This window comes from Mustela nivalis (assembly GCF_964662115.1).
Source record: "Mustela nivalis genome assembly, chromosome: 9".
Taxonomy (NCBI): Eukaryota; Metazoa; Chordata; class Mammalia; order Carnivora; family Mustelidae; genus Mustela; species Mustela nivalis.
In genome coordinates this window covers 44,539,524-44,611,464 of record NC_139028.1, presented here as the reverse complement: position 1 = coordinate 44,611,464, position 71,941 = coordinate 44,539,524, and the positions used below count along the sequence as shown (strand labels likewise).

Below are 71,941 nucleotides of genomic sequence, written 5' to 3'. Positions count from 1 at the left end.
AGTCCATTCCCTACCCTGAAAATCAACGGTGTGGCCTCTGGGGAGCCACAGGCTCTTGGGGGTCCAGCCTTTGATCCATGAAAGGGGGTGAGGCAGCTGGACGTCTATCTACACCACCCCTTGTTGCTCCGGTGCTAAGGGCTACAGGCTTCCTCTGAGCCGTGTGGAGGCAGGCGGTCTCTCGAGGGTGGTGGTTGTTTCTCCAGATGCCTCTGTGAGAATGTCCAGATCCCAGGGCGATGGGGAGAGTGGGTGTCTACAGAGAGAATGTCCGCCTGGCCGCACGAGGTGAGGGAGCTGGCAGCCTTCCCATGCCTGAGCTGGGACAAGCATTGTGCTTGCCACAGAGACAGAACAATTTTCCCCAACAGGAAAGCAGATTCTGAGCTTGGGAAAGTGGGAGGCAGAGTAGGCTGGCCGCAGTACGCCCAGCACAAGAGGACCTAAAAAGTGTTTCCTCACTCTCCTGCCTCTGGAAGGCTCCTGGCGTTGGCCCGGCGAGCTCAGGAAGCCTTTATCACCCTACATCCATCTGCAGGAGAAAACAGGGAGACAGACACAGGGGCAGCCACCCTGGTTTTGTCTCACAGACTATCTGTCTGGGCTCCAGGCCTGAAAGGGGACACGGGGAGCTCTGGGGTGAGCTGGGGTCGTTCTACCCCTGTGGGGTCCGTACTCAGCTACAGGGACGTATCTGGAGGAAGAAAACACCTAAGGTGTCTTCTGGTCCAGTGTGTCCAACCTGCAGATGAGAAAACAGGGTCGGACAGGGGAGATGACCTGCCATGTTCACACGGAGAGCTGCTGGCAGAGCTGGGGGACCAGGGACTCCTGACCATCATCTCGTGGCCTTCCTCCCATCAAGTTTTCCTCTTCCCTGTTTGAAAAATTAATTCACCACAATCCAGCAGGTGTTTACAGAACACCTGCCTTGCTCCAGGCACTGTGTTGGGCCCTGGAGATAGAGAAGTGAAGTGAGCCACCTGACGACGTTCACTACTTGCGTACCAGGAGAGAAATTTTTGTGGGGAAGGAGGTACAGGACAGCATGCCATTACCTTACCCGAGCTTCTGGAGCACCTGTGCCTGCCTCAGCAGTGTCACTGGGTATGCTGAATTATAAGTGATGTCTACTCGATACTGAGATCTTGAAGGAAAAGGATTGGCTCATTAATTTTGTATCTCCAGTGCCCAGGATGGTGTCTAATACATGGTGAGTGCTTAGTAATTATTTATTTTTATTTATTTTATTTTTTTAAAGGTTGTACTTATTTACTTGATAGAGACAGAGTGAGAGAGGGAACACAAGCAGAGAGAGTGGTAGAGAGAAAAGCAGGCTTCCTACTGGGCACAGAGCCTGATGCAGGGCTTGATCCCAGGACTCTGAAATACTGACCTGAGCTGAAGGCAGATAGACACTTAATGACTGGGCCACCCAGGCACCTGTAAAAAAATTGTTTTTTAATAAATGATTAAATGTGAGACACCTGGGTGGCTCAGTCGGTTAAGAGCCTGACTCTTAATTTCAGGTCAGGTCATGATCTCAGGGTCATGAGATCCAGCCATGCATCAGGCACTGTGCTGGGTGTGGAGTCTGCTTAAGATGCTTTCCACATCCCACCCCATTGCCCCTTCCCTCTGCTCACTCACGTTCTGTCTCTCTGTCTAATAAAAATAAAATAAATAGGGTGGCTGGGTGATGGACACTGGGGAGGATATGTGCTATGGTGAGTGCTGTGAATTGTCTAAGACTGATGATTCACAGACCTGTATTCCTGAAACAAATAATACATTATATGTTAATAAAAAAAAATCAAATCACAGACTTGTAGCCTTGGAACAAATAACACATTTTATGTTAATTAATCGAATTTAAATAAAATAAATAAAATAAATGAGTACATGTCACACTTAAGCATTGTAATTTGACCGGTTATTCCTATGCCTCAGTTTCTTTGTGTATAAAATAGGGATAAGCCCTTTATTTTCCAACTCCTGCAGACAAGCTGATATAGTTGTTCCCCCTTATCTACTGTTTCACTTTCCATGGGGTCAGTTACCCATGACCAACTATGGTCTGGAAGCCGATGATCTTCTTTCTGACTGCAATCAGAAGGTCAATAGTAGCCTAACTCTAGGTCACAGCACCTACATCATTCACCTCGATTCATCTCCTCATGTAGGCAATTTCTCATCTCACATCAAGAAGGAAGGCAAGTACAGGGCAATGAGCTGTTTTGAGAAGGACCACACTCACACAACTGTTATTACAGCATATTGTTATAATTGTTCTATTTTATTATTAGTTATCGTTAATCTCTTAACTAAATCTCTTAACTAAAGATACAATAAATACATCTATTTAATAGTGCCTATGTGTGTGTATATATATATATATACACACATATATATAAATGTGTAAATATATACTATAAAATATATATTATAACTAATGTATATAATAATACATATATTTATAAATATATAAAATCATATATAATTGTATATATAACTACATATTATAATATATTATATCTTTTAAATTAGATATAATTACATAGAATGTGTTTGTGTATATATACTCTATATATAATTTTTAAAAGGTATTTAAAGGAACAAGGAAGTGAGGACCTGAACGATGAAAATCAGAGAGAAGGAGAAAGAGAAGTTGGTCAGATATTTGAAGTCAATTTTTTCCTCTGGATGTTTGGCAATTTCTGAATAGCAGTCAAGAGGTCAAGAATCTCAGCAGGAAATAGTGGCATGGGAGCTGAGAAGCTGAGGGGCTGAGCAGAGTGACAGTAGTCAATTTGATCTGGAAAGTTAAGAATTGGAATTAAGGGCCCATTAGAGTGGAAGGACCCTGATACACTCTGAAGCCCAACATGCTAGTAGCAAAGATGAACCTGAAATGCCAGTCATCACAGACTGTGGCACACTTTGGATCAGCTTAATATCAAAGTTGATTAACCTGATCTGCTTCTCTCCTCACTGAACTCAGAAGCAGAAGCAAGTCTACCCTGGAGAACAGTAACATCATCCAGAACCTTGAAATAGCCCTACCATTCATTGTCCATGGACAATTTCTAGCACTCAATCTGAAATCATCAGACAGTTCAAAAAAAAAAAAAACAAAAACAAAAAGGATCAAAACCAAGAGAAAAATTAACAAGAGAAACAAACCAATAGGACATTCAGTTATTGGAGTTATCAGGCATGGACTTTAATATATAATATGGGAGTATAACAGTATTACCTACTAAATGAGTTTGTACATGTTTAATGTTCAGAATAATGCCTGGCACATTGTAAGTTTAAGACACCTGCTTGTTAAATGTAAAGGAAATATGTTGGAATCATGGGGGTTCTGTTGGGGGAAAATATCAGTCATCCATTCAGTAGACACTTATTAGGTCAAGTAAGCACTGTGCTAGGTCCTGTGAATACTGATAAGGTGAAGACCCTGACTTCGAGATGCTCCATGTTAGATAAAGATAGAAATTTCTCAGTATGGGAGGATATTATAAAGTTATTCTAATAGAAAGAAGGAAAAGAAAAATCATAGTATATGAGACCAATGTAAACAGAATAGAGAGGTAAATAATACAGCACTGTGGCCAGGGAAATGGCTAGCTGCAGTGTGATGCCTCCCCCAATGACTTTGGGCATCACCTCCCATTCTTGAGACAGCCATGACAGTTAACAGCATCCTTGTTTTACACAGGAGAAAACAAAGGCCCAGGGAGGTTAAGGAATTTGGCCTGGGTCAAAGAAGAGCTGGTATTGGGATCAGGATAGCCTCTTGAGACAAGAAAGCATCAAAATCCTAGAGAAGAAGACAGGCAGCAACCTCTTGGACCTCAGCCATAGCAACTTCTTACAGACACATCACCAGAGGCAAGGGAAACAAAAGCAAAAATGTACTATTGGGACTTCATCAAGATAAAAAGCTTCTGCACAGTGAAGGAAACAATCAACAAAACTAAAAGGTAAGTTATGGAATGGGAAAAGACATTTGCAGATGACATATCTGGTAAAGGGGTAGTTTCAAATCCAAAATTTACAAAGAACTTATCAAACTCAACAACCAAAAAACAAATAACCTAGTTAAGACATGGACAGAAGACGTGAATAGATATTTTCCAAAGAAGACACCCAGATGGCTAACAGACACATGAAAAGACATTCAGCATCACTCAACATCAAGGAAATACAAATCAAAGGCACCATGAGATACCACCTCACACCAGTCAGAATGGCTAAAATTACAACAACAGGTGTTGGTGATAATGTGGAAAAAGGGGAAGCTTCTTACACTGTTGGTGGGCATGCAAGCTGGTGCAGCCATTCTGGAAAACAGCTCAAAAAGTTAAAAATAGAGCTACCCTATGATCCAGCAATTACACTAGTAGGTATTCACGCAAAGGACACAAAAATACAAGTTCAAAAGAGTGCATGCAACCAATGTTCATAACAGCATTATCAACAGTAGCCAAACTATGAAAAGAGCCCCAAATGTCCGACTGATGAATGGATAAAGACACACACACACACACATACACACACACACACACACACATATACACACAATGGAATATTACTCAGCCATAAAAAAAGAATGAAATCTTGCCATTTGTAACAACATGAATAGTGCTAGAGTGTATTATGCTAAGCAAAATAAGTCAGAGAAAGACAAAAACCAAATGATTTCACTCATATGTGGAATTTAAGCAACAAAACAGATGAATATATGGGAAACAGTGAGAAAGAAGGAGGGAGAGAAACCATAAGAGACTTTTTAAAAAAAGATTTTATTTATTTATTTGAGAGAGAAAGAGTGAGAGCAAACATGAGAGGGGAGAAGGTCAGAGCAAGAAGCAGACTCCCCATGGAGCTGGGAGCCCGATGCAGGACTTGATCCTGGGACTCTGGGATCATGACCTGAGCCGAAGGCAGTCGCTCAACCGACTGAGCCACCCAGGCGCCCCCACAAAAGACTCTTAATAATAGAGAACAAACTGAGGGTTGATGGAGAGAGCTGGGTGGGGGATGGGCTAGATGGTAATGGGTATTAAGGAAAGCGCTTTATATTATTAGCACTGGGTATTGTATGAACCACTGAATTCTACTTCTGAAACCAATATTGCACTGTATGTTAACTAACTAGAATTAAAATTAAAATTTGAGAAAAAGAAAAAAAAAAGGCTAGTCTCCTGAGTGCCATCCGGTGCTCTGTTCCCTTCTCCATTACAGTACTATTGCAGAATGTGGGACTCAGGCCAAAGCGAAGGAAAGATACATATAGCGAGAATCTCTCCAATTGTTTCCTCCTTTACCCGCGCCCCCTCCCACCCCAGGCATCTCAGGCTCAATAATTTGAAGCTAGAGACCCAGACTGCTTCCCAGCTGAAGGGCTGCAGAAGAGAGGAGCCCTGCCTGAGGCCCCTTTCAAGCAGGAAACCTCTCTCAGACAGGACACATGGCTGTGTTCCAGAAGGCCAGGTGTTAGAGCCATTGACCCTTTGACGCTTGCTCCAATTTCACAGAATGTTCCCACAGTCAGATGGCTATTGGAACACAGACCTGGGCCCCTGGATTTTCCCCCTTGCATTTGTTGCTTGGAGGAATGGCCACTCAGTCTGTAGCTGCCAACTTATGGTTCCTGAGGCTTAGAGGTGCTCTTCTTCCTGGTCATGTGACTTTTCCCATCTCTGTCTCTACTTGCTCTTGGCTTCTTCACCTGGAAAAAAAGAAAAAAGAAAGGCTAACCCCAGGGAGGACAGGACAGCTCACCATGGCACTGTGGCCCACCTGGCCTGGGTGAGAACAACACACCCCAGAGTGGCATTTGTGGAAAGCTAAGCCTATTTTGAGTAGATGCCTGCTGTATCTTACATGAGATTATCTTACCCCGTGGGGCCAATGCCAAGCCCTCTCAGGTAGTGAAATGTCACACAGAGGGCTGAGCTGGAGGAAACTTCCTGGGGTGCCAGGTGGGGGGTGCTTCCAGGGTGGGTGGATGGAAAGGAAGAGTTATCCCTCCTCTGTTATAGCACAACAGTAATACGAGACAGAGGAACAGAAGAGATGTCATGTGAGGTCACACACATGACCCACCTGTACCAGCCTCTCTGGCATCTCTTCCTAGGGACATGCTGGCCATGGGCCGTCTCACGAGTAGTGGTACTTTCCCACACAACCTAGAGGGCTGAGACAGGACTCCCGGCTTCGAATTCCGGCCTCGCTGCTTACTTGCTGTGTGGTGTGAATCCCAACTCCTCTGAGTCTCCATTTCCATCCAGTAAAATGAACATTAAGATACTTGCCCTGCTGACTTCTTAGGATTTTTCTGAGGGCCAAAAACCCCCGAGTTTGTGTGAAAGCCCTTGGGAAGCTGCAAAGCAGCGGTGCGGTTGGTAGACCAGCTGTCTATCTACTAATGATTTGTTATTGATTCCAAGGAGGAGCTTGTGCCAGAATGTAAATCAATGGTCACTAAACACACAGTTTAGGTTAGAGGACAATTTGTTTATAGAAGGACTTCCTCACAGAAGGAGGCGGTGCTGGGAGAGTTCATCTCGTCAGTTCAAGAGTCTCAACGGGCTCCAGGTGTGGTGTTGGAGATCCAGTCCTGCCTGGAGGCTGAGAAATGCATGAGGCAATGACCTTCAAAATGGAAAGATTCTGTGGACATTGATTCATTCCATACACAACTAAACTCTTCATCACCTATCATGAGCCAGGCATGTCATAAGGCACGGGGGCTACAACTATGAACTAAGTGTGATATCTTCTCTCTAGAACCTACCACTCATAGTCTACATGTGTGGGTATGAACTTGTAGAATTTGGAGTAAGGCCTGTCTTTGATGCCTGGAAGTCAGTCATTGGTGCCTGTACCCTTGATCTTGGGCTTAGCCCACCTCTCTGCAGGCTTGGTGTTAATCAGTGTCTTGCTCTTTGAAGAATCCTTCAGGGGGCTCACCTGCAGGTAAGGAAGAAGATTGCTACTGAGAAGGGAGAGAAGGGAGAGGTTAGGGGCAAGGAAGTGCTAAAACAGGAAGAGGGGAAGGTGAACAGCCTAGCTTTCTCAATCCAGATCATAGTTTCCCTTGATCTACTGGGTGTCCCTTGTCCTATCTCTAGTAGGAGCACCTTCCCTCCCTCCTTTGGGCCACCTCCCTCTGCATACAGTTTTGATCACTATGGCACTTAGCAAGCTCCTTTTGTAATTATTTGTTTAGATGTCTGCTTCTCCTCGGGGGCCGTGAGCAAGCCTCCTTTTTTATCTTTTCCCTAGAATGTTTGTTTCTTGAGAAAATGAATAAATCAGTGCCATTATACAAATGAAGGGCCTGGTTCAGAAATAACTGTGTCCTGCCTACTGTCGCAGGCAGAGTGAGGACACAGCCAGACCTTCTGACTCCAGCCCAGGGGCTCTGTCCCTGAGGCCCGGCCACACCCAGCAGGATGGCCCTGAGAACTATAATTAGAAAACCACTATTCTAGATCAACTTTCCTGTTCCCAGAAGTAGAAGCAGAGACCTACAGGGGACAGTGACCCCAGGCTCTGCAAGTATGAAAATAATGGCAAAGTTCAGCCTGAACCGAGTTCTCTAGTCTCCAGGTCACGGGAAACTGAAGGTGCTCTTGCCCTCTCCTTTCCCTTCACAAGTCACCTCACAGGCAAATTATTACTAAATCCACTGGAATCTGCCTCCTTAGTACCTTGCATTTCTCCTTATTGCCATTGTCCCTGAATCAGTTCAGGCCCTCAGTAGCCTTCAAACTTCTTGTCCTCCCCCTAATGATCCTTGCCATGTATCCTGTATACAGCAGCCAGACTGCTCTTTCTAGAACGCACACTCGGTCGGGCCCTTTCTGTTACTGAAATCTTCCCGTGGCTCCCCATGGCCCTGGAAGAAATCAACGTCTTTCTCATCTCATGTCACCTCTCCAGCCTCTTCCCACCACTCTTTCCCGCTCTCAGGCTACCTTCTTTGTGCCTAGTCGCAGCCTTGAAAACCCTGTCACTTTGCTCTGGGGTCCTGAGTTGCAGTCCTGAGGCCTTGGAACTAGAACTTTCTCTGACCAGTCCCTTCGAATGGATGATCTGGCTGCAAATGGCTCTGGTTATTATTTCAGTATTGACCCACTAGCTCTAATAACCCCTGGGGGTGGTCCGACAGCATCCGCATTCCCAGCTTCAGCCCCACGCCACTCGGGGAGCTACCTTGGCCCTGGAGTTGCCAGGCCTGGTCTGATCATTTCAGCTGCCACTTACTGGTCTGGAAGAGACATCAGAATGAATGAATGAATCAATGACCTACTGCTTCTACTTTCTGCTCAGACACCCAGGGCCCTTGCTCTATTCTGTGTGGGTCTTACATGTCCCGAGGCACTCTCCCTTACCCCAGGCTGCATCTCCCTGAAGGGGCCCATTCTCCAAAATAATCTCAGCCTTCCCTTCTGTATCCCCAAGTCAAGTCAAAATTTCCCTCCCCATCAGGGCGGCCACCATGGAGAAAGGATACAAGCACGGGCCCCAGGAAGCATGAGGTTTGTCATCTCTTTTTTTTTTTTTTTTAAGATTTTATTTATTTATTTGACAGACAGAAATCACAAGTAGGCATAGAGGCAGGCAGAGAGAGAGGAAGGGAAGCAGGCTCCCTGCTGAGCAGAGAGCCTGATGCGGGACTCGATCCCAGGACCCTGAGATCATGACCTGAGCTGAAGGCAGAGGCCTAACCCACTGAGCCACCCAGGTGCCCTGAGGTTTGTCATCTCTTAACGTCTCTTAACCCCATCTCTTAACTCATTACAGTTCATCAGTTAATGGTTTCCCCCTTCCCCCATCGTTCCATCATACATGGAACGGCCCTTGTGGAAAAGCTGGAGGCCCAGAGGTGAGCTGAGCTTGTGGGAGATGGCATTTCTGGGCAAGACTTTCCTCTATCCTGATGGCCCAGGCCTGCCTGCTTTCCTAACTGATGATCACTGACCCACTGCTTCTCTTCCACTTTTCTCAATCCCCCACCCGACTGGGATTTATAATGAACGGAGCCTTCCCCATCAGAACTGCCGACAGAGCAGGTGCTGGCCGCAAGGCTGCCCTAGGGTTACACCAAAACCTTCTGCCTTGATTTATTGGATGTCGTGATCCTTACTCGAAATGTCTGAGTCAGGCAGGGCGCACGTTAACATCCCCATTCTGCGGCTAGGCAAAGTCAGCTCAGGAATGTGGAAATACTTGGTTATGATCAGGGAACTGAGTGGCAGAATCAGGATCCAATGTCTGGTTTCTTAAAATGGTGTTGCTGCCCCTGCTAGAAGAAGGTGGTACTGACCATGTAAGTGACCAGGGACCCTCACTCCTCACTCTTTCCCCTCCTTCCTTCCACCTCCTGGAAGGCTGGGAATACAAAGATACAGGCTTAGGGGCAGGGGGCTTACTCCAAGGTGAGGAGAGCTGTCATCAATGGAGACACAGACCCCACAAAGAGCTTCAGGAGCCCAGGGAGGGGAGCTGGCGCTCTGCGTCTCTGGAGACAGAAACGTACATCTTTCAAAGAGACATACAAGCTTTGTCCAAATAAACAATAAACATGCATGGAAAGGGGAGCAATCGTTAGCTCTAAAGGAGAATGTGCTTCATTTTGCTCATCTTGCATTAGACGCCATTCAAACTCAATGTGTGCAAAGCTCCTGGGGGTGAGAAAGACGGCAGGGGCCCACTTCCTGACCTTTTCTTCAGGCCTGTCAGCAAAGCACTGGAGGATGCCTGACATCCCTCTCTTAGGCTAACTGGGTGAGGGGCTGTGTCTAGACCTGTCCCAATTGCTGTGGGTGTAGATTCTTGGCCCTCTAAGCTGCATAAGAGCCTGGGGTAGGCTTGTACGGACACATTCAGGCCGGCTCCAGGCAGCTCCTAAAATGAGCTCTTCCAGGCACCGAAGGGAAGGAACAGCCCAGAAGCTTTCCTCTTCCAAGGACTCACCCCAGCGTCATGTCAGACCCAGCCCCCTCCCACAAGCTCACCTTCCTACAGTCTTTGAGAAGCCCCCCAGCCCCCATTTGGCTGGCTGACTTGGAGCTTTTAGCTTACATGAGCCAGTGGGTTCTGCCTCCGTTTGCACTTGGTTCTAAAGGGATCCAGGGAGATCAGCATTAGCCCTTGGACCAGCCACGCACTGACTTCACTGCACTCTTCTGGCCTCAGTCTTCCCAGCTGTAAGGGAAGGATGAACCTACCCTGCCCATCTCACAAGCCCGTGGTGACAGTGAACTGGGATCACCCAAGTGAAAGTGTTTTTGCAAATTCTGACCTGTGATTACATGACTGCTGATTGTTAGTATTATTCTGCTCACTCCCTGGTCTGGGCCAGGAGACTGGGGAATAAAGCCAGGTAGAGTCTGGAGACAATTTGCAGGAAATAAGCCATAGGGTCATTGGGAAGCACTGATTAAAATGTCCCCGGGTGCCATTTTTAGGGAGAGAGAGAAAGGGGAGCCCTCTAGACTCTCAGAGAGTACATAATAGAGCATTTCCATCTGCTCTTTCTGTAGGAAGAGAGATGTCCTAGAACTCCAAGGCGATTAGCTCCTTGCCCACCCCTCTGCTGCTGAGTGCAGTCCACGTTCCCAGGCACAGCACCTGCACTCCAGCTGACACTAACTGGTTCTCAGCACAAATTTGGCAGCTCAGCAGAAGCACTAAATGGCTGGGAAGGGCTGATGTTCCTGAGCCTCCCAGGATGGGACGGTCAAAAGGGAGGAGGTGAGGAACTGGTCCCAGGTCCCTGAATTTCCATTTCCAGGGCTGGGCCCACCTTAACTATGGGAACAGGTTCCATCCATGCAGCATCTAAGGCCCCCAGCGTAAGAGGACCTAGAGAGACCAGCTCATTCCATAGATTGTGGGGCTGGCTTTATGAGCCACACCAAACTGAAACCAACTCAAAGCAGCCTTACATTCAAATACAAGTCTGATCTCCTAGAAATGCTTGGTATCAAGAGTTCAGGTTCTAGGGTAACATACACTTGAACTCAAATTTTAAGTCATCAAGTCACAGTCTGGGGGATCTCGAGCCATTTTCTTATTTGCCAAATGGTTATAGTAGTAATACCAACCTCTTTGGGCTGTTGTGAAGAATGAATGAGAGGTTGATGGTATCTTGGAAGTAGCTGGTGTTCCACAAATACTTGGGGCTCTAAGTTCCTTGATGCTTGCATTCTAGAAAGGAGATGAAATCAGGCCAAGACTACAAAAATGTATCAAAAGAAAATTCATCTGGTCACTCAAGCTAGAATCCTAGGTGGTGACCTTGACTCCTCCTCCTCTTCCTGATCTACTGAGGCCACTCAGCTGGGTCTAGCTCCCAAAATCTTTCCTGTCTGTTCCCTTTGCAAGACCTCAGAATGATTCAAGCCATTACTGTGCCACCTGTGTTGCAAGATTAGCCTCCTTGATGGTTAGCTTATTCATCAAAGGCACATGCCTTTGACAATGAGAGCTCAAGGTAGGAGGATAAGCAGAATTCCTAGGGGGAATGAAACGATGTGGTCCTGGGCAGCACTGCCCTAGGTAAATGGTCTACCTCAAGTAAACTTTTTGAAATAGCTGAGCATGGCTTGAGGACCTCCTTAACTTCTGGGATAAGAGGCTTTTTAGGGTCTGGTTTCTGCCTGTTTCTTGAGCTTTCCCTCTTGATTCTCCTGAAGTGATACATGATCATCAAACAGAATTATTTTCTCTCTGCTAGACAAGCCATGCTCTCTCTCAATCTCTCTTTACATCTGTTCTTTCCTCAGCTTTTAATACCTTTCATCTTCTTCATCTGGGAAAATCTTACCGGTCCTTTGGATTCAGCTGATGTGCCACTTCTCCAGGAAGCCCCCTCTGGCTTCACCTACCCTCTACCCCCCACTTCAGGGATTTATTAAGAGCCCCTCATGTTCCCTTGGTCAGCTTCAGGGAGACCTATTTGCCACTGAATGGGATTCTAGAATAACAACAGGCAGTGTGTGTGCAATATGGCCACTAGAAGCTGGCAGCCTTAGCTGAAGAAACAGTGGTCCAGGTTGCAACTACTGTGTTTGGCTTATAGGAAAACAGTATCTCAGTCTTCAAGAGGATACCTTTCTAAGAGATTTTCTATGCTATTTTGAATTCTATGCAATTTTCACATTGTATGCTAACTCTCAAGGTCTATCTCTGTGTCAAATTTAACTCAACCCATGGGGCACCCATTTTTCTGCTCTAATTGCTTTATGGGCCCTGTGCTGGGGAAATGAATCTTTATGGGAGAAGGGTCAAATGCCTTTATAGAAGTCTGGGAGGTGTGGGCCACCCTCAGGAATAAGAGGAGAAGACAAAAATCCGAGACACTTTCTGTTCTTATGTCAAATGGAGTTAGGAGCTGGAAAAAAGCAACCGAAAGATACCTTCATCTTTGCGACTCCCCCACATTTCTCTCTCTCTTTTTATATATATATGCCTTCAGCCTGTTTTCCTTGGGTGATTAAAATTAAAAGGGCCTCTCTGGATGAAAGGAGAACTCAAGGTTGGGAAGTGGCAGCGCTGACAAGCACTGGCGACATGCTGAGTGTCTAGGACCCACTGTGACAGGGAGGGAGGGAAGGAAGCCTCAGCAGGAAGCCAGGCTTCCTCGAGTTTTTCCTGAAGATTTGGGGATGTATGTTACGATTTGTAAAAGTTTACTTTAAAAAATTTGATAAGTAGTTTCAGATGGGAGTGAGACCCTTACATATCCTACAAGAAGACACATTTGCTTTTCTTGGAGGGAGGTGAGGGGAGAATGAGGGAGACAGGGAGATGGGATAGGGGAAGCAGGGGGAAAGAGCCAGTGATGTGGGGGGAGGCGGGGACCGGGTAGTAGAAGATTCTGGGCTGCCTCATGCTGGGGATGCTGAAGGAGGCTTGGTAATGTTCCCTTTAAAACCCTTGTTTTGGGGCGCCTGGGTGGCTCAGGGGGTTGGGCCTCTGCCTTTGGCTCAGGTCATGGTCTCGGGGTCCTGGGATCAAGCCCCACATCGGGCTCTCTGCTCAGCGGGGAGTCTGCTTCCCCCCTCTCTCACTGCCTGCTGCTCTGCCTACTTGCGATCTCTCTCTGTCAAATAAATAAATAAAATCTTTAAAAATAAAATAAAACCCTTGTATTAGTTTGCTAGGGCTGCTGTAACAAAGAACCACAAACTGGGTGGCTTAAACCATTGAAATGTGTTCTCTGTTCCAGAGGCTAGAAGTGCAAGACCAAGGTGTTGGCGACATTGGTTCCTTCTGAAGATTGTGGGAAGACCGTTCCATGCTTCTCTAGCTTCTGCTGATGTGCTGGGAATCTTGGCATTTCTTAGCTTGTGGAAACATCACCCTCATTGCTGCCTTCATCTTCATGGGGAATCCTCCCTGAGTGTAGGTTTGCCTTTGATTTCTCCCTTTTTATAAGGATGCTAGTCATGCTGGATTAGGGCCCATTCTACCGACCTCATTTTTACTTATTATGCCTGGAAAGAATCTACCTCCAAATAACATTGCATTATGAGGCACTAGGGGTCCGGACTTCAGCATAGCTTTTGGTGGACCATAGACACCAGTCAACCCATGCAGCCTTCCTCTCACTCCTCATCAGCTTTCGAGGACTGTTGGAACAGGATTTGGGCAGAAGTCCCATGGCTAGGGCCATGTGCCTCTGGAGAAAACAAGCACACAGCTGTGGACCCATTCATAGAAAATGAGGAAGGTTCTCATGCCTACTGGCTACCCACTCCGTGGGGTTATAAGTGGGGAAATTCAGTTGAAGGCACAGGTCAATGTTTTGTTTCAGCTTTTTTTTTTTTTTTTTTTTTTTTTTTAAAGAGAGAGCGGGAGCCGGGGAGGGGCAGAGGGAGAGAGAGAGAAGGAATCTCCAGCAGACTCCTGGCTGACCACAGAGCCCAATGTGGGGCTTGATTCCAGGACCCCGAGATCATGACCTGAGACAAAATCAAGAGTCAGATGCTTAACTGACTGAGCCCCCCAGGTGTTCCACGCAGTTCAGTGTTTTATTATAATCTTGCTACAAGTGAAAAGGTCTCCAGTAGGTTAAGTCAAAGAGTCACTTCTGGTAGGTACGTCTGATAGAAAAAGAGATCAGCTAGTTCATTACTAGTCTAAGACATGGGAAGAAAAGAGATCCATTTGTTTTAACAACTGACTAAACACTAAGACAATTGACTGACGGCAGATAACAGGTTTGGGGAATTAGATTCCCAGAATAAAGCTTAATCTCTTTTAAGTTGGTAAGAAAATGGATTGGTTAATCATTTTTTCAGGAATGCTCACTTCCCCCCAGAAGTGATTTGGAATTACATTAGTCAAAAAGGTTGTGTCCTAGACAGATTTAAAGTGTTTTGTTTTTGTTTTTGTTTTCTCTTATAAGGGCTCCAACCTATCTGGCCCCATTTGGCTTCCAGATGCATTTCTAAGGATCTGGGTCCCAAGGGCTCCCGCATCACACTTCACCTCCTCTGCCCTCAGAGTCTGACCCACGGTTCCGTCTTCTTCCTGCTCGGCCTCAGTGCCAAGAGAATCACTCTCCTTGCAGGCCTTGCGTGTTCCGGTCCCCCCTCTCACCTTCCCTCAGTCCCCCTCCTCAGTTCACTGTCGCCATCCACACTGGCCTCCTTTCTATTCTTCAGATTGGTCAAGTTCTTTGCTGTTTGGGGCTCTTTGCCTTTGCTGTTCCCTCTGCCTAGAATGTTCTTCAGACCTGGCTCCCTTTCACCGTTCAGGGCTTAGTTCCAATGACACCTCCTCACAGAAGCTTTCCCTATTCAGAATATTCTCCACAACGTCATCCTGAGGGTGTCCTTCATAGCCCGTAACACCACCTGTCTTCATGACCTTTCTTTTCTCTAGTCTGCCTCTCCAACAAACTGTTAAAAGCAAGAAGCTTGTCTGTTCACTAAAGTATCCCAGTGTAGTAGGTGTTCAATAAATTGCTGGTGAGTGTTAAATAAACAGGTGGGGAAATGGGCTCCAAGTAATGCAGCAACTTGCACGAGATCATGCAGCATTAAGTGGTGGAATGGTGGTTGTCTCTTAATGGGGAGGGGAGTGTTGTTTCAACCGTTCTTTGTTGCTAGTCTATAGTCCTGATTACAGAAGAGTTCATTTCGCTCCTGCTTTTCCTTGACCTAGAGGATACCAATCCCTCCAGATGCTGTGGGTCCCCGGCACAGCCCTTGTACACCCAAACTTAATTGCCCTTCCTTCTGAAGCACAAGATACTCATGAAGCCGCCTCAAAGCATCTCTTCCCGACCTTAGACGCCTCTCACTCCACACTCAGGCTGCAAGCGGTCATTAACTGTCTACTCTGGGCCAGGCCTGCTCTGGAAGCTTCCATGCCATCCTTGCTTCTCTCAGCCAGGACAGCACTGCACTGCTCCATCTCATTTCTCTCTCAGCTCCTCTAAAACACAAATACAGCCATAACCTTTTCTATTTTTTCATGAGCCTCTTTCCCGCAATGTCTCAGGCCCGGGGCCCTGCTCACACCTGTCAGAGCCTGTCCCTGAGGTAAACCTAGCTAATAATCCATCCTGGCTTGGTACAAATATTAGCACATCAAAAATCCTGGTTTATATTGTGGTTACTCCCCTCAGCACAGCCCCCGAAGCACCAATTCAAACAGATTTTGAGGCAAATGGTTTAAGATGCTTCCAAATAAGGTGCCCAGCATGATATTGGTACACAAAGCCTGTGGCAAAATCTCCTCAACCTTTCTCTGTAAACTCCAACCCAGAAATTCAGGGCCAGGTTGGACTTGCCTGGCCTGGCGTCTTCTCAGATGTTAATCCAGGACAAGTCTAAAATTAGCCCCACCCCCTCCTGGTGCTAAAACTCAGCTGGAGCAACATGGGGCCAGTTACTTTTAGAAACCATCCCTTTGGGGCTTATTGCTGAGCAACAGAAACAGGTGATGGAAACTGGGCCCGGAACCTGCAAGGCAGGAAAGAAGAGCTGGATCAAGTTCAGAAGCTGGGATCAGAAGGCCAGACCCAGGGACCAGGGCTGCAAATCCAGACTGACGTCATGGTCATGGTCAGATCAAGGAGAGACAGCACCACACCAAGCCAGAGCTTGCCCGTGGCTCCTATTGCAATGTTCAGGTAGGGTGATGGTGAGGGGTGCAGGGAAGGAAGGGAGCAGATGTGTATTAGGTAAACATACTTTGTATATGGAGTCTCCTGGCGCCTCACCGGTAGGCCCTACCATTTCACCTCTTACCGGTTAACTAAACTCTATGTCTCACACGTTCAGTGACTTAGTCTGCATCACATAGCTAGTAAAAGGCAAAGCAGGGAGTCAAACCCTAGCCTGTTTAACATGAGTTTCTGGTACTTTCCTCTAAGCTGCTTCCAGAGTAGTAGGAAGGAAGATTTCAAACCCACTCACAACCCACAGGAACCCCCAAGCTGCTTCCCTGATATTTGCCACCCTCAGTTATGTCCCAATTTCCGGGGAAGCCTTGACAAACATACCAGGGCTAGGGCACCCAGAGATTCTGTGTTAATTGTTCTTGGGTGGGGCCTAAGAATAGGTACTTCACAATCTCCTGGGAACTTCTGCATGTGGCTTAGGTCAAAAACTAGGCTCTATGCTCCAGTTCTCCTCGGGCAGCTAGAGAAACAGGGTGGTAAGAGATGTTAATGCCCAGCTCACCAGATAGGGAGGCACATGACTATAGAAGAGCTTCTGGTTGAAGGCGGTCTTCTTGAATTCTAAAGTCAGGTAAAGAATTAAAATAGCGTTCCCCAAGGAGTGGACAGAGGCCAGGAGCCTGGGGACCTAGGAGCCTACAAAGCAGAAGTTTTCAAAGAAGGGAGGGGTGGAATCAGTGTCCCCTATGATTCTAACATGTCACCGCGCCCCTTTTTCCAATCCTTTCTAGAAGGAGAAGGCTCCCTCAGCGTAACTGGCAGGGCTCTGCCAAGGAGGAAGAAGTACAGGTGAGTCCACCTCTGGCTACACTCAGGTGTGATGCTCCTGGCACACTCAGCCTCAGTTTCTCTGAAGCTAGGCTCTTGATTAGGTACGTTTGTTGTCTTTTGGATTTCTAATTGTTTCATGTTGAATGACTTCAAGTCCTGCCTTCTCTGAACTCTCCTGGAAGGCAAGGACTTTGTCATCTAGGAGACAGAAAATAACATCTGAAAGACCTCTGATAGAGCTGGCTGGGACATCTTTAGGTCTTTTCATGGCACATTGGCATCATCTCTGGAATTAAAAAAAAAAAAAAAAAAAACTTAGGCCAAGGTCAGTCCCTGAGAATGTGAATAAATTGGCTTGGGGTGTGGCATGAATAGACTTTTCAAATCTTCTCATATAATTCTAATATGCACCCAAGGTTGAGAATAAAAATTTGAAGGGTAACAAAAAGCTAGGTGGGAAAAAATATTGTAATAATGATTATGGCTAAGGGGGAAAGTGAGGTGATTTGGTTTATCTTATTTCTGCTAACCCGTGTTTTCTATTTGCTTCTTCACATTGTATAATTTTGAAAAGTAAAACCAAAACATTCAGCTGGGTTCTCAGTCACTCACCAAATATTTATGGAGAGCCTGTCATCTCACATGACAAACGCTGGGCATGGGGGAGTGACTTTCACAAACACAATTCTTGTTTTCATAAAGTTTACACCTAACGAAGAAGGTTAACCCTCAGACAAACATATACAGTACTCTGACTTCAGGGAGATGTTCTAGTAGGTGCAAACTGCTGAGTGTCATGCATTGTTTTGTAAATAACTATATTAGAACTTACAAAGATTGGGGTTCCGCTTCCCCTCCTATGTCGGAGGCAGACATTATTTGTTGATTACATCATGCTGTTCTGCTGAAGCTCAGTATCCCTTTCAACATTACCAGTCTGAGGTGGTGCTTGAGATGAAACATACTTTGTATCCCAAGAAAGAGCTATGAATTATCATGTTGAGGGTAAACTAAAAAAAATGACTCAAAGGTAATTGAAGCCTTCTTGTATGGCCAAATAGCTTCTATTTGACTGTACTTCTTATAGATAGTAACTATAAACTCTGCACAAAATATAAGCACAATTAGTTGAAGGTACTGAGGAGAGAACAAAACTCTACAGAAACCAAAGGAGACTAAATTAGTGGAAGAAGAGATAGACGTGGGATGAGTTTCCTGACTTATAACATGTAGTTTAAGAACAAGGCTCTATCTATCAATATGCTGAGCAGAAGGGAAGCCCTCTAGATCAATAGATAAATTCTACTTAGATCTCTGGATGATCCTTGAACCACATAGGCAAGAGGCAGATTTTAGAAATCCCAGCTCTAGCTTAAAGAGCTGACCCGGACTTTTAGATGTTACATGGGGAGATAAGATCTTACAATTTGAGTTCAACCACTTTAAAGGCCTGAATTTAAAAAAAAAAAAAGTCAATCCTCCTCAGAAAAGCAGAATAGAATCCAGAATTTCACATATCACTCATAAAGACCAGGATATACTCCAAAATTATTCAACAAAAAACAAAACAGGAAAACATGACTCATTTTAAAGAGGAAAGATAATTGGTGGAGACCAACTCTGAGATGACCTAGAGTGATGGAGTTAATTGACAAGAACTTTAAGGAAGTTACTACAACTATGCTCAAGTATATAAAGGAAAATATGTTCATAATAAATGAAAGTATAGAAATCTTAGCAGATGAATAGAAACTATAGAAAAGGGTACATGTGGTGATGAGTGCAGGGTGTCACATGCAACTGATAGATCATTGAACACCACATCAAAAACTAATGATGTATTATATGTTGGTTAATTGAACATAATAAAAAAAAAAGAAACTATAAAAAAGAACCAAGTGAAAGTATAAGAACTGGAAAATAAATATTTTTAAATAAAAATGTAATGGACATTTTTAAAAGCACAGGGAGCTGAAAGAAGCAAAAGTCAAAGAACTAGAAGACAGATCAACAAAAATGATCCAAACTGAGTAAAAGAGATTTAATAATACATGTACAGAGACTCACAGATCTTTGCAACAGTATCAAAAGGTCTAATGTACATGTAATTGGAGTCCTAGAACTAGGGGAGAAAGAGAGAGAATGACCCAAAAAAGTATTTGAATAAATAATGGGTGAAAAGTTCATAAAATTGTTTTTAAAGATTTTTATTTATTTGACAGAGAGAGATCACAAGCAGACAGAGAGGCAGGCAGAGAGAGAGGGGGAAGCAGGCTCCCTGCTGAGCAGAAAGCCTGATGCAGGGCTTGATCAGGACCTTGAGATCATGACCTGGGCCGAAGGCAGAGGCTTAACCCCCTGAGCCACCCAGGTGCCCTGAAAAGTTCATAAATTTGAAAAAGACATATATTTACAGACTTTAAAACCCCAATAAATGCAAAAAAAGTTTTACATTTAAAAAGAAAAACCACAACAAAATAAAAATAAAACACTTAGGGGAACCATAGTCAAACTGTGAAAATCAATGACAAAGAGAAAATGAACGAAACAATGCTGTTAAAAAAATCGATGTAGATAAATGGGGAGATATGCCAAGCTCGTGGTTTTGGAAGACTCACCATTGTTAAAATGGTAATCAGCAAACTGATCTATGGATTCAGCACAATCCTAATCCTAATCCTAATCTTATGATGCTATTTAGTCAAAATTTACAAACCGAGGGATGCCTGGGAGTCTCAGTCATTAAGCATTTGCCTTTGGCTCAATTCATGATCCCAAGGTCCTGGGATCCAGCCCCCCATGTCAGGTTCCCAGTGCAGCGGGAGGCCTGCTTCTCCCTTATTCACTCCCTCTGCTTGTGTTCCCTCTTTTGCTATCTCTCTATCTCTCTCTGTGAAATAAATAAATAAATAATTAAAAAAATTGACTTAAAGAAAAGAATTGGGCACCTGGGTGGCTCAGTGGGTTAAGCCTCTGCTCAGGTCATGATCTCAGTCAGGGTCCTGGGATCGAGTCCCACATCGGGCTCTCTGCTTAGCAGGGAGCCTGCTTCCTCCTCTCTCTCTGCCTGCCTCTCTGCCTACTTGTGATCTTTCTCTGTCAAATAAATAAATAAATAAATTCTTTAAAAAAAAAAAGAATTGACAAAATGATGCTAAAATTTCTGTAGAAATGCACAGAACTTAGACTATTCAAAGCAGTCTTGAAAAAAGAAGTCAAAGTTACTTCACCACTTGACTTCAAGACTTACCCTAAAGCTATGGTCATTAAAACAGTGTGGTGCTGATGCAAGGATCAACAGATTGGTAAGACAGAATAAAGAGACCAGACAGAAATAGACCATATTTTCAAATTTTCAAAGCAGCCTGATTGGGAAAGGAAAGGCTTTCAACAAATGGTATTGACATAACTCCATATTCACATGGAAACAAATCAACCTGGCCCTAACTCATACCACCCACAAAAATCAACTTATAATGGACCATGGGCCTAAACATAAAGGCTAAAATTACAGAATTTCTGGAAGAAAACATAGGAGAACATCATGTCTTGGGGGAAGACAAAAACCTAAAAAAGAAAAAAATACAGTCAAAAATAGAATCTCCTGTTCATCAGAAGAAGCATCCTTAAGAAAATGTCTTTCTTATGCAGGTCAGAGGGCATGAGAAAATACTTGAGAAATGTTTCTGACAAAAAATTGGTATCTTGGATATATTAAGAACTCTTAAACCTCATACCAAGATGACCAAAAACTCAATTTAAAACTGGCTAAAAGATCTGAACAGAGACTTCACAAAAGATGGTAAATGAATGGCCCATAAATATGTAAGAAAAAAAAATTCAACAGCTGTAGTCATCAAGGCGAAGCAAGTTAGAACCACAGCGAGATGCCATGAGACATTCACCAGCAAAGTTACGTTGACAACACCAAATGTTAGAACATTTGGTGAAGCAACTAAAACATTTTTTTAAAATATTTTATTTATTTATTTGACAGACAGAGATCACAAGTAGGCAGAGAGGCAGGCAGAGAGAGAGAGGAGGAAGCAGGCTCCCTGCTGAGCAGAGAGCCCGATGCGGGACTCGATCCCAGGACTCTGGGATCATGACCTGAGCCGAAGGCAGAGGCTTTAACCCACTGAGTCACCCAGGTGCCCCGCAACTAAAACTTTTATACATTGTTGGTAGGGGAGGAAAATGAGAACATTGGAAAAGATGTAAATTCTTATAAATTATATAGTTTCTCATAAATTAAATATACACCTCCACTAAGACCCACCCATTCCACTCCTCGGTATCTACCCAAGGATTACAAAAACACATGTCCACTAAAGGATGTGTCTGAAAAGGTTCCTATTAGCTTTATTCATCATAGCCCTGGACTGGAAGATCAGGTGCCCATCAACAGAAGACTGAATAAACAAACTGTGGTCTATTCATACAGGAAAGAACCACTCATCTATGAAAAAAAAAACAACTACTGATACAAGCGACAAAATGGAGGCATGAATCCTAAATACCTCCTGACGGCACAAAAATTGCACAAAGCAATACCAATTTTATGATTCTACTTATATGAAGAACTAGAATAAGCAAAATTGATCTATGGTGAAAAAAATAAGATTCATTCCCGCTAGGAATGCTGAACCAGGAGTTTGCTGGGAATGGACATGGGGAAAATTTCTAGGGTGATAATTATGTTCTGTACCTTGATAGGGGTTTGAATCGCACAGGTGTATGTATTTGTAGGAACTCTCATCAAATGGTATGCCGGTGATGTTTTTCATTTCATCATAAATGAATTTTATCTGAAAAGAAATTGTAAGGAAGTTACAATTGTGAGGAAGTTACAATTGGCATTGTAAAGAAATAGTGAATTTTTGTGAATAATATTGAAGTATTTGGGGGACTGTATCCATATCTACAACTTACTTTGGAAACACCATAAAAATTATACGAGCTGCTGGATGGTTAGAGAATCAATATATGAGAAAGCAAGATAGTGAAAGGTCAGCTGAAGGAACCTTATTTGGAAATTTTATAATAGAATATTGAGAACAGGGGCGCCTTGGTGGCTCAGTGGGTTAAAGCCTCTGCCTTCAGCTCAGGTCATGATCCCAGGGTCCTGGGATCGAGCCGCACATCGGGCTCTCTGCTCCGCAGGGAGCCTGCTTTCTCCTCTCTCTCTGCCTGCTTGTGATCTCTGTCAAATAAATAAATAAAATCTTTTTTAAAAAAAAAAAGAATATTGAGAACAAAAGACAATTGAGACCCCTTCACAGATCACCTGTAAGCTGGGGTTCTGGCCCTAGTAAAAGATAGTAGAATCTAGCTTATGTCTAGGGGAACAGACTAAGGTGGCTACTCGGTCCAGAAATTGGCTTTCTGTGCTCTATTCTAACTTTGGCAGTGAACCCAGTGGCTGAGGCATTTCCTAAGACCCACGGGCTCCTGCTCTCTGCAGTTGTTGACTTTAGAGTTCTCACGGGATCTGTTCTAGAAATCTGGAGCAGAGAGGGATTCTCTGATACCATTTACTCTCTAGCTACTGAATACCTACTGTGTGCTATTCTCTGGTTCAGGTTTTGAAGATACTATGAGGAACTGAGTGTCTCCTTTTTGATCTTACCATTGCTAAAATCTGCTCTTCTTCTACTTATTATATTGAAGTATTTGGGGGCATGTATCAATATCTACAACTAACTTTGGAAACACCATAAAAATCATATGTCTTTATTGACACTCCTACTAGAAGACTTGCCAATTCCTTTTACAAGCCTTGTTGACATTTCTTCAATCTCTTGGTTCAAAAACCCCTTGCTAAAATTGGACCTAAATACCTCTATCTAAACAGAAGAGATTTTCTTTTTCTTGTTTTACCCTCTCGGGAGTGACACTTAACACGAGAAGATCCTCAAAGCCTCAAAATAGCTCAGCAAGATATTGGACACATGCCTAGTGACCCCAAGTCACCTTACACTCTCCTGAAGTCGAGGAGAGAGAGACAGTGTAGTAGGGCTGCTAAGCTCAACCCTCTGCCCCACTTCCAGCACAGGGCACACCGATTACCATTCCTTCCTTGGGCCAGAAGTTCTGCCCAAAGTTTAGCTTGGGGATACGGCGTCAAGGAGAGGTGGCCGGCCTACTCGGTCACTTGACATGACCTTGAATCCCACGTTACAAACGCTTTTGCTCTGGCCTCACCTAGCACACAAAAGAGAAAATTCCTTCCCTAAACGTCAATTTTCCCCAACATTCTTGGTGGAATGTAGGCATGTTTTGAGCTGTCACAATGGACCTCGAATTGCTTGAGCGGCACCATACTCAGTAAAAAGTAAATAAAAATCGGTTGCCTTCATTAGAAAGGCTGCCACGCTTTCTTTCCATACAGTGACTCATCCCATGGCTTAACTGCATACTTTCCCCTCTGCCACGTCCAGACCGTCACCTCTTTGTCACCTTTACGTGTTTGCAAATCCACCAGCTCTGAAAACCTCTTAGCAAGGTGATGGTCCCAGCAGCTCACCACCGCCCCTCCTCCTGGCTGAAATCTCCTTGTCTCTTCTCCTTCCCCAAGAATTTTGACCTCTCAGAAGTTTAAATATCTGTCTTCCTTCCCTAGAACGCTATTTTTTCAGACAGTTGGATTCTCGGGAGGTAATGATATGACTCGGGGAAAATAAGTGCTCATTTCCCTATCTCTGGTGCCAGTTTAAGTGATTGGTGTTCAGGACTTTCGGAAGCTCTTTTGAAAACAACAGGGCTGGTCAGATTCCAGCAATTTACCTTCCAAAGGCTGAGCATGTCTGGGCAGTGGCTGCATAATTTGGATGGAATCATCACCGATGAGACAGAGTTGGCTCAGCTAGGGAGCACTCATTGCTCTTTTAAACTCCACGGCACCAGGGGATGAAGTCACCTTTCTTCTTTTAAAACCAACAGATTGGCCCTGTAAGTCCCTGTCCCTTCTGCTAGAACGTGGTGTTTTTTCCTCCTCGCGGTCACCAGGACCTTCTCCCAGGTAAGGAAGCTCTGCTTTTGTGGGTTTCCATCTGGAGAAGCTTGCTTTGAGGGGGATTTTGCAGGGCATCTCTGGGTAGAATGGGAGGCAGGTCGAGGGACATGCTGGCTGAGGAGGAGGGCTGGGTCCCCGCCAACTGGTGTCCACCCTGTGGGCCGGTAGACTCTGAGCTGGGCCAGCAGAACCCCCACTCAGCTCTGAGCTGCAGGGGCTGGTTCTCACGGGGTGGGGGGCATGGAAATCGAATCTGGGCTTGGTTTCAGGTTCCTGTTGTATAACCAGCATGAGGGTGAAGCGGCAATGAGCGGTCTCCTCTGGGCTGGGGCCGACCGTCCTGACAACTGGCTTTGTGTTTGGCTTCATGACACCCCCCACCCCAGCCCCAGGAGGGTCCCGTGATAAAAGCTGATGTGCAGAAAAGCAACAGCTTTCTGGAGAGTCTTCCCTTGCGAGAGTACAGCAGGAAACAAAGGGGCCCCCGCTCCCTGTTGTAACATGCAGGGACCTTGTGTAAACAATCGCTGAGCTGCTGTGTGGCGCAGAAAGGTAGGAATGCATCTCAGAGCCTGGCCATAGGAATTCGCAGGAAGGGAGCATGAGCATTGGGGTGCACGTGTGCTGGTAGACCTGTGGTCCTAGGGACTTACTGGAAGCTCCCTGCTACACTTCCGATGAGTTATAACAGGCTCTGTCACTGATTGAATCTCACAGCTCTTACTGGCTCTAGAAGTCTCAATAAAGACATCTTGGTTATGATGGAGGCACCTGCGGGGTGATAGGTGGCTTTTGGAGAGAGAGCTGAAACACCATGGAGTGAAAACATTGAGAATCACGGAGCCCTTGTACTCCTTGACACAGAACCCTGCCACACAGGGTATGCGGGCGTTCATCCCTAACCTTTGAAGGGAGTGAAGAATCTCATTTCGATGAGATGCTTGTTTTGTTTTAAATGCCATTGCCTACTAGCTGTCTGGCTCTGGCTGACAGGTTTGCCTGAAACTTGGCATGTCCAGAATTCATCCTGACCTGAAGTCTGCTCCCCTTTCTGTGTCCCCCCAGCTCAGCAAAAAGCTGCTGTTTTTCCATGACAGTTTTCTGAACTTCGTCTTGGACCCCCTCCTCCATCCTTGCATTCCTACATCTAGTTTGCCAACACATCCGACAGATTCTGCCTCCAGGTTGCCTCTCAAAGCCATCCATTCTCCACCTCCATGGCTGTTTTCCTCATTCAAGCCAGGATCACCTCCTTCCAGAAACATGGAGGCCTCTCCTCCAGGCTTTCCGTCTCTTCTCCCCTTTCCAGTGCAGCCGGCGTGATTCTGCCATGGTCAGTCAGCACCCGCAGAGTCCAGTCCATCCCTAATCTGGTGATTCTGCCTCCTTACTATCCCTTGAAAATGTTCACATCCCGCTCACTGCCACTCCCTTGGTCTGACCCACCAACACCCTTCCCCTGAGTTAACATGGTGGCCTCTTAGCTTGACCTCCCTCCTGTCAGGCTCACTCCTGTCTCAGTAGAAGACATTTTTCACTTCCTGTGTTTCCAAGCTTTTTTTTTTTTTTTTTAGATTTTTATTTATTTATTTGACAGACAGAGATCACAAGCAGGCAGAGAGGCAGGCAGAGAGAGAGGAGGAAGCAGGCTCCGCGCTGAGCAGAGAGCCCGATGCGGGCCTTGATCCCAGGACCCTGAGATCATGACCTGAGCCGAAGGCAGCGGCTTAACCCACTGAGCCACCCAGGCGCCCTCAGTAGAAGACATTTTTCACTTCCTGTGTTTCCAAGCTTTTTTTTTTTTTTTTTTAGATTTTTATTTATTTATTTGACAGACAGAGATCACAAGCAGGCAGAGAGGCAGGCACAGAGAGAGGAGGAAGCAGGCTCCCTGCGGAGCAGAGAGCCCGATGCGGGCCTCGATCCCAGGACCCTGAGATCATGACCCAAGCCGAAGGCAGAGGCTTTAACCCACTGAGCCACCCAGGCGCCCTGTTTCCAAGCTTTTAAAGGACATGTTGTACTTCAAGAGGGGAGGCAGAGGGAATGGGGGAGGGCGGGGGGTGTATACTACAGCTGGGAGATGGCCTGAGCTCATGCCTGGGAACCGTGCAGGTCTACAGCTGAATCCCAGCTCCTCTTCCTAGCGTGGCCTTGACCAAACTGGTAAGCCTTCTTGAGACTCGTTTTCCTCAGCTGTGAGACGGAATGGAAGTAATAATGCCGACGTCGCTAGATGAATCTAACAGACGCGAAGGCTCTGAAACCCAGCAATTAAGAATTTTTAGTTCCTTTCCTGCTTTCCATTCCTTTTAAGGCTTATAATCTCTAAGTATCATGTATCTTTGAGGTATCTGTGCATGTGTGTTTGTGTGTGTGTATAATTATCTGCTTTGGGCACAGTAGAAAAAAGGAATGGCAAAGAAATACATGAGAACTCTCTTAAAAGAATTTGCAGTTTGCTTAGGGAGGCAAAGCAGCCCTCAGTGGTATAAAAACAGCTATAAAATAAGCATTCTGCGATCGTCATGCATCTTAGTACCGGTTGAGGACATAAGCAGGGAGGGCTTGTGCCAACAGGTCCGTGAATACCTGCAGACAGAGTGTAAGTAGGTCTGTATCTGCAATTTTCAATTTCGGTTTGTTGGGGACTTCAGAATCATCGAACTCTGATGCTAAAGCAGAACTTCCCGGAAGACTTTGTCCTTTTAGGGTGACTTAAGGACACCCCAATTAAGTGCTGTGCAGTGTGTGAAGTGGCTTTACTCATTCATTTATTCGTCCAGCATTGGTGTGCGCACGGACTCTGTGCTGGGTCCTGTGCTGTGCGATTGCTTTGCAACCCTTCCATGGGACACGGAGGATAATTCTCCTGTTGAATTACAACTAGCCTCCGGGAATCACTGGACCAATACAATAAGAAGAAAGTGACATTGGGGATATCCATGGCTAGGTTCTAAGAAGCTTTGCAGCTTCCTGCTGGGGGTTCTTGGCTTACTCCCTCTGGGGGAAGCCAGCATTGTGTAAAGTCATGGGCTGGCAACCTGGCTCCTGTGGAGGTGGGTCGTGGGGGGAAACCCTGATGTGTAGGGCTTGGCAGTTTTCATAGTATAAGTACTCCCTCCCACCATGGCTGATTTCGGGCTACCAAAGGGAGAGTGCTGAATGCGGGGTTGGAAAGAGAGACACAGAATTGGCTCTTACAAGTGGGGACAGTCCAGCCCCAGGGGCATGCCTGCTAATTCCTCGGAGACTATCAAGCTGCCAGAAAGCCAGCTAGGTGGACAGGCTACATGAAGAGAAGCCCAAACAGCCCCAGATTTTCCAACCATTTTCCAACCATTTCCAGCCTGGATTGAGGCTCCAGGAATGAAGCCTTCAGAGGAGTCCAGACCTGGCCACGAGGGAAGGGCTGCATAGGAAGGACCCTGACTGGGAAATGCTCACCTCAGCTCAGTCAACCCATAGAGCCTCATCATCTAAGTTCAGAGGTGGTTGTCTCACAGCAAAAGCTAACTGGAACAAGCTGGCCGTCTTGTTTCTGCAGAAGTCAGCCTGGATGGAACCCCCAAGGGAGTGTGCAGGAGTAGAGGAGTCTCTCCAGAGAATTCTCTGTGCATAGTCTCGGGCCTCAGATCACCAAGGAGAAAATTTCATAGTTAAAAAGATCTGAGTTAGAGACTCAGCCACTTCACCAACTAGTTTTACGATTGTAACTAAATCAGTGAAAATCAATTCTCTTAGATGCATACATGCGCGTGCACGCACACACATGTTTCTCTCAGCTGCTTCTGTCACTGTCCAAAGCTCTGCTGGAAGATCACTCCCTGCTCCTCAGGCTCTGCTTCATCCTCTGCGTGGGGATCTGGGAGCAGGGGGAAGGGGACAGAGCAGAACAGTAAGTAAAGGAAATGCCCAATCCTGAGGTCTGCTGGAAAGCCACTGAGATGCCTAGAAAAGACCAACAAAAAGGAATTAAAACAGGAGGCTTGGGGAAGACACATGGATGAGTGGTTAAAGCATGAATTTTGCTATCAGATGACCTCGTTTTCTTTTTTCTTTTTTTTTAAAGATTTTATTTATTCATTTGAGAGAGAGACAGTGAGAGAGAGAGAGCATGAGCGAGGAGAAGGTCAGAGGGAGAAGCAGACTCCCCATGGAGCTGGGAGCCCGATGTGGGACTCGATCCCGGGACTCCGGGATCATGACCTGAGCCGAAGGCAGTCCAACCAACTGAGCCACCCAGGTGTCCCAGATGACCTGGTTTTCAATCTGAATTCTGATCTGGGAAAGCATCTTGACATCTCCGTTCTAAGCCTCTCCATCTTTAAAATCTGGATAATAATGCCATCTCACAACGTTCTCGTGAAGATTAAATGCGATGATGTATGTAGAAACCTAAAGACATGTGGAATGTGCAGCAGTTAACAGTAGTAGGAGCAATAGTGTTGGAGTCACACAGGTGGCATTGTTGTGACAAGTTCCAAAGCTATGGCCTCCTTGGTAAGCCCTGCACTTTGGTCCATCAGTCACACAACAGGTGCCCAGGGTAAGAATTCAATAAATACTCAAATTAGACTATCTATTTTTGGAATACTCTACCAACATTTTTCTTGTTTTTTTTAAAAAAAATTTCTTTATCTCTTTGAGAGAGAGAGAAAGAGAGAGAGAGAACAAGAGGGGCAGGGTCAGAGGGACAAGCAGACTTCCTTCTGAGCATGGAGCCCACCGCAGGACTTGATCCCAGGACCCTGAGATCATGACCTGACCCCAAGGCAGACACTTAACAGACTGAGCCACCCAGGTGCCCTGACCATTTTTTCTTATCGTCCCCCAGATAAACTTCCAAGGACTTAAAAAGCATTAGTATGCATTTTTTTCTCCTTTAAGTGTGAAGTAGGAACCAAGACCGTATTTTCTCATGTCTTGTGAGTCCTCTTCATACCTTCTGCTGTGTAATAGGTACTTGAGTCGTTCAGTGCTCACAGTGCTCAGTACATTTTAACTGTTATTATTTTTAAAATTCTATTTAAGGACAAAATTAAATTGGGTGACTTATGCTGGGATCCTGATTCCAGAAATCTTAAGGATACTGTTTCTAGACGCCACCACTTTGGTAGAACAGTCAGGGTGTTGGATAGCATGATTTTTAAGAGCAAAATCTGAGTGTTAAGTCCTCGTGCTTTATTTATACTTGGTGAATAAGAGTTACTAAAACTTTAATCTATGCACTGACGTTAGGCGGACTTGTCTCATGAAATTTATGGTTAGTTCAGTCATGTGGACTTTTTAAACAAAGAATAATGCAAACATTCTGTTAAAGAATAGCTGAATTGTGTGCTTTTTTAAAAACTTGTCTTATGAAATATTTATAGATTCGTGAGTGTGTGCTTGCTTGGGCCAGCCTCCCTCAGTGTTAATGTTTTGTATAACTGTAGCATAATGCCAAAACTAGGTAACTGACATCAGCCCAGTCCAGGGACTTTACCAATTAGATCTTATCATAAGTTTTTATCAGCTATGCATGTACTCATTTGTGTGCATGTATATAATTACATGTAATTTTTGTCATGTTAATTTCATTAACTAATACAGCAGTCGAGATACAAAACCGTACCATCACCACAAGTCTCTCTTTCTACAACTCCTTTGAATCCACCTTCCACCCCTAGTCCTTTGAAGCTCTTAATCTGTTGTCCATCTCTGCAATTTTATTTCAGGAGCATTACATAAATAGAATCATGCGGTATTTAAAGATGATTTATTTATTTATTTGAGAGAGAGTGTGAGCAGGAGTGGGGGAGGGGCAAAGAGAAAGGGGGGAATCAGGCTCCCCTCTGAGTGGAAAAAGGAATACTTTATCCCAGGACCCTAGGATCATGACCTGAGCTGAAGGTAGCTGCTTAGCTGACTGAGTCCCGCAGGCACCCCCAGAATCATGCACTGTTTACATGCATGAGATTGACTGTTTCCACTCTGCATAAGGTCTCTGAGATCCATCCAGGTTGTTACATCAATAGCTGGCTCTTTTTTTATTGCTGAGTCGTATTCTACAGTACAGATGTACCACGGTTTGTTTAATCATTCACCCACCAGAGGACATTAGGGTTGTTTCCAGCTTGGGGTCATTCACATAAAGCTGATATGAGCATCTATGTGCAAGTTTCTGCCTGAATGTAAATTGTCATTTATCTGGGATAAAAGGCTGAGAGTGTAGTACCCAGGTCTTATAGGTAAGTCCATTTCTAGTTTGAAAATGAACTGCCAAATTGTTTTCTAGAGTGACCATGGCCTCTTGCGTTACCACCGGCAATGTGTGAGTAATGGAGTTTTTCTGCATCTTCGTTAGCATTTGGTGTTAGCACTATGTTTAAGCTGCTCTAATAGGTCTGTAATGATATCTCATTGTCATTTTAATTTGCATTCTCGAATGGGTAATGGTGTTGAACATCTTTTCATGTGCTTATTTGCCATCTGTGTATCTTCTTCAGTGAAATGTCTATTAATGTTTTATGTTCATTTTCTAATTGGATTGTTTTTTCACTGTTGAGTTTTGTGAGTTCTTTATATATTCTAGAGACATGTCCTTTTTCAGATGTGCAGTTCACAAATATTTCCTCCCTCTCTGTAAATAGGATTTTTCATAGAGCAAAAGTTTTTAACTTTGACGAAAGCCAACTTATTAATTTTTCCTTTTGTGGATTATTCTTTTAGTACAAAGTATAAAAACTTTTGCCTGCTCCTAGTCCTCAAAGATTTTGTCCTATCTTTTTCTGGAGCTTTATAGTTTTACATTTAAGGCCATAATCCATTTTAAGATAATTTTTTGTATAAGGTGTCAGGTTTGTGTTGAAGCATGGTACCAAACCCAAACACTATACAGAAAAAGACTGGTATATTTAAATACAGAAAATGTGCAACATATAGTTGAAAACCGTATAAATGACATCAAAATTCAAATGGCAGACAGAAAAGTTATTTGCAGTACCTATGTAACATAGTAGAATATTGTTTCCTAAATATAAATTTCCTAAAATTTAAATAGTATATCAATAAGAAAAAAAGTAAACATGGACCAAGTACATGAACATGCTGGTCAGAAGAAAAGAAATGCAAATGGCCAATAAACTTAAGAAGGGATGATAAGCCCCCAATTTAAGGGGCACACGTTAAAAATGAGAGGACTTGCTTCTTTCTATTACAAAAGAAGTACAAAATTAACAGGCATCGTAAAAATATAAAAAACATAAAACATATATAACGTTAAACATCATCATACCCTCCCATGCCTAAAATCATTCTTTCTTCTTTCCCTAGAAATAATCTCTATGAAAAGTTTACTATTCCTTCCAGGAATAGATTATGTGATTAGAAGTGTGCATGTGTGTGCAAGTGTGTGTGTGTGTGTGTGTGTGTGTGTGTGTGTTTCCTTCTTATACAAATTGGATCCTCTATACAAACGGTTTTGCACCTGGCTGTCTACAGTTGATATCATCATCATGATTTTTCATACCGACTATCAGTCACTTTATTTGTTTAAATGGTTGCATAGGATTTACAGTGTAGCTACACCTTATTTCATTTAACTCTTTATTGAGAGACATTATAGTGTTTCTCTTTTTCTTTCGTTACTAGGAATGCTGCATTCTAGAGATCATGGGGTTCACTTGTTTATACCTGTATTTTGTAGGATAGATACTTAGAAGTGAAACTGCTGGATCAAAGGACACATGAACTTTCATTACAGAATATGCCAAATTGCCATTTCAAAAGATCTCTCCATTTATTCTTCTACCAAAATGCGAGCATACCTATTTCTTCAAAAAGTCACCATCTCCTGAGATTAACCAATGCTTTAAAACACTTGGACAATGTGATGAGTGAAAAAAGTCAGCATTGTTTTAATCTGCATTCTGAGGTTGAATGTGTTTTTATATGTTTATAGTTCATGTCTGTTTCTCTGTTAATCATCAGTTTATAGCTTTGCTTGTCTCTGTTGATTGTCATTTTCTTATTGCTGTATGAAACTCTTTTATAGTCTGGATATTAATCTTGTTATACATGTGGTAAATATTGTCTTCACTTGTTTTTATTGTACTTTTCTTTGTTGTGTCTTTCTTTCTAGAGAAGTTTTGATTTTATGTAGTGCAATCTGTCTATCCTTTATTTTATGACTTCTAGATTTCATACATTAGCAAACTTTTCCCACTCCAGGATAAAATTTTCCCCTAATATGCTTATGGATTTTCTTTTATTGTTTAGATCTTTTATTTTACTTTGATCTTGAATTTATACACCCTGTGAAATAGGAGTCCACCTTAAAAAATGGCCAATTAACCCCATAGTCTTTATTGAATAGTCTATCTTTTCCCCCACTGACTTGAAATGCCGATTTTCCCATATGCCAAATCAATTTCATTGATTATTTTTGAAACTTCCTAATCTGTGCAAATAAATAATTTACTCCACCTACAAAATCATGTTGTTTTAGTTACTTTAGCTTTACAATTTGTTGTATTATGGAAAGTAGGTACCTTCTCAAATCCTGTCATTATTTTTCCTTATCAATAGTTTCTGTGTTAAAAAGCAAGATAGATTAGTAGAAGAAAAAGGCAGCCACAATAAGAAAAGACATGTATGTATTTGTGTATGCCTGCAAGTGAGTGTGTATGTATATTAACATATTCATAAAAATATATGTATACACACATATGTATATATGTGTGTACATACACACACACACACACACACTAAGTAGGTATTTGCATAGGCACAGATAACTCCTGGTGGGGCACACTAGATCCTGTAATAATTACCTCTAGGGAGTGGAACTATTGGTGAGTCTACTGATGAGTGAGATTTACTTTTCACTTTGCATCATTCCTTACTTTTTATGCATCCTTAAAAAAATTTGCATTTCCATCATAAGTAAGGACAGTATATGATTTTCTCTGCCAGAAACCCAAGCCTGAATAAGGGCATATTCTGTGTGTTGAGTGTTTCTCAATCAGCACTCCACATACGAATGACCTGGGGAGTTTTTAAAAAGTACAGATGTTTAGGGACCTGCCCCCAGAGGTTCTGTTTTCATAGCTCTGGGAGAGAGCCTGGGCATCAACATATTTTAAAAGGACCCCCCAGGTGGTGCTGATACTCAGTCACAGTTGAGAACCATTGCTGTAGATGATATGAGGCCTCAAAGTGTCCCCAGAAGGCCGCCATGATGAGGTCTTTTTCAGAATATAATTACTTGGGAATGCAACCCAAAGTAATCTATCACTTCTCTGTCAGGCTAAGTGTTGGCATGAGACCAAGTGCAAACAAGTGTGGAGGGGAGTGGTGGAAAAGAGCTTTGCTTAAATGTGTGTGAAAGCATCCATCTCTGTGGTAGGCCTTTTTGTTGCAAAGTTTAGACTCCTTCAGGTTTTCTTGACACATAAGAGATTCTTTTAAAATCATTATGACCATAAAAGATACAAGAATCTCATGGAAACTCAAAAACAAAGCAAAACAAAACAAAAAACCCACAACAGCTGTGCCTTAGGAACCCAGAATGTGGTTGGTTCTGGAGGGTTCCAAGAGAGCTCCAGGAGCCAGGGTTCCTTGGAGACCCTCCCATAGGAGACTTTCAAAATACTTTCATCTGGAGAATTGCTTTGTTAAAATGAAATGACTTTTGGAAGCCGAATCTGGGAAACAGATCAAAGAGGAAATTGAAGAAGCCTAAGGATTGACTGGAAACCCAATATTGCCGTAGCTCCACGGCTTACGTGCCTCTTCCTCGGATGCTTCTCCCCGTCCCTTGGCTGATTATGCCTCTGTGTTCCCGAAGGAGGAGCTGACCCAGCTCGCCCGCAATGGTCTGTCCCTGGTTGGGCGGGCTTTTTCGCACCAGATGACCACAGAGAAGGATGGAATGGCTCATGGAGTCGTGTGCCCGCCCACCCCTGCTCACCAGAGCCAGAGAGGGCATGGAGAGAAAAAGTGAGTGCGTGAGAGTTTCCTTAGAGTGGGAGAGTGCCGAGAACATAGATCATGATTCCCCTGTACAGGCCAAGCATTATGAGTGCTCCGTGAAGGCTGGATCCGAGGATGGAGCTGCATCAATTCAAGCCAAGGTGCTAAGGGGCAAGGTCAGGAATGGGTCTGTGGCCCTTGCACTCTGAATATCCCTAAAAGTCTTTTTAAGCTCTACTTATTTGGGCATTTAAAAGGTCTTACCAGCCCAGGAATTCAGGAGAATGGAATTTATTTTCCCTTGGAATTAGGTCTGTGCCCTAGCGGGAGGCAGAGCCCTCCAGGGGTGGCTTGTGCCAAGTTTGAAGCCTTGGTATGAAAAAAAGAAATCCAATGTTGTCAGTAGTACTTTGTTATATGGAAGACATGTTTGTTTGTTTGTTTGTTTTTTAAGATTTTATTTATTTATTTATTTACGAGAGAAGAACAGAGCTAGCGAGAGAGCTCGAGCAGGGTGAGAGAAGGAGAAGCAGGCTCCCTCTGAGGAGGGACCCTGACGCAGGGCTCGATCCCAGGACCCCCAGATCACTACCTGAGCCAAAGGCAGACGCTCAACCGACTGAGCCACCAAGGCATCCCAACGGGTTACATCTTGAAATACTATTTTGAATATAGTGGATTAAATATTACTAAAATTAATTTTACCTGTCTTATTACTTTGTTTTAAATGTGGCTATTAGAAAAAAGTTTTCAATTATACACGTGGCTCATGTTTTCTTTCTCACCGACAGTTGGATTAGATGGTGACTCCAAGGAGCAGCTGGGTGGCTCAGGCAGTTAAGTGTCATCCTTTGGCTCAGCTCATGACCCCGAGGTCCTGGGATAGAGTCCCGCATTAGGCTCCCTGACAAGCCTGCTGCTCCCCCTGCTTGTGCTCTCTCTCTCTCTGTCAAATAAATAAATAAAATCTTTTAAAAATATAAAAATAAAAAGATGGTGACTCTGACATTTCCCCCTTGCACAGGCATGTAAAGATCTGTATATGAAAGATATACCTTTGCGGTGGGGTCCTCTTTAATACCCGGTTTTCAGAGCTGTGGCAGTTTGGTTCATCATCAGAGCTGTGGTAATCTGTCTTATTCTGGCTTTTTTCCCAGTCTTATAGACTGCAACCCAATTCCTGCTCTCAAATATAACCACTTAATCCTCTCCTATGGTTTCCCAATATCCCACATCCAGGTGGCATTGTTCATGGCTCTGCCTGGGCGAGTCCTTATGGACCCTTTCGCTTGCTCCTTCCTGCCTCATTGTCCCCCTTCCTTTCTGGGACCAGCACACAGCAGATGTCTCACACGTGTACTCTCAGGCACTTTTCACACGCGTCTTTTTCCTGCAAGTGCGTTCCAGCCAGCCGCCTGGATTTGGGGACAGATGACTGCTTCCTAATGGCCCGTCACAATTCATCCTGTTTCCCCCAGGAATGAAGTTTGCAGATGGGACTGAGTCACTTCTGGAAGTGTATCTGCTTCAGGAATTTATAATGATTTTAATAAAACCAACTACTGTCGTTATTTATTGAATTGTATTAGATCCGGCCAGGATCTATGGTAGGTACATTGCAGATGCGTCTCATTTAATCCCTACAACATGGGACGCCTGGGTGGCTCAGTTGGTTAAGCGGCTGCCTTCGGCTTGGGTTATGATCCCAGCATCCTGGGATCGAGTCCCACATCGGGCTCCTTGCTCAGCAGGGAGCCTGCTTCTCCCTCTGCCTTTGCCTGCCTCTCTGTCTGCCTGTGCTCACTCTCTCTGACAAATAAATAAATAAAATCTTCAAAAAAAAAAAAAATTCCTACAACAACCCCACAGAGCTGTGCTGTGATCCCCTAATAGGGCTGGGGCAAATGAGGCTCAAGAAAGTTGTATACCCTGCTCTCTGATCACGGCTAGGAAATAGGGGACCTGGGATTTAGATCTATGTCTGTCCCCAAAGTCTTATCTCTTACCTCCAATTTAGACTGTAAAGATCTACTGCCTCCCACAAACGATGCCACCTCCCGAGCTGGGCAACTACAAGTTGGAATTCTATGCTGCTTAGCAGTGATATCTCTAAGCAAATCTGTTGAATGATGACAGTGCTATGTGTTTGCGTACGGGTTGGTGACTGTTGAATTGACGTACGAGTTTCCCAAAACCTCGTGAAAGCTAGAATAATGGGCTCTCTGAACCCTATTTCACACGCTAGAGAAACTGAGCTCCAAGGGGATGAAGTGGTTTGTCCAGGGTCACTAAGTGAAGAAACAAACCCAAGTTACGTGAAAACCCAATTTTCATGAAAGATTTATTTTCGATTTTCCTACTCCATCGGGATATACAGGGGCATTGCACTGCCTGGATGGCAGAATATGGGGACAGACCTTTTGTTGTGATTGCTGATAGAAACCTGAGTCATGTGAAGGGTTTGCAGGCACAGACTCATTGGAGTCTCCCAGCTGTAGGTATGCCAATGTCATTCACCCAACGAGCATTGCCTGACCCCATGTCTGGCCAGGCATGGGGCTACTGGCTGGATGGTAGCAATGGAAGGGGCATAAGACATGACTTTGTCCAAAGGAAACCATCTCCTGCTGGACATGGCGATTATCTTGTAAAGAGAGTATTATCATCCACGGGAAAGCATTGTCCTAATGGAATATAAAAAGTTCTGCAAAGCACAAAAGGAGGAGGAAATAACTCTGCCTCAGAAGGTTTCCTGGTAGAAGGGCCTTGTGAGTTTAGAGATGAAAAGCCCAAGTCACTAAGAGTTCCGCAAAGAGCCTCATAATGTTATAACTTCATTAGGCTTCCTAAAAATATGCTTGTTGCCATAGCTCCTTAGAGAGTAGTAGCATAAATTATTTATTGGAGTATTTAAAATATTAACACCAGTAAATTCCATGATACAGTCACAAATATTCTGCCTAGTTGAATGAGTCAATTTGAAATAATGGTTTTTACAGTACTCCAACTTTCCAATTCTACAAAGCTAGTATGAATACCTGGAAATAAATAAGAATCCCAGAAGAATCGTGTCCACTCTCTAAACATCAGCTATTTCAGACAGAGGAAAACTCTGTCTCTAGCACTTCGTACCCTTTTATTCATGTAAAGAGGTATTTTCTTACACAATGGATACTTAAGAGCATTCTTTTTTTTCCCCCAAGCATAAGAGTCTTGTATATGCTGCTGAATTTCATCTCTTGAGTATTAAGAGCCCAAATGTAGACACTAATGTGTTTATTTGGAGATGGAAAGATAAGAACCTTCCAAATTTAGAAATTGAAACTGATCAGAGCCAAACTCTTGGAGCCCAAGAGGAGAATGCCCTCTTGGCTACAGTGGTCCATAAGGCTGCTGGTGATTGGATTTTTCTGATAGATGGCATAGTACAATAGACTGAATATTTGTGTCCCTCCGAATTGGCAAGTTGAAGTCCTAATCCTGAATGTGATGGTCTTAGGAGGTGCAGCCTTTGGGATGTGATTGGGTCATGAGGCTGGAGCTCTCTAGCCCCTTCTGCCACGTGAAGATGCAATGAGAAATCATCAGTCTGCCACCAAAAAGGAGTCCTCCCAGAACCTGACCGTGCTGGCACCCTAAGCTTGGGTTTTCAGCCTCATGGTCTATAAGAAATAAATTTCTGGCTTTTATAAGCCACGCAATCTGTGGCACTTTGTTATAGCAACCCAAACTGACTAAGACACCTAGATCCTAGATAGCGGAGGTGTTAGCTAGAAATTTCTAGTTGAGAAGGAAAATCCCATCACGGGACCTCTTCTCTCTTGCACTTCAGTGTAGTTGTTTGGCTTGTTTTCTGGGTGTGACAAAATAGACTTACACCTTCTACTCATAACCAAGATGGAAGGCTCCTTCTGATCGTGACTTGTTGAAGAAGAAGATCCAGATCTGCAAGAGTTGGGAGAGCGTCTGAAGAGGGGTAAATATCTTGACATTCCTGGAAGAGTGTTTCCTTTTAATGCAGATTTTGAAGACCAGAAGAAAGAGTAGGAGTCTGAAAACAGCTCTGCAGTATGGAGGATTGTTGATGAATATTAATATTTTAAGAATTTAAAAATGAAGTGCTTGACAAACGCATTCACAAATATGATGGGCTGCCTGGAAAGAAAGGATGATCCTTCCCACAGGTAGTATTTAAGTATGAGCTGGGGATATGGCTACTAGGGAGCCGGGCACAAGGCAAGGGTTGGTCCAAAGGTCCTGCGATCCCTACCAAATTCTAGATTCTATTATTTGCTAATTCTTGGTTTACCTTGTGCATATCTTTATGTTTGATTTTTACTTTATTCTCTAATGATATGGCCAGGTACTTGTCTCCCTGACAAGGTCGAAATTTCCTTGAAGGAAGAAAGCTATCTACCCTGTTCTATCCCAAGCATTTAGCACAGTGACTAGAACATAGGAGATACCAAGTAAATATATATCGAATGAATAAATGAACTAATTTTGTGTATCTATATTAATATGTATGTCTATATCTCAATTTATTAGTGTAATTATGTATATCTTGATTGGTAGTGTAAGTCATCAGCGGACTTGCTTGCTGCTAGGGCGTTCATACTCCTTACAGCCCCTGGTTGCTGGGCTATCTGGAAGATGCAGTGTGCTATGTAGTTCCCCACATACGGCACTTCTATGTCACTTATTCCTTCTCTGCAGCTGGAGCTGTGCTATAGCAGTGAAGACAGAGTCGAGGTATGGCTGAGGTTCTTTTGAATTTGTATTTCTAAATCCAGCCCCACTGCCAGCCATGCCCCTAGAGATGCTGGTTAGAGGTCTTGGGTGTGATTCGGTGCATTAAGTGGGCAGGTCTCCTGCAGATAATCAGAAGTGTAGTTTCAGCCCAAGCGTGGGGAGGGAGGCAGGTGTACGAACGGCAGGGTTCTGATGGCACGCCGGGCAGAGGAGCAAGAATGCAGACTCAAGTAGGAGAGTGAGTGGGAGAATCTCAGTGAGCTAGACTGGATGAGAAGGTCAGAATGGGGCCAGGAAGCAGAGGCAGAGAAGGTGTGGTTTTTACGTGGAGAAATTGCCAAAGAAGTGGAGGAGGTGGGTGGGGTTGCAGACAACACTTGCCAAAGGAAGGTGTGTCACGGAGATCTGTTTGACCAACAGAGACTGAGCGCCTGCCTTGGGACAGCCACTCTTCCCACTGCTGGGGATTCAGATGAGTAGGGTCTCTGCTCTCAGGTGCATGAGCTGTGGACTCAACTCTCTGTATTAAAAGACCATTACAGTACAGACAAATACAGTACAGCACATGATGCATGTTGGAAAGAGGCAAGCACAAGGAAGTCTGCGGGGAGCACAGCAACTCTGAGACGGAAAGGACAATCTGTAGTCAGCAAGGTGAGGCAGGAGGAACGAACTCTTATATATATATATAAGTATAAGAGTATAAAATATTTAATTATTTATTTGACACAGAGAGAGAGCGAGCACCAGCTGGTGGAGTAGCAGGTAGAGGGAAAGGGAGAAGGCTCCCCGCTGAACAGGGAGCTACATGTGGGTTCTATCCCAGGACCCCGGGATCATGACTTGAGCCAAAGGTAGACACTTAACCATCTTGAGCCAAAGGTAGACACTTAACCAGGACCCCGGGATCATGACTTGAGCCAAAGGTAGACACTTAACCAGCTGGAGCCACCCAGGTGCCCAGCAAATGTCTTCTTGAGACATCTGAGAGTTAGGATGGATAAAGTGTGGTGATTGATCCAAGGGGCGAAGCGATCTGTCTATCAAGGATGGCCTGTTTCCAGCTCAGGCAGCTAGGGGGATGTCTTGCTCCAGAGGCAGCTCTGAAAAGAGAGGAGGACATGTCCATTTAAGGTCATCGGGGAGTCCGAGCGCTAACCTCCTAGGGTCCAAAAGTCCCCTGGGCCCCACACCACTCATGGGGGGGGAGTCTCCTTTACCTGCTTAATAGTATCTGATACCTGACGAAGGTCCTTGCACACACCGGTCACTGTTATTTATACATCTGTTCAATCAACCGATATGAAAGATAAATTATGTAATCATAGTATCCTGGTATTCTGTAGACCCGAGGGTCCCATGATGCAGGTGGTTTAGTTCTTCTCGTTATTTTTAAATTTATTTATAAATAAAATCTATTATAAAAATTTATTATTTATTTATAAAATAAATATTTCTATTTATTTTTCTATGTACTTTTTTTCAGATTTATTGATGTCTAATTGACAAATAATATTGTAAGATATTTAAAGTATACACTGGAGATTCGTGTGTAGCTTGTAAAATGATTCTTCCTATGGAGGCAGCTTACCCATCACCTCACATATTTACCTTTCGTTCTTACTGCTGTGCATTAGCCCCGAACTTACTCATCTTACAGCTGGAAGTCTGGACCCTGTTACCAACCTCTCCCTGTTTTCTCCACCTCCCTGCCTCTGGCAACCACTTTTCTCTTCTCTTTTTCTAGGAGTTCTACTTTTTTTTTTTTTTTTCATTTTGGATTCCACATATAAATGATATCATGCAGAATGTCTCTTTCTGGCTTATTACACGTAGCATAATGCCCTCCAGATCTACTCTGTGTGTGTGTGTGTGTGTGTGTGTATGTGTGTGTAAACGAAACATATTAATCCAGGGGCACCTGGGTTAAGCATCTGACTCTTCATTTCAGTTCAGGTCATGATCTTAGGGTCCTGGTATTGAGCCCTGTGTCAGTCTCTGTTCTCAGCGCTGAAGTCTGCTAGAGTTTCTCTCTCGCTCTCTCTCGTCCCTCCCTCCCGCACTCTTTCTCAGATAAATACATCTTAGAGGGGCACCTGGGTGGCTCAGTGGGTAAAGCCTCTGCCTTCAGCTCAGGTCATGATCTCAGGGTCCTGGGGCTCTCTGCTCAGTAGGGAGCCTGCTTCCCTCTCTCTCTCTGCCTGCCTCTCTGCCTACTTGTGATTTCTCTCTCTGTCAAATAAATAAATAAAAGTCTTTAAAAACAAAACAAAACAAAAAAAAACAATACATCTTAGAAAACATGATAATCTAGAAAAATATGAATTCATTTATTTGTTAATAACACACACTGTTTCCATATGTTGGATATTGGAAATAATGCTTCTGTAAACATGGGAATACAGATGGTTCTTTGAAAAAGTGCTTCCCAAATCCTACAACTGTAGAGTTTCAACAAGCTTTCCCACTTGCACCACCCCACTTTATCCTTTAGAGAAAGTATTTGCTCACCCCATTTTGTCTTTTTAGTTTCTTCTTCATGGACTTAGTCTTTGAGAGAGTTTAGTCTTAGATAGAGGTTCAACACTTTCGAGAAGGCCTGGAAAATGTTTTCCAGGCTCCATACATTCACGAACAACTCTGGGGCTCCCTGTGAAGGAAGCAGTGATGTTAGAATGCCAGTGACAGATGTAGTTGATCAAAGTCTTCCTCAAAATGCTTGTGTTTGATGTAATTTCATTTCACATTTTGTGTGTGGTTTTCCCAAGCTGTGGTGTGAAATTCAAGCATCAGAGAAACCAGCAGGGTTTTTAGGTTGAAGTTAATGAAACAATGGGAACCTACATAGTTCAGATTTATTCAGAATCTAGCCTCACACATCCAGAAGAGATCATCTTACAAATCTGGCTCCTGGGGGCCAGGGAATGCCCCCAGGGAAACTCATCCCCCAAGATGGGGAAAACCACAATTTTATTCATTAGTACAGCTCTATTTTTTGTCACAGAAAGCTATTAGAATCTCCAACTCACTTCTCAAAGATACTGCAAGGAGTAATGAAATGGTTCTGAATGACCAGTCTACTGGAAATCAATGTTGCTTTTTAAGGATGTAGTATTATTGTCAATAATGCTAAGATACAAGATGTTGAATACTTAGGTCGTTTGATTAAATGGTGATGTCAGCATGATCATGGCTCAGGATTGGATTTCCATTCCAGACATGTTTTCAGTCTTGCACAGAGAGCATGTCTTGTCCCGATCGCAGATTATCTCTAGCCTTGATCAGCCACCTCTCCCGTGTTCAAGCTGATGTCTCAGTTTGCTAATGGATAAATATCACAGCTTTCTCCACCCATGGATGTGGGTGGATGGGTTGCCTTTGTATGTAAAGCATATTATTATAGGCTGCAAGTCTTGGAAGGCTGAGCAAACCTTTGACAACATCTGGTTCTAATTCCTTCATTTACATTGAGGAAATGAAGCCAGAGAGAGTAAGTGGTTTGCCCAGTCCCCCAGTAGTTCCCAAGCCAGGGGCCTGAAATCCGGATTTATTGATAAATCCAAGGTTTTTACTCTGGCATTGTGCTATATCTCCTCTGGTGTAGGATTCCCTTTTAAAACTTTTGGGTGCTTGGATGGAAATCAAATCCCTACTAGAACTAGTACCCAATTTAGGTACCTCCTGGTGTTTTCTGAGCGATTTTTGGGTCTTCGCTGCAATTTCTAAGAGTACTATATTTCTCTAGGTAGACAACCAAAAGGCATACAAGGCAATGTCCGCAGTCAGTCAGGCAGTGTGGGAACCTGCAGGCAACTTCCCACAGTGTTCTAGTGACCAGATCAAGCCAGCTGGTCTGATTACAACAAATGATCATTGGTGCCTATCCTAATTAGGGTGACAGGACTTCTGATGTGGTAAAGATCCCACTTGCTGTGTTCCTAGATTAAGTCAATCCATCATTTTCAGTTATGCAGCTGAGAACCTGCTGCATGCAGAGCTTTATGAAAATCTCTTTGAAATGTAAGTCAGAGCTCGGCCATGAGCTGTCATCTTCCCAGAGATAGGTTGAGATTCCCCAGGCTGGACTTCTCTGAGGCAGCTGGTGAAGAGATCTTCTTAGGAAAGCCAAGCGCCCTCCTCATCATGGTGTTCTAGGGGGAGATAGAAAATCAGCCTCCGTGGTCCTTCTTGGTCCTGGTATTGTTCTTTTGAATAATATTTATTGTATACCTTTTTCAGATGGTAAGAGTAATGCATGTTTATTGTGGAAAATGCAGAAAATTCCAAAGAAAATAAAAAGCACTCATAATTCCAATGCCTTAGGAGTTCCTTTTAGGTTTCTAGTCCAAAATTTTCCAATCTGTGCTTTAGACATATATGGAAGTATATACCCGTTAATTTTAATGAACTCGAGATTCTACTATATCCTATCCTAAAATTATAGAAGTCCGTAAATCGTGCAGAGCTCAACACACTAAGTTCTTTGCTCAAAGCCTGGCATGTGGTGTTTGATCAACAAATATCTGTTAACTGAAGGGGGAGGGAAACCATGATTCGTGGAGTCAACCAGCCTCCTTGGAACATCTTCCACTCGGACCATGCGCGAATCTTGACAACAATCTCTGCATGCTAAAGAAACATAAGGAACCGGACATGACGACTTTCCTCCCAGAAAGCTTCTTCTTCCTAGGAGAGCATCAGTGGTAACTCATCTCCCGTTTTTGTGCTTATTATCTCCTTCAGGAGATTCCATTCGATCCGAGAGCTCCACGGACAGGAGGGTCCCCTGGAAGCATGGACCTCGGTGAAACATGGCCCCTGGAGGAAGGAACCTGGTTGTCTCATGCTGGAATTCATCACTTTGCCAACACCAGAGGGGGTATGGCTGCTTTTGATGTCCCTGATACACGTGGTACTCCTCAACTCCTACACACACTGTGTCAACCCAGCTGTGCTCAGTACGTGCCCCGTGCTGTTTGTCTTTTCAAAAGCAGCCAGGTGGATGGGAGAGGAGTGGACTTGGGAGTCAGGCAGGTTTGCGTTCAGATCCTACATTTCTTCCTTACCAGTTTTGTGGCCAGAAAGCTTATCATTTTCTCAGCTCTAACATGAGAGTAAGAATGCCTACTTCATAAGGCTCTGATAAGGACCGTGAGTTATGCAAGCTGTCACTTACAGAGCCCTTACCCTAGCCAGGTAGGAGGCTATTCGTACACCTCTGAGCACCTAACACGTGTCAGGCACTGTATTCCTGGTTATTTTTTTTTTTTTTAAGATTTATTTATTTATTTAGGGAGAGCAAGAGCATGTGAGAGTGGGAGGAGAAACAGAGGGAAAGGGAGAATCCCAAGTGGACTCCCGGCTGAGCATGGAGCCCAACGCCAGGCACGGAGTCAGGACCCTGATATGATGACCTGAGCCGAAATCACTAGTGGGACGCTCCCAATGGAGCCCCCCGGTTGCCCCTGTATTCCTGCTTATCTTGTCTCCTCTCCTCTCAACAGCTCTGCAGAGACTGGCACCGAGAATAATACAACCAGGATAAACAGAGTAGGTCAGCTCCTGTCCCTTCCTTTTCCTTGCGTAGCATCTGAAGAACAGTTCAGCATGAAGTGATAGGGATGTCAGTTTCATAGTTCATGCACATGTAAGAACCATAATCCCCCTACAGAGCTGTGGGCCTCTTTCAGGTCTAAGGGCCCACCCCCTCTCCATTCCCCAAATCTAAGGGAGATCTGCTTTGGTGATAGGAGCCATTCTGTGGCTAGGGAGACAAAGACCACTGAGCTTAACGCATTCACGTGAAGGTTTTAGTAAGGTTATGCCTCCCATTGTTGTTCATTCATTCAACCAATACTGAGCATCTACTATGTGCCAAGCAGTGGGGATACCTGAGAGCGAGGTAGGCATGGGGATCACTAGGACGGACACACTCTGCCATGCTCGTCTCTAAAGTGGGGTCACCCACACGGCACTGCATCTAGGTACATCCCCAGCCAAGGTTATGGCTCACAGCACGGGAGAGGGGATTGCCCACAGGGAAGGTCAGCACTTGGAGAAAACTTGGAGCAAAGAGCCAACAGTTGTCCTCTCCTGTGCCCTGTCCCCCTGTCCCCCTTGCCACTTTTTAGAGGTTCTTACACCAGTATTTCCTCACCACCCACGGAATATAGTGGAACCTCCTTGGCTCAACACACAGCCCTTCCTGATCAGACCTTTGCCTGCCTCTCTAGACCCGTCTCCTGCTGTTCGCTACTGAACACAAACCCTCCATCGCTGAACAGACCACTAAGGCCACCTTGGATACATCCCGCACTCATACACTGGGAGCCTCTGCAGGGGTGGTTCCTAACGCTTGCCTTCTGCTTGGCGTCTTCCCCCCAATTCCCAAAGCTTCAGTTGATGTCATCTATTCTGGGGTCTCTTCCTGCCCCCCCCCACCCAGGTGTGAACACGAGTCACAGCCTCGGCACTCCCACAGAACTAACAGATTCCGGGTCACAGCGCCTACCCCACTGGGCTGTGATAGTCACTATCCCGGACAGTATGTGGGCTTCTTGAGGCCGAGTCTCGCTTTATTCACCTCTGCATCCCTTTTGCAAGCAGCCCGGCAAACGGTTGATGTGTGTATAGCTACTGGCGGGTGGCTGTGGGGCTCCACGGGTGAACTGGGAGCAGGACCATGTCCCATGGGTATCTCTGCCCTCCCCGAGAGCCATCTTTGACGGCGCTACCCCAGCTGGACCTTGAACAACTGTCCCTTGGTCCCAGCGCATCACTTCCCGGGATGTTCAGTGCACCCCTAGCATTTCCTTCCCTGCTCCAGGCTGGTTCACAAAAGTCTGCAGGCAGAGGAGAGAAGGGAAGGAGGTTTGCTTTGTCTGCCGGTGCTTTTGTAACCTAGGCGACAGAAGCCCCCAGCATAGAATTTCAGAGGCTTTCATGGTCGGGATCGCTGGGACAAAGTGGGGGCTAAAAGCTGCTTATTGTGGCCAACTCTGCAAACCACTGCGTCCCTCCGTGAGTTCACCCTGTCATGTATCTACCGTTTTCGGGGCATGGCTGACTAGTAGGATGGGGACAGAGCCGCCAAATGGGGAGTCTCTATTCTCAAGTAAGGGATAAGCTTCTGGGGCTACTGGAGGAACTTAGCTCTATTGGGTGACAGGTACCCTGATAGGCATCTGTCCCCATCCAGACAATCAGTACGCAATGAGGGAGGCATCTGAGACACAGTATGGTATCACGGTGGTATGTGGGTGGAGCATCGTGACAGAAAATCAATGAGCTGAACTTGGACATCCTTCTGGGCAGCTGGTAGTGGGGTGGTTCTCCGAAGCCTGGGCTGGGATTCAGGGAAAGGACTCAGGTACTGAGAGGTCTAGAGAGGGGACCAAAATGGGAACTTGCCCTCAGAAATAAAGGAAGGGTAAGCCCTCTGGGCCAAAGCTAATTCAGAATTGGAGTAATCACCAAAAAAAAAAAAAAAAAGAGAGAGAGAGAGAGAAAGAAAGAAAAAGGAAAAGTCAAAAAAAAAAAAAAAAAAGGAAAAGTCAAGGTATATATATTGCACCAGACATTATGCTGAGCCTTTTTCATATAGAAAGAGATGATCTCAATTCATTCGCACAGCCTTAGTCTTGTTTTATAAATGAAACAGCACAAAGAGGCTGACACGAGGCTTGCACAAGGTCCTTTTCCTGCTGAATGGCAGAGTGGGAATTTGAACTTGGATCTGCCTGACCCCGAGTCCTATAAGCCATTGCTCCTCCCTTTACCCTCCAACACTCCCTACTCTGCCTTCTCAGTTTAAGGCTCCGGTGGGCCAGTTATAGATTTTTATTGCTGGTTATTTCTTTGTCATAGTAGAAAAGAGCACTGGCTCGGAGCAGGGCCAGAAAATCAACAGTGCTGTTGCAGTGTGTGCATTATCATCCAAGACCCTCCTACGCCACTCCAGCTAATCCACTGCCAAGGCCTTGGCCCACCTGCTTCTGAGCATCTCTTCTCCATGCCCTAAGCCCTGCAGCAGCTCACCCACCACTGGCTGCTACTGGCCGCTCCACTTCTGAGACCAGTGTGGGCTAGGAGACTTTCCGTTTCTAGTGCAGTCTCAGAGAAAGTCCTGGAGGGGTCCAAGCCTTGGGGTTTTGTTCTTGGCTTCATGGAGTCCTCTGAGAACTGTGCTATCTGCCAGGGAAGCTCCGTCATCCCGGTGAGTCATAGGCCTGGAGGCGGGGCCAGATCCACACGACATCTGTCTCTGTGTTATCCTTGGAGCATCTCGGGCTGCCATTAGAGAGGGACAGCCCCCGGGAAGCTGGCAAGGAGAACTCAGGATGCCTGGGGGTGAAATGGAGTTTCTGGAGGAAAGTCCCTCTGCCACTCTTGCTTCCTACACTCCTGAAAACACCCTCCAGGGTCTGGGTGTGTGGTTTTTCAAATTCCTTGTAAAGGTCTGGAACACATTTCCACACTGTGTCTACAGTCCTGGACACGTCCAATAGAAGGGCTTGGCCAGGGTTTGGCCAGAGCTCTATGTCTGGCTGGGACATCACCAGCTGATCCTTCGATTTGCCAGCTGCCACGTCATCTGTGTGGGGATTTGGCGCAGGAGAGGCGCCCTCCACATCCTTTCTTAGTGGTTCCCTAAAACACTTTTCTCCCTGTTACAGATGTGCTCACTCAGCTCTCTGGAATTCTACTGTCCTCCCTTCTTCCCAGGGGACCCAACCTGCTTACGCTCCTCACTCGGAGAGAGGCAGGAAGTTCAGGAACCCACACCTGGTGGAAAGGCCATGACCCTGCCCCAGCATGGGTGCAGAAACAGGAAGAAGCATATTTCCCTTCTGGTCTCCCTCAAGGTCAGGGAGAGTGTTAACATCAGCCAGGAAGGAAAGGAGGAACTCTTTCGGGGGTGGCAGGCGTGCCCAGCGCTGCTGCCGACGTTATTTGATTTCACATTAAATTCTCACTAAAATCTCATCAAGGTGTTATTGCCTATCCCCATTTTGCAGATGAGGAAACTGAGCCTTGGGGAGGCAAGCTCATACAGCAAACGCCGGCCCAGCTCACTTTTGAACTCAGGTCTTCCTGTTGCCAGGCTATGCTGTGTCCATTTTACTTCCTTGATTGTTTGTTTCTTTTCTTTCTTTAATGATTTTTGAGAGAGAGAGAGAAAGACAGTGGGGGGTGAGGCAGAGGGAAAGAATCTGCGAGCAGACGCCCTGTGGAGCTCAATGTGGGGCTAGATCTCATAACCCTGAGATCATCACCTGAGCAGAAACCAGAAGTCGGTCGGTCGCCTAACCGACGGAGCCACCCTGTATGTTGGTTTCAAAGGACAACACCATCTGGCATCTCCAACTTTCCGTGAGGCTTGATTCTTTTTCTCCTATTCCTCTTGCATATGGTGTGGTAAAAAGACTAACACAATGGAATCTGTTACCCACAGTCCTCTCTGTTGGCATTTGTTTGAACAAATTCCATAAACATCATTTCAGTTTACATGGCCCCGAGGCGCTCACGGTCTGGCAGATTTGGAGACTCATCAGGGAGATGCCCCAAAGACTAGTGGCAATGTCAGGGCCCTGGCTTCTGCGGCTCCTTCCAGCACCTAGGCTATGTTCACTAGTGGGGCCATAGCTTTTTGGAAAAACCATCTCAAGGTGGAGGAAGAGAGGCCCCGCACAGGCCAGGTGGATTATTTGCAGTCTCTGAAAGGAGAGTTCATCTCAGGCTCTGGTCCAGGAAACTCAGGTGGAAAACTCGAGAAGGGGCAGGTCTCTGCGTCTCTGGATTTCTTTTTTAATGGTTTGTTCACAGACTTCAATTGCAGCAAATGTCCCCCCACCCCTTAATCTTAACACAGGGTATTTTGTCTGATTTCATTCAATAGATCCGACTGAGTGAGAGTTGGAAGTGTATGATTTTCCTCTGCGGGGACCTTTTTCTGTGTGTATTTTTGGAATGGTTCTTTATTCTGATTCATGTCCATATATACCTTCCAGTAGTTTCTTGGCTCAGCCAGAGTTTATTTCCCTTGATACGATGTTGAGTGAGGAGTCTTTTAAATCTTCATCTTTGTTTCATACTTAGTGATAGGAATCCAGGAGGACTGGATGGACAGTTTGTTCATGGATCTCATGAAGCCCCTTGTGCTTATCCATAGCGCCTACTGCATTGGCCTCCGGATTGTTCGGAGAAATTATTTGATGTCTTTACCCAAATGAGTCCTTGACATCCTGGCAGACATAGTATCCTATCATCTCTTGGCTTGTATTGTTTCTGCTAAGGATAAGGACTCTTTCTCAGGGGCAAGATAGTTTAACTGCTCTTCCCATGGAACCCGTTTCTTCTGGAAGCTATAAAACACTTAACACAGTTACCTGAGGTTTTGTTTTTCATTTAAGAGAAATAAAGCAACTATGTTTTCATTCTCCATCTCATTAGGAATTATAAAGAAGTTGGGTTGTGCTTAAAATACATATATATTTATATACATACATATACACACACACGATATATATATATATATATATATATATATATATATATATATATAGTTACACACACATACACGCATTAAACCCTAGGAGGAGGGGAGATTGTCCTGCGGGTGGATTCAGCCCTGGAGCTATTACCATGACCATTTTAGTGCAAATTTCTTTCTGAGGAAACCTTATGGATGGGGATACATTTGTCCTTGGTTGGCCTGTGCTAAGAGGACACAGATAGGAGACTGGATAACAGAGGGGAGCTGTGCCTGAGCAGGCAGCTAATGCCCATTCTTCCCTCCTAAATCAGTCCTGCTCCTGCTCCCCTGGGGGAAAGAGGAGGTGCGGTGGACACGGCTTCGCTGCTCTGCCCTTAACTAGCAGACGGCCTCCAGGAGACAGAAGGCTACCTGCTGAGAAGATGGGCAAAGGGCGATGTCAGGGAGGAGAGGAAAGCAGAAGGAGGGCTCAGCCCACTTCTTTCTGTCTTTCATGCTTGAAATTGGTGTCCTTCAGGGGCTGGGGTTGGGAAGGCTGTGGACGGATCCCAGCAGCCTCTAGCTATCATTCAGACTTGTTATTATGGAATTTGCACAGCTCTTTCTTGCAAAGGGAATGGATAACAGACTTTAGCTGCAAAAAAGTCTCCCCATGTGGCATTTAGCCCCTTGCCCATTTCTTGGAGGAAGAAGCTGTACCTGTATGAGACTCTTATCTATTCCTCTTCTTCAGTGACCCAGCAGTGGTGTAGCTCCTGGGGACCCAAGAGTCAGAGAAGACTGGCTGGAGACAACAACAGGCCCAGTCAGTGTCCTTTCCTCCAAGCAGGGCCTATGGTCAAGGCAGGTCCTGCAACATGTGGGCAGAGTTGGCTAGAGGATAATGGCACTCTCAGACTGCAGTGGCCATAGCCTGGCCAGGTGCAATCCCTGTCAACTCAGCAGGGTGTTAGTGATGGGCACAGTACTCACAGCCCTATTCTAGCCACCCCAAAAGCATCTGCAGGGTGTCTTGGCTTGAAAGATGGACCAAAGAATTCCTTAGATTCTAGAGTTAGAGCCAATGTTGCTATATGACCATACTTCATTCACCAAGGAATGAAGGCTCAGATGGAGCTTTCCAGATAACCGAACCATCATCCTCCCAATGTCTACATTTTGTTCACAACTTTACTGTTTTCTGCTGATGGATAGGACCTTTTTTCTCTGTGTTTTTGTTTTTTGTTTTGTTTTGTTTTTGTGTGCACTCTCTTGCCCTCCTAAACAGAAAATAGTCACACCCCAGCTTATGATTGGAGTTGGACCAAAACTTCACTTAGAAATTTATTGCCTTGAATTTTGAATCTGTAGTATGATATGTCACTTGGTTAAACAATTGATTTATACATTTGGATACGCCTAAAAAATTCTCTCCCAGGACACACAGAGGTTGTGGATGGTGTGTCAGTCTGGGAATGGAGACCAGAATAGGATGGGAAAGTGGAATTCATTTTTTAGTTTATACTTATCTGTATTAAGTAATTTTTCCTTTACCTAGAACATATATTATTTGTCTAAATAATAACAATTAATTGACATATATATGTATCTATCTTCATATGAATATTAAAGCTAGGGGTTGGGTTCCCAGGCTAGCTTCCAAAACCTATTCAACTCATGATGTAGCAAACAATAATAAAAGCGGACATTAGATCTTAACCCCTTCTGTAATCTGTTTCTATGGAAAACCTGAGCCCCAGAAATATTTCCTTCTTGCCACTTTCTCCCCACATGTCCCTCTCTCTAATAAGTGCTGCCCTAGAAACAGGAGGAGGAACTTGTGGATCCTGTCTGCAGGTACCATGCTGTATGAGGATCGCTCTCCTTCTAGAACAGTCTGAAGAGAGGACTCGGCATGGTCAGGCCCTCTATGTTGGACAGGAAGGCACATTTAGCAAGCACACAGAGTGTGGGCTCTGTCTCAGACTTTACCGGTTTGCTTCTGACTGTCCAGTGAAATAAGTCAGAACACCAAGGTTCTCAGAGATCTAGTAACATCCCTGAGAGTGCCTTCTGAAATCGACAGAGCTGAGCTTCCAACCTATAAGCTTGTGCACTGTCCTTTATAGATCAGAGACCGTCCAGCATAACCATTTCTTTATAAGGGGCCTGTAGAAGTCAAGCATACGTAAGCACTTTGGACACGGCCTGAGGTTCTATAAGATCCTGTGAATCCTGTATTAGATGGGAAGCAAAGGGAGGGCAGGAGCCTGTTCCCATCCCCTTTGCCTCCGCAGTACTTAGCACCGTCCTGGAAGCATGGTCAATCCCCCATAAATGTCTGAATAACAGGGAATAGCATTGCCTGCTCTGCTTGATTTCTAAGATAGGAAATTGAAATCATATATTTAATATTTTTCAAAGGTGAAGATCAAAACAAGAAACATATTTTCTCATTAACCTTTGAGTGATTAGGAAATTCAAATAACTGAAGTATTGTAAGGAAATCTCTTGGTTTATTAGGCATCGATCTGTAGGAGCAAATTGAAGGACATGCCATTGTGAGGTAGAAGAGTTTGACAGGCTTTAGAACCTTTCTGCGAAGTAGCACATTTATTTTGCTCTTCCCCTGGGGAAAACCTTCTCCCACTGCCATCTAACCAACCTACAAGCCAACTCTGGGAATACAGCTGAAGTCAGGGCAATGTGACCTTGCCCTTAATTTGAAGCATCCTCTGACAACTCAAAGTTGTTGAAAGAAAGTAAGGAGCCCACTTTTCTCAGCTGTAAAGGAGCTTGCCATCCAATGATAACTAATATATTACCTGATTTTCAAAACGTGACAGTATCTCTTCTGGGGGCTCCAAGTGCATCAGCTTATTATGCACTCTAATCACACAACCTTATGAGTCGGGCGTGATATGATTTCCATTATCAGAGGAACTACAGCTTGTAGAAATTAAATTACTAACTAGTAGCGGAGCTGACATCAGAACCAAGATCCTCCATAGATCATCTCTCTTAGCACACAAAGAGTAATGGCTTCTCAATAAGATGGGGACACAGAGGACACTAAACTTCAAGTTACTCGAGCCCATCCACACGTGCGATCAGTGAATTGAAAGCTACTATTGGGACCAAGAACTGGCCATTGGAAGTGGCAAAGGCAGTCTTGACCATGGCAAGAGCTATTTTAGAAGACTGGTGAACTAGAAACGTGTTTGCCTTTAAGAGCAAAAGAAAGAAGTAGACACAATGAGCCTTGACAATTCTTTTGATGAATTTTGTTGTAGAGGGCAGCTGAGAATTGGGAGCCTAAGCTGGGGAGAGAGGTGGTGTCAAGAAAGAGTGAACATAGTGGAATGTCTGTATACTGATGGGAATGCTCTAGGACAGAGGAGAACAGTAATTTAGGTAGGAAGGGGGAAAAGCCACATAAGAGAGGACAGGGTCTGATCCACAATGGGGGGTGTGGCCTTAGATGGAGTAGAGATAGTTCACCCATAGTTACAGGAGAGGAGGAGAAGTAGTATAAGCAAATGGAGAAGGATGGCTGGGCTGTATACAGGTCTACTTGAGGTCAGCGATCATGAACTGGACATAAGGCATGATGCTGTGTTTCTCCAATCATGTTTAGCTGGGTGCTGACAGATAAAAAGTGGAGAATCAGATTTTATCGGGGTTGCGTTTTTTCCAGGTAAATAGTATGGAGAGATGGGGTGGGGGGAAGATGACTGAAGGTGTACATAATAGAGAAAAGGCAATAATGAACCCAGATACTAAGGTATATAAGGGAGGAAGAGAGGCCATGAGAAGAGTAAGGGACAGAGAAAAGGTCATGGGATAAGGAAATCATAGGTGAGACACTGGATTAAGATAACAGAGTAGACTGGAAAGGTAGGAGGTGGTGGGTGGAGAGTAGAGTGCTTGACATTAAGATGAAGGATGGTGTCACTGTGATAGCAGGGAGCTGAGACAGTTGGAGGATGGCAAGGAAAGGAGATAATGTTGAAGAGGTGAGAGACCAGAGTATGAGAAGAATCCACTATGTATATGCAAAATAAGAAATCCACAGGAATAGAATTGGGGAAAGTGACAGTGATCTAAGCACCCGTCCCTTCAAGGAATGAGGTGTAATAATCCAAGGGTCTGAAGATGGCTACAATAAATAGAGGTGGTAGCTAACATGGTCTGTTATATTCAGGGAGAGTCAGGTTTGGATCAGAGTAAGAAACTGAATGGAACCGTGAAGAGGCTGAGGATATGGGGAATTGTGCTTCTGATGAACCATGAATTCCTAAGGGCGAATGGGAGGATCCTTGGAGGTGAGGGAGGATGGAGTGATGCCTGCGAACTTTCACCCAGCACATTCACCTCTTGGATTTGGGAGCTCCAACTGTCAGGAGTGAGAAAAAAAGAAGAGGACAGAGAGAGAGGCTAGGCGGCTCAGGGATGAAGCCCCTGCTTCGCCAGCATTCTTCCTTGAGCAATGGCTAGCCACAGTGGCTTCTTTCCACCCTCCCAGGTAATTTGTAAACCAAAAGCTGACAGTGGAAAACCCGAAGAGGGCTGAGTGTTTACAGAATTGGAACACACTGGCACAGATCCAGGGGCCCTCAGGCTGCCGCAGCTGGTGATCTGGTCTCTCTGAGACTAGACTAGACGTCTCCCCAGAGGTTGCCCAGACTGTTGACTCCCACTGTTAGTCTCCAAGGACAAGGACAGAGAAGGGACAGCCATTTCCCAAGTTTCCTCCTTCCTTCCTCTTAACTCCTCCCGACATCAGGGCGGTCTTGCTCTGTGGAGCACATCCCTAAAGCCCAGAGCTGTCCCAGGCAGAGCAGTGAGTCAGTCCTGGGGGAAAATGCAAAATGCATCTGCCCAAGTTATTCAGGTCACCGCTCCAAAGAGGGAAGTTCCCACAATCAAATATGAATGACTTCAGGACCTGCCTCTTGGACTCTCAGATCATAACTTCTGTCTATATGTCCTGCTTTGAAACCACTCAACCCTCTATGTAGTAGAAGAGCTCTGCTCTCTTCAGTCTCTCTCTCTCTCTCTCTCTCTCTCTCTCACACACACACACACACACACACACACACACACACTCACAGTGCTATGCAGGCCTATCCCTAAGTTATTTAACTTCGGAGGCTCAGTCTTCCTGCCTTTGAAATGGAGACATACTACCTTCGCTGTTTGAACCGGGTGGTCTCTTAAGGGGAGGAAGTATTGCTTAGACTGCAGTTAGAATTCAGGTTCAAAAATAAGAAGGGGGGTGGGAGCACTCGAAGCTCTTTCTCCCCTGGGGCAAAACGGACTCTAGCTTAGAAAATCCCGCCCAGAACAAACGGTCTTCCAAGCAGCGGAGTAGAGCGGACGTCATACAAGAAGGCAGGAATCATTTAAGAACTGGTTATGCTCCAGTTTTTAATAAATGGTCAGAGGGGGCGGGGGCGGGGGCGGGGGAGGACACCCTCCAACGGGGAGTCGGGAGGCAGCGCGCGCGCCGCTGTCGAGCGTGACGGCCGCGGTCGCCTAGCAACCGGCGGCGGGGATGCGCGCGGGGCGCCCTGCCGGGTGGGCGCGGGGAGCTCGCCGCCGCCACTGCCGCGCGCCCGCGGGCCTCCCGGACCAGCCGGGAAACTTTGGGGCTTCTCGGCGCCGGGGCGTCAACGCGAGGCCTGGCGGACCCAGCCATGCTCCTTTCCTGCTGAGGGCTCAGGATGAAGACGCCGGGGCCCGGCGCGCCCGGCCCGGGGACCCGCGGGGTCATACCCGCGGAAAGTTGGCGCGCACCTGCCCGCGCCTGGGAGACGCTCGGTCCCCGACCCGAATTGTCCCCGCAAGTTGCTTGGGCAATTTCTTACCCGCCTTGGATCGGGTGTTCCGAATCCCGCCTGGCCGCCGGGTCCACGGACTCCCATCCGTGGGAGAGAGAAACCCGCGCTTTTCTAGGGGACCTGCTCGGTAACAGATGCTTAATCCGTTTGCCCTGAATGACTGCGATTCTGTTTTTGTTTTCTGCTTTCTTTCTTCCTCCAGACAGTGAGTTTGTGGAAGCCTCTTCCGCGCCCTACAGCCCGGAGGAGTTAGGTAAGTCTAGCCCTTTTGCCTTTTCTTCTCGGAATTCTGCCCTCTGAAAAAACCGAGAAACCGCGAGTTTGGGGGCGCCGAGACACTATCCGCCGCAGGGGAGGAGGGAAGGGGGCAGGAGACATTTGCGGGGGGCGGTCACAATCCTTTCATAGCAGGGACCGGCCTTTTTTCGGTGCGTGTGCTTTGGGGTGACGGGGAAAGTGCCAGATGTGGCACGCGCGCGCGCACCCGTGTGTGTGTATGTGTGTGTGTGTGTGGGGGGGGGGCTGTGTCCCTATGTCCCTGTGTGTCCAGGTCGATGGTGCTGCTCCGAGGAGCAAGGCACAGCAAACTTCCTGGCCTGGGGCCTCTGGAAGCAGCTGGACTCATCTTGCCTGGAAAGACTCACCGGTGGCTGGCTCTGTCTTACCAAGTACCTTGCTGAGAAGGGCATGGTGAAGGTGGTCCATAACCTGAATTTAATCAAGTCGGGGACCCCAAAGGGTGGCGGTGTAGTCACGACCTGGGAACTGCGTTCCTCCCTGTTTTCTGTTCCTCATTCAGCCTGTAGGTTATCTGGGCATAGGGCATTTCTTCCTCTATGGTTGGTGCCTGTCCCTATAAGTGTAGATTTGTGATTGGTGAACTGCGACACTCCTGTCACAGACAGTCATACCTTCCTTGTGCAGAGGGAAGGAAATCTGCATTGTCAGGATCTCTCTAAATATTCCTGCCATCCAGTCTCACTTTGGTGGCTCAGTGGTTGGTCCTCCCCCCCCCCACCCTACCCCCTTCCCTGCGACTTTCCAGTTTAGTTTAGCTGCTCACAATCTGGGCTGTCAAATCTGTCCTTGCTGTTTTCTTATCACCAGCTTGAAAATCTTGCCTTCCTCGCTGGAATGACAGCTGTTTAAAAATGTTTATCCACAGTAACAGTCACAGTCTTGTTTCTGGTCAGCCTCTCCTCCTAAATAAAATTCTACCTCCTGGATGCCTCCATTCATTTCCCTGAGCCAGGCACCCAAAATAGGTCTGGATCAAGGCTGGCATTCTGAAGCAGGACATGGTACCTTGTTTGGTTCAGGAGATGTGTTTCTGACAAGTTGGCAATCCTTGTCTCTGTAAATGGAATCATAGATTAAATGCATAAACAAAACTAGCTTTCCAAGGCTCACTATAGCGAATCCTTTTAAGAAATGAAAATGCCATCTGAACAGTAGCTTTGCGTGAAGTGACTTATTAAGAGGACAGATTCTTGGTGATCTGCTCCACGCGTGTATAATTGTGTATTAATGACACCACCGTCGGCACCCCACGCTGTGACAGAAGCTATTTGGCTCCCTTAAATCATAGATAAGCATAAGCAAAGGCAGGCTGAGCATTCCTTGCTCTGAGAGATCGCCTGTATAATTCCTAAATTGAGTTTGCATTCACAGGATGATTTATGTGCCAGAAAGGCCCAGGTGTTTGACCTTCTTCCATTTCCATAGCTACTTCCCGGAGCAAGAGATTGGGCTGTGTGCTCAGTGCTAAGGCCCTGACAAATAGGGACAGCCCTTCAAATTCATGGTAGAGAATAAGAAAGCAACCTTCTTTCTCCTCCATTCGCATAGGGGAAATGCCCAGTTTCTCATGAGAAGATGAGAGTGTTACCGGAACCGTGGGGTTCCCTCTTGGGCCTTGAGATTGTGGGATGCCTGAGAATAGAAAACACACGGCTGAGAGCCTGACACCAGCGTTCTCACTGCCTCGTTGTCCTTAATAGATATGGTCATCAGCCTGTTTTCTCATCTTTGAGAAGCTGGTGTTTTGCCAGGTGACCTCTAAGGGGTCATCCAGATGCTGCGAGGAGCCCCGAGCCGAAGGAGGCCCATAGCCTCCTCTGGGTATTTATTATTTATGTTCTCTCCATATTGTTCGCGTGCATGGTGTCTCCAAAGGGCTATTCTCCCCCAGACAGAGTTGCTCACTGGATGGGACTGCATTGTTTCCATGCTGCTCAGATCAAAGAGGAAGCTGGCATCTCTCCCTTGGAAAGAGTCATTATGGTTTTTGGTGCTTTTCTTAGAAGCACAGTGAGAAAAATGTCTCTTACAGAGTTGATGAGCTTGTCATTCTTTCTGGAACACAGAGGAGTACAGAATCAATGCCTGGCCAGAATATTAGGGACCTGAAGAGTAGAGGGAAGTGATAAAAACTTAGTTTGAGGGGCGCCTGCATGGCTCAGTAGGTTAAAGCATCCAGCTCTTGATTTTGGTTCAGATCATGATCTTAGGGTAGTGAGATCGAGTCCTGAGTTGGGTGTGGAACTTGCTTGGGATTCTCTCCCTCCCTCTGCCTGCCCCCCCCCAAAACAGAAAAACAAAAACTTAGTTTGAATTCTATCATTGCACTTACTTGTGACCTTGGGTAGGCAATTAAACTGCTCTGAGCCTCAGTTATCTCACCCGAATGGGGCCTCGCATGGATATTGTAGATGGTGCCTGTAAAGCCCTAGCACCATGTGTTGTATGCACAGATCTTCAGCAAGTACTTGGTGCTGTTATATTATTATTATTATTATTATTATTTTCATTTGAAAGGTACTTACGTGCAGGAAGGATGGAATGGCTCTTACCACTTGTCCCACCGATTAACCACCTATTAACACCATTTTTATTTCTAGAAATTTCTCTGCAACTACCTGGTCTACAGAAACAGATGCTCAGGGATCTGATCAGGTCAACTGAATTATTTAGTGATTTTCCCCTGAAGCAGTACGTGGAATGATTTTCTGTCTGAAACCTTTGGTGGCAACCCCGCTACTTTCTTGTGGTGATTGGTGGTTGGTTTCACTTCCAGATTTTCATCTGTCTCCAAATGAACTACATGGCCTCTTAGCAGGTTTATTCTCAGTGTTCAGCAAGATCTTGTAATGAAATTGACTTACAGAAAAAGGGGATTTTGGAAAGGCAGTGGAGACAAGAGTCTATCTCTAGATGAGTGTTGTATTGAAGGCTGCCTATGATGGACAATCTGGAAATAAGCCCTCTCTCTGTGATGGTGCCATTTTTCAAGGAGACAAAGTCCACACCTCTTTGTTTCCTTTCTATAGTCCCACCCATGGGCAGAAGTACTGGCCATCTGCGTGGGTAAGAAGGAACTCCTGGAGATTTGAGGTGAATCCAGATGTGCCCATGTCTGCCCTTATCTAGTAACTTTAATCAACTCCCCTACCTAGAGGATACGTACTTGGTTAGGCATGGGAGGACCTCTATGATCTGCATCATCCTCCACCTTCTCTAACTTTCTAATCACTTTTGAGCCAGGGGCAGTCCTCAAAATTCAGCTCTGTTCCCTGCACCTGCATGTTTCTCTTCTCTCTTCTCCTTTTCTCCTACCCCTCTTTCAACACTAAGCCCATGTGTCACATCCTCCTGGTGGTTGTCCACCCTCCACGTTAAAAGTCCTGAGACCAAGCCTTCATCTGGAGCAGTTACATCAGAATTTCCACAGTGTGGCCCCAAGTATCAGTGTTTTAGCAGTGTGCTTTTTCAAAATCACATTTCTGGTGTGCGTGGGTAGCTTAGGCAGTTAAATGTCCAAATCTTAAACCTACTTTAAAAATAAATAAATAAATGAGCATGGAACTTACTTAAAAATTAAATTAAATTTCGAGTGATGCCTATGCATAGCCAAGGTTGTGAGCTACTGCACTAGACGGTGGCTACCACATTCTTCGTAAATCTAGCGGCCACATAGAGCCTGGCTTCAAGAGAATGCTTGTTGAATGAATGAAAGAGGGTCATCGCTGGGATGCTTTGCCTTATCGGGTACCTATCTCTAAGGTTGGCCCCTCTGCTTGTTATAGCCATGCACTCAGGGACAGAATCCTTTGACCTGTGCCCTGGAGTTCTCTTCTTTAATCTTATCCCATTTATTTTTTTACCTTTCTTAAAAGTCAAAGTTTTAAAACTGTTTTTCAGTATAAAAGTAACATGTGCTGATTTTAGAAAATTTGGACATTAGCAAAAATGGGGGGTAGGTCCCTTCTCACCACCGAAAAGCAGACAGCCCCCATGTTCCCTTCACTTCTCCTAATCAGTTGCCCTCTGGGCCTGACCCTCTGGCTCATCCCACTAAGCTCAGTTGCAGCTGTCAGTGCTCAGACCCTGTGAGCTTCCCGGAGAGTCCTGAGGGAGTGCTCTTGACCACAGCATTCTTGGGAGCCACAGGGCTAACTCCCCTGAGGGCAGGTATACTGTGAGAAGGAGTTTCCCTATGCAACTCTTAACTTTCCTCATTCAAGCAGAATCTATGGGCTTTATTAGAATAAATGATAACGTGAGTGTAACAACTTTAAAATAATAACTTAAATGTTTACCAGCCTACCCGCTTGCCGTCCTTAGATACGAGATGAGTTTGCAGCTCGCCATGATCAAGGCGGTTTTCTCACTTGCGTTATAGTCTCGTGTTGAGTTGTCTCAACCTGGAGGTAACAGACTCACTTCTAGTGAGTCTCACTAGTCCCATTGCCTCACCTAGACGGGGGAGGATGGGAAATGTAGTCTAGCAGTCTGCTAGGAAGAACGCTTACATTGGTGATCACCAGCTGTCTCTACTAGTCATGTTGCTCAAAGCAATGACGGAGTCACATCCCGGCCATGCAGGTGCTTGGTCTCTGTATGATATAGAATACTGGCTTCGCTGCTGTAACAAAGGCTAAAATGACAGTGACTTAAACACGAAGCAAGTTAGTTTCTCTTTCACTTAGAGCCTAAGCTAAGCAATCCAGGGCTGCTATGGTGGCTTTGTTGTGCTCTGAAGTCCTGAAGTGTTGCTTCCACACAGTTTAGGGTGGCTACTTCAGCTCCTACCATCACATCTGCATTCCAGTCCGTAGGAAAGACAAAAGGAAAACAGAGGCACAACCTGAAAGCTGGGCATATCATTTCACTTAATGTTCCTTTGGCCTGAACTTGAAAGAGGTGGCCACACCTAGCTCCAAGAGGACTGGGAAAATGGGGTGGGAGTAAGGTGGAGTCTGTTAACAGAAGAATGATTGGGTAGGGTGCAGGCAGAAAAGAGGTGTTGGATAATTAGTAAGCTTTTAAAGAAAGCCAGTCTTAGTGGTTAAGAACATGGACCTGGAGTCATACTGTGTGGGCTTAAATTTTGCTCTACCTTTTACTTGCTTCATGACCTTGAGCAGATGACTTGATCTGGATCTCCATTTCCTATCTCTAAGACTATAGGTCAGCTACTCTCTGATGTTCTGCCAGACCTACCCGCCATGCTTTGCCATTCTGCTCTATGCCCTGGAAAACATACCTTTTGGAAAGTACCATCTGGCTCCTAGTTGGATTGGGCCAGTGAGAGGCCCTGGAAGGATATGAGGGCGTGGCGGGGAGGGGGGTGTTTGGTGGAAAGAAAGAGATGTCAAGAGACTAATTCCCTTCCTGAGAGGCTGTGTCCTCCTCGGCCGCGGCTCCTCCAGAGTCACCCTCATGGCGTTAGATCTTGCTGGATTCTGGAATCTCCTCTCCTGACCTAGGCTGGCAATGGCTTCCCACTATGGATGTCCCTAGGGGGCTTCTTTCCCCTTAACCCTGCTTGGCCCACTGTTGTCCGCCTGGCCTTCATTAGACCATCTTTGGGCACAGCCTAGGCACACTGTCCTTTTCCTGCCAGGGCCCCGGCTGACACGATGGGGATAGTAACAGTATTGGCCGCAGACCCTGGGATGAGAGTGAATGAATGCATTGTAGGATTACTGCTTGAATGCAGTGGCCATCATTAATTGTTTTCTGTTTTCATGTCCCTAGGCGAGCGCTCTGATACTTTCAAGTACGGTCGAAACCTTCTGAAAGGTTTAATTGGGCATTTAAGTGAAATAATATTGTCTCCCACCTGCCCTCCCCCACCCTATGTTGGGGGCTGCAGCAAGGCTCAAGAGTTATGAACAAATCTTGTTCCAAGTCAGCTGTATCCTGCATCCAAAGTTTCTTCCTTCTCGTTATATGGGGATGAATGAGGAGGAAGATACTAGGCTTATTCGCTTATTCTGTGCTGGCACTTTACATGTATAAACTGTCTACATAGCTTCCCAGCTTGGAGTTTGAATCATATCACCCACACGGATGCCCTCAAATATATTGACTTCTGAGGACTGGCCTGCCCATATTAATAGATCAAGTTTTTCTCTAAGGCCACCCTTCAGTGCTATTTCCCGTAATTCTCAGGAGCGCTTATTTCCGTCCTGTCAGTTCTGGCTGCTCTAGGCTTTTGCTGGGGGAGCTCAAATCCACCACACACCTCACTGAGGCCCATGGACATGTGTTAACTGCTCCGTGACCTCTGTTCTTCAGAAACTGGTGGCCACACGACACTGGCCAGGCTGCTGCCACCCCTGCTCATTCCAGAGCCTGGAGGCTTGGCCTTCACTTGCGACCTGGCTGGTTTCCCGGTGTCCTACCCTCTGCGGGCCGCAGGGATGAAGATACCACTTTTCTCTGGGCTCTTCCAGCCTCAGAGTGGGCCGGGGCCTTCTCATTACTGCGCAAGCCCAGAGCCACCGAGAGTCTGGGATGGGGTTGGCTCCCTGCCCTGCGCTGGCTGTCCAGACAGCTAGGGCCAGTCACCCCAGCCTGGGATCTGCCCCAGATCTCTCCACCCTTGGAAGCCTGTCTGTCCTGCCTTCCTCCTACCCCAACCCCAAACACTCACAGAGTGTTCACCCCCCTTCAGCTTTCTCTCAGGGTGACTGACAGCGGGAAATTCAGTTCCCTTCGCAGGAAACCTCACCCTGCCGCAGGGTGCGGGCCCGCCTCCTGGCTCCCACGGAACAGCCACAGAAGAGTTCACCATTGGTGTATTGCCTAAATCTGGGCAACTCAGTCTCTTCTGTGATGGATCTGGTTGGGGATATCAGCTCATTTCATCCTCAGAACAACTCCAGGGAGCTGAAGGAATTATTTTTGCATCATGGAGGAGGAAACACAGTCTCACACTGGTTAAATTATCTTCCTCAAATCACACAGCTAGTTAGAGGCCAACCTTAGATTAAAAGTGTAATCTCTGGGGTGCCTGGGTGCCTCAGTCAGTTCAGTGTCTGCCTTCAGCTGCGGTCATGATCCCAGAGGCCTAGGATTGAGTCCCACATTGAGCTCCCTGCTCAGCGGGTAGCTTGCTTCTCCCTCTCCCTCTGTGCTGTCTCTCAAGTAAAGTAATTAATTAATAAATTAATTAATAATCTCTGGCTCCAGAGCCAATCTCGGTTTCCTGGGGAGGAGACTGTGCAAGTTGCCCTCCTCCCAGGGGGATTTGGTTGTGGGTTGAATGTGATAAACTACATAGAAGGAACCATTGCAGGGCCTTGCAGTGTAGTATAGGGTGGTTCTATATATATTTGCTGAATAAATACATGAACAGTGAGTGCTCAGAGCTATGTGTGTGTATATTTATTTGTTTTTAGACCAACAAATATGATCAGTATGCTCCAAAGGAATTTTCCATAATGGGATCTGAAGCAATATCCAGAAAAACTCCTTCTGGCTTCTTCCTTCACTCACTTCCTGCTCTCCCTGCTCTGTATTGCAGCCGAGTCCCTGCGACAGGAAACCTCTGATGGTTTCCCGGTGGTGATGGTGCTCATGCTATTTCTAAAGGAAACTAAGCTTTGGCAGCCGCAGATTCCCCTGCTTCAGGAATCTGAAAACATATCTAAGGGCAGTTGGGCTCAGGCTCAGGTATAAAATTCATCGCCAAACAAACATGATGTTTGTTTGCAAAATGATGCTGTGCATTGCCAGGGGGTGAGGCTTTCTTCTAGGGTGTTCTGGTTGGGAGAGAGAAGGGAGCAGGAAAGGGAAATAACAATAAATTCTGGGGGATAAATGGTTATTTACCTTGGCTAAAGAGAAGAAAGAGCAAGGAAGCAGATACGGAATAATGGGATAACACACACACACATACACAGGAAAATGGGAAGGGCATGTTCCTTGCCAGAGATGTTTTTACTAGAAATATATAGGTCTGTGTCCAGTTACACATGACTATTAAACACAATGTGACTACCTGTAAACAACAATGCTTCATCGATTTTGAGCCCTGCTGGAATTTAGAGAGTGTTATTAACCGCTGGATCTGTTCGGGAGTACTGTGGTTATGATTTCTGGGTGACCTTCCTACTGGATGATCATTCTCGAATCTGCCCTGGTTCTTTGTATTTTTCTTCAGTCAGTTTTGCTCAGGGTGGGCATTTGCAATGATTTGGTATCTTTTGTGTGCTCTCTCGCTCTGTGTCTCTGTTCCTCCTCTCCCTCTCTTCCCCGCCTTTTGCTCTTGGTCTCCCTCCCCTGCTTCAGGCCTCATCTGTGCCTCTGTTTCTCTTTGTCTGTCTCCTCCCGCTTCCTGCTCTTGTCCCTCCTCCCTTTTCCCATCTTAAGTTGGAATACGGACAGAAAAAGCAGTGCTTGCCTTCCTAGGGCCCTTTGCCAGAAAACGGAACAGGTCAAATTATAAAAAAGGATAAAAAAAGACTGCTCTTTGGCAAAATGGGGAAAACAGATGTTCAGGGGTGGTTTTGCTGTCTCTAGCTGTGTGCTGGCTGCTGAAACGCTCTCCTTCCAGGCTCGCTAGTCACGGACGTTCATCATCATAGCACACATGTATGGTTATTTTAATGTCAAATATGTATATATATTTATCTCTGCCTAATTCGCCTCTCCCCATGACCTTTATACCCCCAAATCCAGAGTTGGCAAGATTACTGACCACCTGGTAGCAAGATTTATTTTCAAACTCAGAGGGTTTTTTTTGTTTTTGTTTTTGTTTTTGTTTTTTTTTAAATAACACTACTGGGAATAGTGGGCACCATAGCTGCTTTCAGGCCGCTGTTTAACAGTAAATACTTTATGGAAACTTCAGGTTTTTAAGAGAATAGAGAAGGGAGCTGTGGGTGCACAATCTGGTCTGTAATGAACCCTGCAGAAAGTTTGGGGCTGAAGGGGAGCTGAATGATGGAGATCTAGTGCTGGGATGTGTAGCCTGCCAGGACATTGGGGTCTCTGTCTTCCACAGGTTTGCCCCTCACTGACTGTTGACCCAAAACAAAAGTCCATCACTGTAGCTTTCCTGGTTGTCCAGCCAGAGAACTTAAGGCTGTGTCCTTAACACAAAATATTTCCTTTTGGTTTGAAAGGACATTTGCTGCCTCCCCTACAAACTTAAAAAAGGGATTCCAGATTCTGAACATTTGCTATGGACTAGGGTATGGCAGGCGGTTTTCTGTCCTGTGCGACCTTCATGTGGGTTAAGCTTATGTGACCCCCACTGCCTTCACCTCCAATGGCTCTCCTTGTCGTATAGGATCAAACCAGTTAGCGCATCTAAAGCACTTAGGACAATGCCGGACAAATAGCCAGCATTTAGTAAATGTTAGTAAATGTTATCCATTTTTGCTGCCTCCTCCCTGCCCCCCACTTTCCTCATCATTTTCACAATAGTGACGCTGAAAGAAGAGAAAAGGGAAAATGAATCAACCACAAAAGTATAAAGCCAGAGCCACCACAAACTCAGAGTACCTTTGAACAAATTGGAAAAAAATCATCCCCTCCAGGTGGATGAAGAGCAGGGACAGTGTTCCCAGTCTAGTGGGTAGAGTGCCTGCTAGATTTCAGCCTCCCACCTCTGCCTCGTTCACTCCCTCAGCCTGGCACTCTTGTGCAGTGAGCAGCCTACACAACTGATCATCGTAGCCCTGATCCCACACTCCCATTGTGACATTCTCATGGATATTTCTTTCTTTTTCTGGGAACTCTTTCAGTGTTGTGTACATGCTAAAAAGACTAAATTCTGCTTTGATTAGTTCTTTTAAAATAAGTTTCCCCTAAATTATTTACGTGATGGGGCTTATTTCCCCCAGGTTCTGATCTCCTGAATAAAAACTATGTTTAAAATTTGTAATACGTATGCCAGTAGTTAACCAAAATTTATGTACTCCAGTTCAAATGGCAGTTTTAAATGCACTATAATAAAAAGAACTGATATTTGTTGAGTGTTTTCCATGTATTAAGTATCTGGCTAAGAAATTTATGTCAGTCATCTTGAAACAATCCTGTAAGGAAGGTACTAAGATTTGCCTCATTTTACAGATCGGGAACTGAAGCTTGGACAAGTTAAATGACTTGCCAAGTCCCACCTGGTGGGTGGTAGAGCCAGGGCTTGAGCCTAGCTCTGGTCTTTACTGCTTGGGTTCTTAACCCACCATCCCGAATTCCAGAGTAAATTATGAGAATCCAGACTCCTGAACCTCAGTGGCAGATTCTTGGCAGAACCGAGATTTGCAATCAGGTCTATCTGACTGTAAAAATATGGGCTGACCCGTTTACAATCCTGCATACCAACTTGTTGCGCACTGCAGGCTAGGCTTGGGGGCAGCAGGGTGAAGGGACACAATCCTCTCCTCAAAGAAATGATGACCTCAGTCAGGGAGAAAGACCAATTAACAGAAAATTTAAAAAGTGGAGCTCTGGCTCCTCCTAGCTGTTGGGTACTTACTGACCGGGGACCTTGATTTGGGTTATCTAAATTCTCTAGACCTCAGTTTACTCATCTGTGATATGGGAATGCAAATACCTACTTCATAGGGTTATTGGAAGGGATTGAATAAGATAATAAATGCAAAGTAGCTGACATTCCACATGTGGTTGTAATTATTATTATGGTAAGTGCAATCAAGGAAGAACATAAGGAAGGCCTGGGACCCCAGAGAAGAGGAGCCTGACTCAATCATGGAGGTCAAGGGGAGGCCCGGCAGGCTTTCTGGAGAAGATCCATTCTTCCCAGCGTGACCTGCAGGAGAGCAAGGGTGCCAGGCATGAACGGCATCATGTCTGTTTTAAGAAAGCTGTCACCTCCTCCTTTAGGGATTGCATCACTGAATGCTGAATGATGGAGAGCAGGTGAACGAAGCTGACTCTTCTCCCTCATTCTGCCTGGGGTTTAGCATGGAAACTCTACAAAGTGGGACTGTGACCCCATTAACTCCTTCCTTAAATGCTGGGCTAGTCCTGATGGCTCACAGAGTCTGTCCTGCTCTCTAAAGCTCCTTACATTTAGCCCAGGGGAGTTCAGTGGGACAAGGCCTTTAACACCATGTTCATTTGAATTTCACTCCTGTTTTCCATTATTAGCTTCATTGTTGCGTTTTAGTACTATCAGCTAGTTGGTGCTGACATTCCACATTGTTTACAGAAGGAGACACCAAGGAATCCTGTAAGGTGGGTGTAGGGACATAACCCAGTGTGGGCAGGTATTTGTCAGAATTAATAAACAAAAACAGAGGATACCCAGTTAAATTTAATTTTAGAAAAACGACAAATGATATTTTTAAAGTGTATGCATGTTCTCTGCAATATTGGAGGCATACTATACTAAAGAAATTTTGTTGCTTTTCTGAAATTCAAATGCAACGGGTGCCACGTGTTCTATCGGCAGCCCTCAGTGTGGGAGCAGTCTCTGGGGACTCTCTGTTCTTTGCACTGGATTTTAGTTTGCTGTTTTAGGAGGCGTGATAAAACACAGCTCAGTTCCTATCACCAGGTATCCAGTCCACATGGGACTCCATTTAGGTGCTTCTGTCAATGAGACCTGATTGCTGATGTCTGAGTCCTTTTATCACCTCAATTAGAAAAGGAGGTGGGAAACTAATCCGTCCAAGAGTAGGAATCCTAAACAACATCAGGGATTTGACCCATGCTCCCTGTGTGTAACCTATCAACTCAGAGCAACTCTTCCTGCATAGGCCACATGGCTTCTGGAGTCTGGATATTTAGGCTTTAATTTTCTCTATTCTCTCTTATAACCAGACTCTCAGGTCTGATCTTTTCTCTTTTGGGGAGTCAGAACATCTCCGTGTCCTCCTAGGGGTGGACACTCAGTGCCCTCCTCCTGTTGGGCGTCAGCACTCAGCCTGTGCTAGAGCATCACCGGAGGGGTGATGTATATGTTGGGCGGGTTCCCCCCGCCTGAGTAAGCCTGGTGTTGCTAAGCAGGGACCATTATTATAACAGTTTCTTTGTAGCAAGGCAATGAAAACTCGACTTCCTGTTTCTTGCACCCAGTGGTCTGTGTTTTGTCTTCTAGAGCTTTCAACATTTTTTCTTCTGTGACCCAACATCAGGATACATTTTACATTGAGACAGATGCATACAAATTTTAACATAAATATAACTAAGACAGAAGGTATATGGGATAGTAATTACCCTTATTAGATTGGCTGCATCTGGTATTTTCCATTATGTTCTCTTTTACTTATTTAAAATGCTCCTTAGCCTGTTGCATTGATTTCTACTAATGGGTTGCCAACTACCATTTAAGAAACAATGCTCTAGAGTGTTGTATGGCAAATAGAGAATGAGTCTGAAAGCTACCAAAATATTTGAAGATAGCTATCGAATTGTATCTTAATCTTGTCCGCACAAATGGACCTTTCTTAACACGTTCTGCTTTCTCCATTCCATCCTGCTTCACACCTGCAGAGTGTTCTCTAGGTGAGGAAGATTTCCCTTTAACCTGCCTTCAAGAACTGAGCACGTGGCCTCACACACAGCTTGACCAATACTGGGCATAGTGGGATCATCAGACCCCTTGATCTCAAACTCCCGTTCAAGTTACTGTCACTCCACCAATCCATACTCATTGGCAATGGTTTCTTAATATTTTAAATTTACCCAAAATATCAAATCCATTTTCCCCCTGTTTTGTCTATAAGGGTATATGGGGATGTTTTTTCTTAATTGGGGAGAGGAGGAGCTCAAATCACAATGCAGTCGCTCATATTTCCTGGATCTACCAATGAAATAGTCCCACACTCGAGAAATGTAAACAAAAAGAAACCGTGTATCTAGCACAGCAACAATTAAATCTCCTCTTACAATGACCATATTTTGAAAGAAAATGCATAACAGGGTAGTAATAATAGCTAATAATTACAGAGTGTTTGTTGCTTGCTAAGCACCACGCGAAGAGCTTCATACTTTACATGAAACTGACTCATGCATTTCTCACAACACCTTAAGGTGGATGCTACTTGTAATTACTAATTATTAAAAGAAGAAAAACTGAACTTTAATAAAGTCAGGTCGCATAACCAGTCATGTAACCAATAAGTGACAGAGGGGAGGTTGGTCCCAGGCCCATCTGACTGCTCAGCTTGTGTTTTAGAATACTTACAACTCCGTACTGAGTGCCACAGACGGAAAACGACCTCTGGTCTGTCACGTGTCTAGTTCATAGATCTTGCTCCTTCCTATACGGAAAGCAAAGAACTTAGTAACAAGGTCAAAACGCTAGCAGCCCCCAGGAGTCAACGGAGACCACCTAGATTCATCACTAATGGTAGTAGGGGCAGGCCACATGGTGCTTTCTAGTGGTGCGGTGAGGCCTGGAGGACGGAGGGGCATCTCTCCGGGAGGAAGGAGAGGAAGAGCTGCCTGCTTGGGAAGCAACACAGCTCCGCTCTGAACACAGGCTCAAATCCCGAGTCTGTCACTTGTGTATTGCGTGATCTCTGGAAATTCTCCTAATCTTACCTTGTCTCTTTATCTCATGTGTAAAACATGGATGATAGCACCTGCTGTGCAGAGCGTTGGGTACCGATAAAATGAGATCATGCACGAAATCACCAGACACAGAAGAGACATCAGTCTGTGCATGCTGGTTCAAGATAGAACACTGGGTTCTGATCCTTCTTCTACAATAAGCAAGAGATCTGTTCCTTCATTTAGGCTGGGATTTGGAGTACATGGAAATGTAGGTCCCCAAATGACTTGTACCAGAGGTTCTCAAAGTGTAGCCCATGGACCAGTTGCATCAGCCTATCCGGGAACTTGTTAAAATTGCAATTATGGGCCCCACCCTGACCCCCTGAATCAGAATATCTTGGAGGGGGGTACACCCCTGACTGCTCTCTGTTTTAACAAACTGTTCAGGTGACTATGATGCAGGTAAAGTTTCAGAACCACTGCCCCATTGGTGCTGAGGATCTGGGGTTTTTCCTCATTGTCAGTAGGACTCATTGGAAGCCTCTGGAGAGATGGCTTTCAGGTTGCTTCCATTTGGTCCTCTTGTTATTGTTTATCCCAAGTTGTTCATTTTCTGATGTTCCTTATCTCTCTCACTTAATCTGAAATTCCTCTTGTATACACCTTACCTCATAAAGGTTGACTGGAAAGGGACCGTTTGCAGACACTGGGTAGAGGAGACTGGTAACATTCCCGTGGAACTCTTCCAGGGCCCATCCCTGCAGGCCCTCTCCTCCCTTTGTCTCCTTTAAGCTCTTCCCTCTCACTGAGCTCTTCTCTGCTTCAGAATCTTTGCACATGCTGTTTGCCCAGCTGGGACGCTCTCCCTTCTCCTGCACCATCTTGGAGATGCCCTCCCTTTCCAGCCCCCTTCTCCCTCCTTGGTCTCTGTTACTGTGCCCTGCTCCTGTTCATCACACATAGACCAATGTGCAATTATAGGTTTATTTATGTACATGTTAGTAAGACAGAGCCCATTCGAAGGCATTCACACACCTGGCAGAGTGTGTAGCTTATTAGTCAATGTCATCAATAATATGTTTTGAAGGAACGATTGAATGAATACGCCATTTTTTTCCCGTAGCTCTGCCTTCTTTCAAACTCTGTTGTGCTTTTGGTGAATCCTTCTATTCAGTCCTTCTGTTTTTGGTCTTACTTTTTTCTAGTTATTTCTAATTATTCCCCCCTCTACCCTGAACTTTTCTGAAGACTTGTTTTGCTTAGCATTGTACTGGCTTTATCGCTGACACACAATAAATACTTCTGCATTTCTGGATGGACAACTTATCAGTTAAGATGTGAATTTGAACTCTTCCCCCAACTCAAACTTTATGCTGTAACATAATTTATTTTCTCCTGAACTGAGCCATCCGGAATGGCTGGAGCCATTAGGAATGGTGAGAGTTAGTGCATATTCCAGAAAGAACCAGAACTTCTGTACAGGTTGTAGAGGGGCCTTCCTTCTTTCTGTTGCTATAGCTAAGAACAGAAAAAACATATTTTCAGAATAAAACACCCAAAAGTCCTTTTCAGAATGGCGGCGACAAGGGCTCTAAGTACGAACATTCTGACTTGAGCTATTGCCAGTTACTGTGACAATCCTTGTTTTTCATAGTGATTTTATGTTGCCATTGTTTTAGAAACTCATTATGACTCCAGCTTAGGGGGAAAAAAACCCCAAATGGTCTACATCATCCTTGGAAATAGAGAAAAACATAATAATAATTATTTTTTTCATGAAAAGAGCAAAAGGAAGAAATAACCTTATCATGATATGCTGCAGGATGACCAAAACTGAGGCTTCCTCCTGCGTGTCTGCAGTTGGAGCCACCAACAACTCAACACAATGATCAATATGGTCAGAAGCTTCAGAGCCTGTAAACGGGCACCATTCATTATAACCCAGTGGTTCTCAGCGGGGGGTAATCTTACCCCATAGGAGACATTTGGCAACATCTGGAGACATTATTAGTTGCCCCTGCTTGGGGTGAGGTTCCTCCTGGCATCTATTGGGTGCTGCTAAAAACTCCCTCCAGTGCCCAGGACAGTCCCTACCAAGGGACACACTCAGTCCAAAATGTCAGTAGTGCGGCTACTAAGAAAGCTTGAGAAACGAATCAACCAAAAAGTATGAGCTTTCAATACTCCCAAGATTTCTAGAGTAAGAGTAGCAATTAATAATTGAAATGATCATTATTTATTAAATACCTGCTACTTGCCAGCCTCTTTGTAAAGAATTCCTAGCTACTGAGTCAGGATCTGACCTCAGGTTTGTTCCGGGACTTTGTCGGTACTCTCCCTCCTTAACATTTTTGTGTGTATGCCTTCTCCCTGGACATTATCGTGTCTACCCTCTGCTGGTTGTGTTTTCTATAAATCAAATTAGGCGTTGAGCGTGTACTAGGTAGCACACTCACAGGAGAAAGCCACGGGCAAAAAGAGACTGGTGTGTAGTTACGGGTGGTGAAGTTAAAAACCTCCAGACAAACAGGCCTGAGATCTGTAACTTAATAGACGAGCCTAACACCTGTGTAGGATGGTAGCACGGAGCCTGGCCCTTAGTAGGTACTTAATAGGTATTTGTTGGGAAATTTTTTTTCATAATCAACAGAGTCCTTGGTAAGCTTCAAATGGAGGAGGGTTTCCAAATGCCCTATTCTGTTATATAACAGTGAATTCCTCTTAAAAGCAGCACCTAGTATTTCCAGAAGTCCAGAGGTGCTGTACCTTGTGTATTTCCACTTGCCCTTGACATCTTCCTCTTCTTTGTTTTTTACTGTTCCATTCTTAGTCTCTCTGGCCCAGTAAAGGCTCATCCCTTGCTCCTCCCTCTCTGCACACAATATCCCCTGCCACCCACCCCACATCTACTGGAGGCCCTCCCACTATTCCCTGAATTTTGCTCCTGTCAACAACTTGCAAGATGGAGGCAGGTCATGTGTCAGAGGAAGCACATGCCACATGAGAAAGCTTATTTGAGAACGTGATTTTGTCTTTGGAAACAAGCAGGCAAAAATCACAACCATTGTCCCTGTAAAACAGAGAACTGAAAGAAAAGCTTGGGAAAAACCGTCTTGCCAGTAATATGGTGATGATCATACCTGTGG

At 45.2% G+C, this 71,941-nt stretch overlaps 1 protein-coding gene across 1 annotated transcript; it reads left to right on the top strand.

Annotated features, from left to right (window-relative positions):
- The first annotated feature begins 16,630 nt into the window (after positions 1-16,630).
- On the top strand, positions 16,631-62,603 carry LOC309841182 (uncharacterized protein). Its single transcript, XM_082684083.1, has 6 exons — positions 16,631-16,793; positions 16,954-17,011; positions 23,936-24,014; positions 43,461-43,596; positions 55,237-55,287; positions 61,617-62,603. Exons 4-6 carry the CDS (start codon positions 43,512-43,514, stop codon positions 61,877-61,879), a joined length of 399 nt encoding a protein of 132 aa, XP_082540209.1. The 5' UTR covers positions 16,631-16,793; positions 16,954-17,011; positions 23,936-24,014; positions 43,461-43,511; the 3' UTR covers positions 61,880-62,603.
- Positions 62,604-71,941: the final 9,338 nt, after the last annotated feature.

What these genes read in the sequence shown, in the direction of transcription:
- LOC309841182 (XM_082684083.1), top strand. Translation starts at nt 43,512, where the DNA reads ATGGACCTCGGTGAAACATGGCCCCTGGAGGAAGGAACCTGGTTGTCT. An exon ending in CTTTGCCAACACCAGAGGGG is followed by an intron (nt 43,597 to 55,236) that starts GTATGGCTGCTT and finishes TTCTTCCTCCAG; the next exon opens with ACAGTGAGTTTGTGGAAGCC. An exon ending in CTACAGCCCGGAGGAGTTAG is followed by an intron (nt 55,288 to 61,616) that starts GTAAGTCTAGCC and finishes TCTGTTCTTCAG; the next exon opens with AAACTGGTGGCCACACGACA.